Below are 72,089 nucleotides of genomic sequence, written 5' to 3'. Positions count from 1 at the left end.
TGTGATCAAGGGCCTCCTCCCAATCCCCATTGAGCCCATGTTATATCAGCCTTGTTATATGATGATTTGTTATGCTGTGGGTTTTGACTTTATGTAATGCCATCATATAGCTAGTTATGACTGTAGTGATGATTTGTTAGTATCTGTCCAACTGAAATACACTCAGATTAAGTAACAGAAAACCAACGTAAACTTTTCTGAAGTATCATTTGGCCAATTGTAGCTCATAAGGGTTCAAGGCCTGGAGTTTCAAAGGTTTATTTCTCAAGTATAGCTGCTCAGGGACCAGTGAGTGGTCCTGTAAATATCTGGCCCTAATTGCCTAGTCCTGAGCACCTACACTCTTGATTGAGCAGTATATAATTGAATGATAGTTGAATGGATTATAAATATTCACAAATTCAGCAATTGTATATGATCACTGATTCACACACAAAGTGATGGTAATTATTAGAAACCTTATCTGATGTGTGTGACATTCTTAAATGATTTTGTAATTCATAAGAACTTTTAAAGGCTGACTAAATGCTGAATTAGATTACTGAGTAAAGTTTCCAAATCTGCAGATGGAAAAAAATAGTACAATACCTGACTGGAGGGGTTAAATCTCCTCTTCTCTTCCATGCACTTACTTTTCCCTGTGTACTAATATTTCACAGCATCCCTTCCACCAACATAAAACCATCACATTCCTCTAAACTAACACAGAGACTGACAACAAACTCGGACCAGGAGAGTTCACCTTCCCCTTCTCCTACAAGCTGCCCGCAACACTGAGTACATCCTTGGAGGTGAGGTTTGGGCGCATACGTTACAAGGTGAAGGTGACAGCTGTGCGGCCTTTTCATAGGAAGCAGCGTGCAGAAGTCTGTTATTCTGTCTATCAACCCATTGAATGCATAATGTTCGAAACAGTAAAGGTACAAAGCTGACTTAAAGATGATTCTGCTCTAATACAGTATCTCTATTCCATGTTAATGTAGGAAAATGGGATAGAATGATGGTGATGATGATGATGTTAACAGGAATGATGTTGGCAGTAATGATGACAACATTGACTATGATGACGATGATGATATACCAAGACCTTGAATCTGAACACCAAAGCCATGAAGAGTCTGACCACTAATTTTTCCACCTACAGGCTCCACTGCACAACATGATTAATAAGCTGGTGGTGGGGGTGGAGGGTCCTGTGCGACTGGTGGTGGGGGCGCCCAAGTCGGGCTATGCACCGGGGGAGACCATTAAGGCTGATGCGGAGGTTATCAATAAAAGCAGTTCCAATATAAAGTACACTGAACTCAAGATTATACAGGTATAGTCCATTTAATCTGACAAAGATCTCTAACCCCTTTCAGCTTGGTTGATGGCTAGGTGTTGTCAGATTGGAGATTTGATTGGACTAGTAGCTAAGGAGACTCATTCCCTCCTCATATTAAAGGCCCATCAAATTTTACGCAATTCTGATTTAGAGTATGAGTTGTGAGAATGACCCAGTTCCATCATCTGAAAACTGACTGACTGTAGTAATTCTTATTACTCCTTTGATTTCTTGGGTTTTAGAAAGGGACATCGTCATGCCTAGATGGCTCCACTGCTTGGTTATGCAAAAATTACTCAGGTCCTTCCCTACTGAAAGGAGAATGGTGGAGTGCAGAAGACAGGCAGCAGTAGGTTCAGATCCAGATGCACCTGTGGCTGCAACTGCTTTTACTAGTGTCTTGTTGTAGAGAATATTTATACACCATAGTCTTTATTATAAGACAGGGTTATGTTCCAAAATTACAGTTTTATCCCTTTAATTTGGTACTATATGGTAGTACAGGGTAGTAGTAGTTGCAGTCCAAGGACTGGAGACTGATGATGTCCTCATGTAATGCACCATCCTTCTTTTGGGGACAGAGAGGGTGTTGAGGGACATTTCTATAACCAGGAAGAGTAGGCAGTCAGTTGTACTGGTGCCACCAAATGAAGAGTCCCTCCCTCTCCAACTCCATAGATCTCAGTATCTGTCTATCTATCTATCAGTCTATTGCCAGATGCCTTAATCCCGTGCGGGGTGGCCACAAACAAATTGCCTCCACGTCACCCTGTCCCCTGCCATTTCACTGCCCTGCGTCCAACTCACCCCCCCCCCCTCATATACTTCTCCACTTCATCCCTCCATCTCATCCTCGGCCTTCCCCTCTCTCTCCCCCCCTCCACCTCACTCACATACACTCTCCTCATCAGTCTCTCACCCTCCATCCTCTCCACATGGCCAAACCACCCCAGTGTGTTCCTCCTAACGTTTCCTGTCACATCCACATCCACACCACAATGCTCCTTTATACCCTCATGTGTCAGCCTGTCTGTCCATGTGACTCCACAGGCTCCTCTTAAATAACTCATTTCCACTGCTCTCACTCTTGACTTCTGTCCTTCCAACAACGTCCAGGCTTCACTTCCGTACGTCAGAGTTGGTATCACAATATTGTCATGTAGTAACTTTATCACTTCCATGTTCACTACCCTGTTTCTTATCACTGCTTTCAAGGAACCAGCAACCTTTCTTCCTTGTTGTAGCTAAACAAGAAAATGTAAGCAGCCAGTGTGAATGAGGAGCATAGAAATTTGAGGCATGTACATGAACCAGCTTTATGCTTACCTTATTCATGTTTGTTACTAAGTCTACAGTAAATTTAAAAAGTTTCATTGATGTCAATAAAGCTGACATCCAGTTTTTACCAAGTTAAAGTATGCATGCTTAGTGTTTGGAACATTTTGATAAAAACTCATCCTTGACATCCAACAAGGACCTACTATACAGACTGGTTCATCACTGCTCAAGTTTATGCTCATTTAGTTACCAGATACATGAACCAAACAGTTATGAAAGCATAGTAAAATATGTTGTCACTCCTTCAATGTTGTGATGTATTATTAATTGTATTTTTGCCTCTGTAGTTCATTTATTTGATTTAGGAAGGACCTTAGACCTCTAGCAGTGAAGGGGCAATGGAAACTGTATCTTGCCCTTCCAGTCCAAAAATTTTATTTTAAAGAAAATTGTCTGGAGGCAGGAAAATTGAAATTAAAATTGTTACCAGATTAAAGGAGTTAAAAATGGTTTACACATTAACAGCTAGTCCATTATTGTTGTTCCATCATCATCCAGTTTAGTACTGTAATACTCCCTCAGGAGCACAGGTTGCTGGGGCTAGGCTGCTCATCCCAGCATTTAAACTGGGTGACCAGATGTTAATCCCTGAATGGCAGTATGTGAGCAGTAAACCTTAGTCACCCATCAAGTAGACCCCTTCTGGGCCATAGACAGTTGGAGTGCCTTAATTCACTAGACCACCAGGCATCTAAAGAAATTCTGTGTGGTCTGTAGGGTAAATGCAAGAAACCAGGACACATTATAAAAGCCCACTGTTGATCTTCCTGCATGCATCGTAAAGGCTCATAAAGGCCAAGTCCTTCAAGTGCAGCAGGGAAAGTATTTAGCCTTAACCATTTCAGTCCAGTGGCATCCTTTTAAGTTTATTTCTGCCATCACATGTCAGTTTAATCTGGTGTAGGAGAGGCTTTTTGAGATGGAGATTGATAGTAACCTCCTTGACCCACTTCATTAATAGGGTTGTGCCCTAAGTTGAATAAAATCATCTGGAGGCAGGAAGAATAAAATAAAGCATAATTGAACTGAAGGGGTTATTATCGCATGCAGGTAGCAGAGTACTACGCTGATGGGTACGTAAAGGAGGACTGCCGCACTGTGCAGCGAGTCTACCTGCCGGGTGTGAAGGCTGGCAAAGAAGAACGCTGGATGGGCGTGTCTGTCCCCATCCCACCCTTGCCCTCCAGCAGTGTCGCATGCAGCGTTATAAATATTGCCTACTTCTTGGTGGTATGTGTATTATTTGCGACTTACAAGTGGTATTTGTAAATATTACTGAATGGATAGATGGTTGCCTGTAATGTGTGTGTGTGTGTGTGTGTGTGTGTGTGTGTGTGCATGCCTGTGTGTGTATGCCTGTGTGTGTACATGCACATATTTACATAGGTATGTGCATCAGCACAAAGGAGAATTTTACTCTTTGGTAAAAACACCTCATATTATTTTTCCCGCCACAGCTACATGTGAAGTTTGGTTTTGCACGGACTGCCCAGGTTCCAGCTGAAGTTCTTATTATCAACTTCCCTTATGAGGAAAGCTTAGATATGAAGACAGAGGATGGAAGTTCAACAACAGAGAAGGGATTCTCATTTTCCCCAGCTCAACATTTAGTCAGTGGTTCCATATCCCCATTTCCTGTTGAATTCCTACCGGAGAAGTACAAGGACTTGGGTAAGCAAGCATAATGCAGTTTCTCCATAAATTTTATGTGATACTCCACACTGCGCCATTGTAAAGTAAAAAGTTAAGGGTAGACTAGGCTAGACTGAGCTAAGCCATGGTACGCTGGTTTAGGGTAGTTTATGCTAGAACAGGCTGGTTAGGTTTGGGGAGATTACTTGCTGTAAAAGGTTTTTTTGAGTCTGTTACTAATAACCCCCCCTCCCCTCCCCTCCCCAGTTCAGAGGTTCATCAGCTGAATAATATATTGAAGGTAGCAAGAATATTTAAAAATATCACAACAGTATTTGAGTAAATAATGAAAGGTTGAAAAACCTACTTTTACATTACAGTTTGCTCTAACTGGGCCTAATGTTGCCATCTCAACATCTTGAATGCCGAGCTGTAAAAAGAGATTAATACTAGTATGTAATGCCAGCCACAAAGAAGTGCCATGGAATAGACAGAGCCATGGTATTGTCTTTTATTGCTTCTGAGTTGTGTAACATAAGCTGCAGTAGGATGAAAATTGGGCAAAGTTTAGGTGAGAGAACTACAGTATAACCTCTTTCCTCAGGTCAGCCTTATTACGGCTCTATTAACATCCCTGCAATGAAGGACGCACCTCACAAGTCTGCCACCTCTGCCCCTGAAACCATCTCCCTGGACAACTCTGATTCGGAAGGCTTCACTCGTAAGGACTATATCAAAAAGAGGTACAACCCCCTCTATCTTGTATTCCCAACAGTGCCATCCTAGTAGCAATAATATGCCTGTATAGTAGGTTTCTCTCTCTCTCTCTTTCTCCTCCTCCTCCTTCTACCTCTTCCTTGTTTTTACATTCTCCTCCTCCTTTTCCTCCCTGTTCTTCCTTCTCGTCCTCCTCTTCTCTATTCCTTGTCCCCCTCTTCCCTTTTCCTCATCCATCTTCTACCTCTTTCTCCTTCTCCCTCCTCCTCCCTTTTCCTTCTCCCCCTCCCTCTTCCCTCTTTTTTTTTTTCGTCACCTTCCCTCTTTTTCCTCCCCCTCCTACTCTTCTTTCTCATCTCTTTTCTTCCTTCTGCCTCTCCTCCTCCTTCCTCACTTTCACCATCCACCTTCCTCCTCCTCCTTTTGTCCTATTCCTCTTCCCTCCCTTTCCTCCTCCTCCATCTTCTCCTCCTCCTCCCTCCTCTTCTCCACAACCCTGTTTTCCTCCTCCTCCTCCTTTCTTCTTCCTCCTCCTTTTTTCTCCCTCCCTCTTCCGTCCTCTGCCTGTGCCTTCCTTCTCCTCCCTCTTCCTCCTTTTCTTCTTCCTCTCTCCTTCTACTCCACTTCCTCTTCTTATTCACCCTCCCCCTTACCTTATCCTCTTCCTCCTCCTCTTTCCCATGTCTTCCTCTTTCTCCTCCTGCTCTTGTCTTCTTCCTCCATTCTCTACCTCCACCCCCTCTATTTCTATTCCTTCCTCCCTCTGTTCAGTTTCTTTTCCTCCTCCTCCCTCTGTCCTATTTCCCCACCTCATCCCCCCTAACTTTTCCTCCTCTTCCTTCTATTCTTTCCCCACATCCTTTAACACCTCCACCCCTCCTCTTCCTCCCTCTTTTCCTGTCACCTCTTCCTCCTCCTATTCCATTTCCTCCCCTTCCTTTGCCTTCTAATCTTTCTCCAGTCTCCCCCCCCTCCTTCTCTTCTTCCTCCTCTTTATCTTCCTGCTCCTCATCTCCCCTCTTCCTCCTCCTCCTCTTTTGCCTCCCTCTTCCACTTCCTGTTCCTCTTTTTCGTACCTCCTCTTCCATTTCCTCCACCTTCCCTTGTCTTTTTCCTCTCCATCCTCCTGATCTTTCTTCTCCATCCTTTGTCTTCTTACACTTCCTGCTCATCTTTCTCCCTTTTCCTCCTTCCTTTGTCTTCTTACACTTCCTGCTCATCTTTTTCCCTCTTCCTCCTTCCTTTGTCTTCTTCCTCTTCCTACCTGTCTTCCTTCACCTCCATCCTCTGCCTTCTCTTCTTCCTTCCTCTGTGTCCTTCCCCTCCTCTAGCTCTGCCTTCACTACTACTTCTTCCTCCTCCTCCATTTTCATCTCCTCCTTCCCCCACCCCTCTTCCTATTCCACCACCTTCATTTCCCTCCTCCTCCACTTTCTCTTCCACCATCTCCTGTGCTTCCTCCCTCTTCCGCTTCCCTTTCCACCTCCTGCTGCTTCCTCTTTAACTTCCACCTCCTTCCCCTTTTCTACCTCCTCCTCCTCCTCCCCCATCTACTGTATCTCCTCCCCCTCTTCCACTTCCTGCTGGCTGCTGCGGCTGCTGCTGCGGCTGCTGCTGCTGCTGGCCGCGGCTGCGGCTGCGGCGGCTGCTGCTGCTGCTGGCCGCGGCTGTGGCTGCTGCTGCTGCTGGCCGCGGCTGCGGCTGCTGCTGCGGCTGCTGCTGCTGCTGGCTGTGGCTGATGGTGATGGTGATGGTGATGGTGGTGGTGTTGGCTCCAGCTCCTATTGCCAGTGGCAGCTGCTTGGGGGGAAGAGGTGGGCAAGGAGATGGGTGGAGAGGAAAAGGACAGAGAGGAGGTGCAAAGGGGGAGTGGGAAGAGAGAAGATAAGGAGAGGAGAGGAGAGAGAGAGGGCACAAGAGGGGGGAGAGGAGAGAGAGAGGGCACAAGAGGGGGGAGAGGAGAGAGAGGGCCCAAGAGGGGGGAGAGGAGAGAGAGAGGGCACAAGAGGGGGGAGAGGAGAGAGAGGGCACAAGAGGGGGGAGAGGAGAGAGTGGGCCCAAGAGGGGGGAGAGGAGAGAGTGGGCCCAAGGGGGGGAGGGCACAAGAGGGGGAAGAGGAGAGAGTGGGCCCAAGGGGGGGAGGGGGCAAGAAGAGGAAGAGAAAGAGGTGAGGGATGAAGGGGAGGGGGGAGAGAGAAGGCAAGAGGGGGAGAGGGGAGGAGAGATGTGGGTGAGAAAGCAAGTTTGGGGAGGAGAGAGAGGAGAAAAGGGAGGAGGAGGAGGAAAGGGAAGCAGAGAGGTGGAGGACAGAAAGGGGAAGAGGTAGAGATAGGAGGGAGGGAGGACAGTGAAAGGGGAGGAGTTAGTAAGGGGGTGATAACACAGACAGGGGGATGGAAGGCAAGAGAGAGAGAAAGGGGGTAAGAGAGGAGGGAAGGAAAAGAGAGAATGAGAAGGAAAGAAAGAGGAGGAGGGAGGAGGATACAAAGAGGGAGAGGGGGGTAGGAGGAAAAGGAACAGAGGGGGAGTGGGAGGGAGAAAGGAGAGGTAGGAGGAAGAGGAGAGAGGCAGGCGGTAATTCCTGCAAATTTAAAATGTTAATTCCAGCAAATTTAAGCTGTAAATCCAAGTTCAATGAAAGGGCATAAACAATTACATAGGCTTTCAGACATGAGCTTTATGTATATTCTATATATATATCAATCACAAAATATATAAATTGTATCACGAACATAACAGCTGTAATACATTCTGTAAGCAGAAATGTACACCCACAGATGTTTGTGTATTGGACACCTGTCTCCAATTCAAGCAACCAGAAACTGCATATCACAATTACATTACTCCATCCTCTTATGTCCTGTATCTTCTACTTCTCACACCTAATTCTGAGGCAGCTGTTTCAACTTGAAAATACAGATTTATATTTGCAGTCAGGAGTCTTGCACTGAAATGTCTGTGGGTGTTGAAGGATGAAATATTTGGTTCAGCCACAACATAAGTTACAATGTTCCACATAATGCTGGGATCCAGAAATATAGAAAACTAATTTGAAATAACTTCCATAATACTAAAGTTCATCTGTGACAGTAAATCCAAGAAAGAAAAATCATGAAGCACTATCTTCTCCATTTGCTCTTTACAATGACCAATTTTTCATAAATGCATGTTTCACAAGCCTATAACAAATATTTTTAACCTTTTCATTTCAGTGATGTAATTTGCACTAAATTCTCAAGTGCCAGATGATTTTTTATCCATTTTAGGAAAGTGGTTATTGAAGTCTATACATAACTCCTTTGATGTCCCCCCTTTCCTGATTTAAAGTCTCAAGTTAGCAGGAAATACCAAACTGTTTGGGCTAAGAAGCACAATACATTACCATAATGTGGGAGGATTTTATACTTATGGATACTTCAGATAATAAAAAGCTGAAACAGACAGCTGGTACACAATATAAACTGTCAATAAGTTCATGGTCTCAAAAGTGTTATATGCATTTTTTAGATCATACAATGATTTAAATTTTTATTATGGGAATCAATGACCCAGTTTTAATTTCAACCAAAACCATGTGGTTGCAAATTTAACAATGATGTTGGTTGCTTGATATAACCTAAACACCAAGTCTGAGTGGAATGAAAGCATGAATCAGTCTTTGACCTGGAATGACTATCAACAGCTCAAAGTTACTGTAATATGTTACCAGGTTCTGCAAGTACATTCCAATATCCTAACAGAGCAAACACTGGCTTCCACATCTACTTTTAGTCTTTATGATAAAACTACAGCTAAATAAGAATACAGTATATGACACCTATAAAACCATCCAAAATAAACCCAAATTATGGTAACCTTGCATCTCAACTCCACTTAAATATTATATCCTATTACAACCTGACTGATTTATTTCAGCTTTGATCTCATCCAGACTATCATGTATGATAAATTGTTACTAAACACTGCATGAGTAACAACAGCATGATTCTGCACTGGGGAATGCAGGAACAAGCACTGGAGATGCTGACAATCCTAGAAATCACATTTTTTAGAGGGGTGACTACTGACTCCCACTTTACCCTTTCACACTGATGATGTATTTTATACTTTATTCTTGCCATTTCCAGATGGTCTTTTTCACCACAGAAGTGAAGGGCTTTATGAAGGCTATGTCTAAACCACACTCCAGATCATTCAGTCTCTCTCAAGATGATGAAAATTGTTGAGAGCAAGAATGAAATAAAATATACATCATCTGACTAAAGGAGGTACCATATAACAGACAATTATGCATGGTAGTGTGGATGATGCCTGTATGGCTATAATCTTTCATGACAATACTCTAACAACCTTAGATCTCCAATAGCTTTCTATCCAAGAAAATAAAATACACAACTTCATTTATAAATACTGAAGCAAAACTTATACACAATAGTACATTTAATGTACAGGGGCAGGTAAAGTTATATCACAACTACAAGACTGAATACTACATGTTGCAGTGTATTTGTATAGATCAATACACCAGGTAATCAACAGCAGCACTGACAGCATGAGGAGAAAAATGAATATGCCTTAGCACAACTATCAAAATATTACAATTAAAAGTGAAAATGGCTATATCACAATGTTCTTCCTGTAGGATGCTTCAGAATTTTTCCCATGGATTGCTTTACACTAACTTATCAGAGTACTAAAGAAAAAACTTAATAACTTTCAGTATTGTGGTGTAATGACAATAACATGTGAGCAAGTTAAAACTGTCAATGAACAGCAGCAACTGACCTCTCCACTGGGTGAGTAAACATAATGTTTCAGTGTTATAATATTAAAGCAACCCTTGTATCCTGTCAATAACTGTTGCTGATAATAAACATAGTTAAAACAAAATTATATACTCAATAATATATATATATATATATATATATATATATGGATGATGACACTTTCAGTAAATGAACATCCATCACTAAGGTTTAACACCCTTTCAGTATACAGTACTAATCACACTTTCAATCTCATTCTCCTGTACTGTTGACTGCCATAATTCTTGAAAAATTATCAATCAATGTATAACTAAAAAGCTACTGGATCATCCATTGATATACTAGGAACGTTGCACATGCAAGGTCTGTAACTCTGCATAAATAATCTTTAACATATAGCCAAGTATGCAGTATTCATACTTTTTACACTCTCACTAGAAGCATATGGAGTACCTACAAATCACCAACCCTGATAAAAGTAATGAACAGAAAGAGTGCCCAAGTACTGTACTCCTGATCAATGTTAAACACGAAACTGACTCCAAGCATTACACCCCTTCAATTACATGATAATATATTAATTGAAACCATTAATAGCTGAAGTCTGAGGATAAATTATCATCCAGTATAAAGCTATAAGGAATGTGAGATGGGAACAAACGATACTAAAGGTTACAGTAATAATGTTAGGTAACACTGAGGCAGTCCTCATTATTTATAAGTGATGTTTTCCAAAAAAGGACAAGGACCTGGGGGGAGGGGGGGAACAAGGACACTACATACCTGTTCACTCAATATCAGGATTGATGCATCCCTTTTTAATGTTAGCAAGGTCATATACACTGCCACAACATTATATAACCTATTTCTGTGGTTCAACTGTGCTGACCTGTTTTTGTGTGTGTATATATATATATATATATATATATATATTTTTAAAGGTGGATATTGAATTTAAAAATGATACATATGCAATCACAATATTACAGTAAGATTACCCCAACATTGCAGGTACAACTGGACTGCCTAAAGTGGTGTAATGTGTGAAGTCTTCAGCATATACCAAAAGAAAACATATTGAGGAACATGTGTGTGTGTGTATGGTTGTCCTCTTACCTTTTCCCTCACTGAGTCTTCTTAGTTGCGGCATCATACGAAGGTGGTGACTCAGTCTGTCCAAGGGGTAAAATAAGTTATCATCATCATCATCTAATCCTGTGTTGCCCCATTAGAAGCGTAGGAGCCCAGGGCTAGGCAAGGTGGTCCTGACATTTATGATAAGTGAGCAGACTCACTCATCCCAGAATGGCAACCTCCCCTTGGATATAAACCTGCACAGGCTCAATCCGATTGGGGCACCTTAACTGCCCAGTAAACCACAAGGTGCCATAATTTGGTTATATGGTTGCCACCCATCATAGTAAATGGTTTCCTAGTGTACAGGAAACCACTTGGCTTGTCACTTAGTGTACAGTCACCCATAGGCAGAAGGAAGAGGAAAGAATGAAGGAAAAAAAAGAAAAGGGAGTGGAGTCACCCATAGGCATAAGGAAGAGGAAACAATGAAGGAAATCAATCTGGTTTATTAAGTATTCCTCTTGTTACCAATCGATGCAGGCTGTGTCCAACCGCAAGCAAGTACTTGGGACACAGTCCTGGGCACCACAGACCACACACTGAGACCCCCCCCCCCCATCACCGCACTATTTCTGTGCACTCGATAGTTCATGAGCAATTTATCCTCACACCCTTATTTATGCTTCGATAATCGTAATTTTTTTTCACCATAATCCTGAATAAATGTTCGAGCTTATGGTATAAAAAAGATCAGCTGAATGTAAATTATGCCCTATTTTTTTTTCTCACAGAAATATAATTTTTATGGTAAATATTACTGAGAAAGTTATACGGAATTATCTGGCTACATTTTGGTGTATAACGCATTACTGGAGGTCAATTAGGGCCGATTTTATGGATCACGAAATGAATGATCTTATGCTCAAGCAAGGCTCATAGCACATTGATGGGCAGTGGGGTGACGCTGGGTGCGAGGTGGGTTGAGTGCAGCAGAGGAATACACAGGGATGCAAGTAGTGCTTTGCTCTCGGCCAGAGATGGACGCAAAATCATTCCATAACCTAAAAAGCAGGGGCCATTTCGTTCAACGCAACTGGCGTCGAATGGTAACAAGTGGTTGAAATATGCGCAGACACTGCCTGCGTCAACTGGTAACGAGTGCATGAAATTTGCACCGCACCCATAAACACCAAAGAGTTCATGGGCATATATTTTCAAACAAGCTGAAAATGTGGAGCAACTACTTCATTACATAAATATGAGTTAATATATTCATCATCAATTCAGTCAACTGATATTTCCCACTAAAGAAAAATGTGGTGAGCAAGATCCAGGAAATAGGAAACAGAACATTAAAAAATGAAGACAACCAATAGAGTGCTCAAAGAAATGGGCACCACATCTATCAGCTTATGATGCAAACCTTCAAAAATATTCATTCCCTGTTCACAAACAAAAAACATTCACTAATTTCATGATGCACTTCACAAACACTTGCAAGGAATACAGCCATTCCACCAATCAAGTCATATAAGGATGCAGTGTTTGTTTTGTGCATCTTCCTTCACACCAAGTATTTCATGCAACCATTTCCAAGTTTTGCCTTTTTCCTTCACTTTCACACCTCACTTTCTCAATGTTCATTTACTCTATCTAGTCATCATCTTTCTTCCTGATACTTCATCCCATCCTCAAACTCAATCAAACACATCTTTTTCAGCATGACTATACAATCACGACTCACTATACGAAGGGGTTAGGTCAAGTGAAAACCCATCGTATAAATTATTGAATAACAAGGTCGATGCAGCACAGGTTCAGTGATATGGAGGGGACCTATGACCCTGTAACCTAAAAAACTTAACCCTTTAAGCTTGCCTTCGGTGCCCTTCAATAGCACCACACTCTCCACCAGAGGTAGCATCCTTGACAATTTCCAGGTTACAAGTTTCAGTACTTCACACATAACGAGTTGTCAACTTCACTTAAGATCGCACATTGCACCATTTGTTAAACACTTGCACTGGTATTTGGTGACAACAATGGCCTTTCATGCACAAAATGTAACAAAAGGCACATGATCAAATGAAAACACTGGGTGACAATCCTGGTTCAAACAACTGACTGGAAGGCTGTGTACACACGGTAGACAAAGCTTCCAAATCATAAGTTTCAGTATTTTACACACACACAAAATGTTATCATCTCACTTAATACTGCACACTGCATTATCTGTTAAGCATTGGCACTGTTATTTGTAGTCAGCAATGGTGTTTCAGTGGCCTTAAGCACAAAATGGGATGAAGGGAGGACAGTCACAGCAAATGTAAACACTGGGCGACCATCTTGGCTCTATCGGGTGACTGGAAAGCATCGTTCTGGTGATTTGCAATCATTTTGCCATCGTCATGCCAAAAATGGGCCTAGCATTTTGTTCGTCACTACAGGGATTTACTGCATAGCAAACAGGTGTATAATGAGACCTAACTGTACAACCCCTTGCTTACCAAACCTTGCTAGCCCGGTTTTCACATTTAATGAACAGTGAGGGTCCTCAACAGTCGTCCATATTGGATACTACTGGGTAAATGGGGAAAACCATGTGCACCAACCAGACAACGCTGGGTCCACTGGACACTTTTTTGCATTAAACATGTGCTACTTGTTACATGGGGCATATTTATGACGCAGACCTGCCGAACTGCTTCCTGTGTGCTGGGTGACTCAGAATGTAGTTACTAATTCTGGCAGCAGTTTTTCCCACCCGCTTGGGCTAGTCATGAAGTGCTATGATGAGGATGTGAAGTTACAGGCCACGATAGTGAAAAATGGGCGTTTTTATATTTACTACTAGAATATGCTATTTTACTTTATTTTCCATATTGTGCTTGAAATCCCACTGCCAGGGGAACCATTGGACTTGCTGGATTATCAGCTTTCTCAGACTGGGCTTCCCTCCCCAGTTGATCCAGTATACAGGGTCTACTGTATTTACAGCCATTCCCTCTCTTCATGACCAGAGAGCCATCAAACCACACACTTCTGCCACCTGATGATTAGACTTCCTAACTCTACATCTTTCATGATTCTCTGTTTTTTGTCCTCCACACCTCAACCAATCAACATATCTTCCTTAACAGACTATAAAATTTATAGCAGACACATTATCAGATTATTCTCTTGCAACCCGTTTCATATCAAAGCTTGCATTCATCTGCCACTGTATCTTTCCTGAGGCACTATCCACATTCTTTACAAAATACTTACCTCCCTTCTTCTAACACTTCACCATGGTACTTAGAAATCTTCCACTAACTCCATTCACCAGCCCATAATATAGAGTTTCTGGTAACTTTTATCATAACGGCCATCACCTAACATTAAAAACTTCTGACCTTACCACACACAAACATAAAGCTCTATATAAATCCTAAAAGCACAGCATCACATCATACATACATCAAACCAGGGTAAACTAATGAAAAAGACTAATACACACCTAACCCCAACTCATCTGCAGTCACAACTATTTCCTTGACCATCTTCCCTATGTACTGTATAATCCCATGGTTCCAGTACTTCTACCATGCATTACATTTCCCATTCAAACAGAAATTATAGAAAGACTTACATAAGCTGGTGGTGGGACATAAGCGTAGTGGGGATTGCTTGGATCATAGTAGCCACTCTGGGCAGCTTCCTGGGCCTTTGCATCTAGGGGAGCAGAGAGCACATGTAGTCACATCACCTACCATACACATGCAATCAAACAACATATGCAGCAAGTTCTCATATGTTCCCTTTTTGGTGCTCGTTTATGCAATTAATTCCACAGTAAACTCCGAAAATATTACCCAATAAAAGTTACAGTGCTAACTCTAAAATTGACTTGCCAGTGTACTACAAAAGAACTACTTGTACATCCATATACTACCCATTTATTTCCTATGCCTTATCTTGCAAGCATTAGGACATGATTCACCCCAGTGCTGCTTAGCTCTGATTCAACAAAATTTCATTATTCAAACTAGCCCTTCCACAGATATATTTATTTTTAGTTTTATTCTTGCTACCACCGGATGATCTTATCAACCTTAGGATTTTTTAATCAGTGAAGGCACTGATAAGGGCTGTCTATATCTAATTAATTTAGTTTAAAAAGTCTCCCTTGAAGATGGTAAACCTGTGTGGAAAGAGCAAGAATAAATGCCAATTATGTCATTGGACTATACTCTGTTCACTGTAACTGCATGTAAAACTGTCACCTTACCAATCTGAATCTTGAGCTATAACAAGAAATTAACATTGGCGTATGGTACCACTTATGAAAGCATGCTAGGGGAAGGATCCAGGGCCATAGTACTGTCTTATTCTTCCACTGCTCTACAAGATATACCGTAGGCTACAGCTCCCAGGATTACAGCAGAGCTACATAGCGTGCTATTCTTGAGGAATGAGTGATACATACACTAAAATCAGGATGAAGTTCAGGGCAATTTTGGTGTAAGTTATGATAATATATTTATCTTTTTCTTTCCTTTATATACCCTTGAAACATGTCTGAAAAACATGAAATGTAGGGCATACACAAAGCCATGTTGGGATTAGAAAAATTTAGTGTGTCAACAGCTTAACATATAGAGTGGTCAATGCTTTTCCATAATTATCCTGTAACTTGTAAAACTATTTTACTTGTAATACTGCAACTCAGTATGCTATGCTGTTTGACAGCAATTTGGTAAACTAAGCAGAACTCTCTCTTTGGGCACCCTCTATAACAATGGACATTACAAATACTTTAATCTTAAAAACAAATACTGCAGTAAGTATTCACACCTATTTTACCAATAAATTACTGTAGATCCTGTGATGTGTGGTAATGACTGTAAAATCCTGTACATCTCAGGACATGAAACTGAACTGGTGAGATGACACAACTTACCTGCAGCAGACAGTCCACCAGTAGCACCCGCCTGGGGGTTTTGGTAGCCATTCTGTACATCCAGGCCAGGGTAGGGTGGAGGAGCACTGTACATGAACACTCCATCAGCTGCAGAAATATAATCAGCATTATTCATTCATCCATTACCCAATCCCTTCCTACCTCACCAGGAGCACAGGTGCCTGGGACTAGGCTACCTGGTGCCAATATTTGGGGAAAGGGTGACCAGTCTCTTTTCCCTGACTGGAATTATGTGAGCAATAAACCCCAACCATTTCTCTAAAGTAAACCCTTATGGGGCTTACTTAGTTGGAGAACCTCCACCCACTTAACCACTAAGCATTCAATACACCAGGGGTACTCTATGTGTGAAGGTCCAGACACACAGTTCCCTACGTAGGAAGGGTCTGGATGAGTCTTAATTCAAAATGTGGTGATAAGAAGCAGATAAAAGAGCACATTACAATTTATTTCAAGCTACACAGATTTTTTCTGCCTAAAAATGTTGATGAAAATAAACTACAGAAATCATTTACCTAAGAAAAAAAAAAAATAAATAAATTAAAAAAAAAATAATAATAATAATAATATACATTTATTCTAGGAGCAACTATCCATTCAATTAGCAGCTAGTGTGCTGGGGTCCACTCAAAAGCTCACCGCAGTCTGGATTTGGACCACGGTCCGCCAATTGAGTACCAGTGCAATACACAATACTAGAGCACCATTCAGTGGGGCACATCTCTCCAACAAGGGCAACGTAATTTCCAAATCACTCTTCATAAAAGGTTAGGTTTTCTCATCACTGATTAGAGTTTCACAAAAAATGTTTTCTGGATCCAGAATCACTAATACAATCCAGACTGGTCCCAAAATATAATTGACTGTTCCCTAGACATGGGCTATCTACCCACCAAATTTGGTCTAAATCTCTCTTAGTTTTTGAATAATCCTGTTAACCGACAAACTAACAAACAGTGGTGAGAACACACTCTCCTTGTCTAAGAAAATAAATGTGAGCTTTCAGCATTATATAAAACAGAAAATGAACCCCTTGCTAGGTACCAGAGACCAAGCATACCAGCTAAGTTTCCAGTAATGTATTATATTCACCATTTACAACTAACCAGAAGCACAGTACCAAACGTGTAAAATTTTCCATATCATACTACAGTACTATCAACAAGGCTTGGGGAGACCCTATTGCCCACATTTTTCTTGTAGTGTATTTCAAAAACAGTAAATGAAAGGGATTGCAGTTTGGTCTATATCTCGCAAAAAATTAAGGCAGCAAAGAGGGTTTCATGGTGGCTCATAAACTACCTCTAAGGCCAGATTAAATAACCCTGGCAGCATCTGGATTGGCTCTGTCGGATACGATTATGTGAAGCTACAGAACGTGGTGAATGTTTTTTGCATATCCGATAGAGCCAGGATTCCGGGCGCTTGAATGATGAGTGAATGGAGGCGTGGCCCATTGGATTGGGCAATTTTGGGCTGTCTGGACACTGCTACTCCTCACCCTGCCCTTGGGTGTGAAAGGTCCGGATGATGATGATGATGAATATTACTGGGTTCACTTTAACACAAGCTAAAACAGCTCTCTTCAATATGAATGCAGAAGAGCTGTAACAAGCAATTAACACTAAAATACATGCTTGTAATGAAAAACTGTTGTGGAATAGATGTAGTGCCACGACACTATCTTTCTCTACCTGAGTAATGGGAAAGAAGCTGCATAATGGCAAAAACTGCTACCACGGTGACCTTATAATTCAAAGGGTGAATACCTAAATGGAACTAAAGGAGAGAAAGGAGCAGCAACTAAATAGAGAATTACTAGGAGGGTAATCAAAGATGATATTCACGAGGAGGGGGGGGGGGGGAGAAGGGGATCCAGCCACAGTAAAGGACAGGAAGTACAAAATGGCAAAAACCTGTGCAAAGTTGAAGTGGATGAATTATGGTATACAGTCAGTCAATGAATGAATAACAAATTTCCTACAGGAGAGATGAGTATTTAAGGAATCGACACACCAAGAAGCAATCTCTAAAGAAGGTGCTGAAAGGAAGGACCCAGCCATAGTAAAGAAGGGTAAATAGGCTGCAGAATGGCAAAAGATCTATGTCAAGGTACAGCTGGTTGAGTATGATATGAACCTGAAGAGTGAACAGTTAGTGAACTACAGGAGTGACATGCGAGATGTGAGACACACCAGGAGGGTGATTGGGGGAGGTGTGGATGGGGGGATCTACCCTAAGTAAAGGCAGGGAGGGGGGAAATGAGCCATTAATAAGGCCACGTAAATGTGGACGAAGCTAAAACAACCTACAAGAGTGACAGATGGGCAGCGAACAAATTGCAACAAACCTGGAGGACGATCGGGGAAAGTGTTGACAGGGGGGACCCAACCATAGTAGCCACCAGCCGGAGGAGCGTAGGCTGGAGGAGGAGCCTGTGTCCATGTAGAGGCTGGGGGGGTGTAAGGTGGGGGAGCATCACGGAAGCCTTGGTCCATGTTGCGGGAGGCTGTACACAAAGATACATCATCATCATTATAATTGTTGTTGTTGCCCAAACCTTCTTTCCTGCTTAGGGATGGGGTAAAGTAAGATTCTTAAAAGCTGGTAGAGGGAGAATCTGATCAAGTCCATCCAATTGAATGGGCCACTCTCATTCATTCACTTCTTGAGCTTTCAAAATCCTCATTCCATCTTCAATGTGAATTACTTCTCCTACTAAGTAGATGTACAGGGCAAATAAAGAATAAACTGTTTAACCCGTGGATTATGAGCCACAGCTCAGGCTGTGCTGGCCGTGCATCACCGCTAACTATTCTACCCCCATGCAAACTTACACATGGCACTACGCAAAGATGGAGAGAGATTTTTTTTTTTTTCCTTTTCACCAGATGATGCCCTGGATGTTTATCTTCAAGTTTATAGCAAACAAAAACAATTCCCCCCCCCCCATTTTTTCACTACTCCCCTAAGTAAATTACACGTGGCCCTATGCAAAGGCGGAAACACGGAAAGTGAGAGATTATTTTTTCTTTCAGTTGATGATGCCCTGGATGTTCATCTTTAAGTTTATTTAAAAAAAAAAAAAAAAAAAAAAAAAAAAAAAAAAATTGTGCACCACAGGCTGGGGGTAAAAAAAAAAAAAAAAAAAAAAAAAAAAAAAAAAAATGTGTGCAATCCATGGGTTAAATCAGTTTACAAGGGGATAATTACTTAACTCCTCTCACTGAATTTTCAGTAAGCTTTACCTTTCCTCTTCCTTAGCAGTCCTTATTTTGACTATTACACTTTAATATTCTTGTTATTTAAATCTCAGTACTGTAATACCAAAACACATTCATCATCATCATTTGGACCTCCTTTCCCATACTAGGGCAGGGTGAGGGGTAGCAACGTCCAGACAGCCCAAGTTTGCCCACTCCAATAGGCCATGCTTCCATTCACTCGGCATTCAAGTCCCTGGAATCCTGACTCTATCTGATACATACAGTAAATACCACAGATGAGACTCTTAGTGGCAGCAAGAGAAACAGGATGGTATGGAAGAGAAGTTAGGAAGCAAGAAGAATATGTTTGAAGGTAACTGCAAGAGTACTAACCAAGTGAAGCAACCTTGAGCATGGCCTGACCAAACTCGATGGCACCCCCATGCTTGAAGGTCAGCTTGAACTTTGCCTGGCCACTCCATCCTCCGTTGGGCTGTGCCACCACTGTCCCCTTGATATAGTTAGCACCAAACACTGGCTGCTCCAGTTCCACCTGCACCATGGCCAAGGACACACAGATTATTGTTTGAGCTAAATTAACACTGACACCATTTAGTGTATCCTACTTATAAAGGTTTCTTCCCCCATGAAGCCAGCATTAATTACATAAAAACTGCCAATTAGAAATCCATTTACCCATTTTACAGTACTGTACCAATTATAAAGGGAAAATCTTATACTACACATCGCTGACCTTAAAGAGAAGGCCTAATACTTTATATCGTACACTTGTATCCTGGTCCAGAGAGCAGATACATCATTTCAATATGATGCCATCTTTTATAACATATTCAAGTTAGTGCAAACTGTATTAATGCAGTGATATTATACCATATATTCCTTAATGAACTGTCTGTGGATATTCATGATGCAGCAGTACATACACTGTCAAAGTCCCTCAGCTGTTCCTAACAATAGCATCGGCTCTGTCTTGAGTCAGAAGTACCCTCCTGTACTTGTAGGCCATACCATTATTGGCTAACTGGTAACAGGTCTATACCAGCAGCTATTACTTCCACTGCCGAGGCATAAAGTTTACAATTCCAAGGCACATTTGCACAAATCAACAAAGATAACTTCCATGGAACACTTCAGCTTACCTCCTCCTTTGAGGGTGTAAGGAAGGCATGAAAGTGCAAATTGTTAATGGCAATTACTGCACTGTATTTCAGACAACAAACATCAATGGTTACCAAAAAGAATTCTGTAGTCATATTTGTAATTGCTAAGGAAATTATAATTCTAGATAGAAATGTGAAAGTTATGAAGAACTACTGTATTTACCATGTCAACTGTTTAGCTTATTCCTGTATCACTAATATTGCAATTCAACATGACCTGCAAAGACTAGTTTTCAGGAATGCTACAATAAATAAATGTGTACTAATCATCACAAATACAGTAAAAACATTCATGAGCACACATCAAATATAAAATCTAAGTATCTTGTAGTTCCTGTTAACATATGACTCCACCTAAATTTTCCCTGTTTTAATTTTACATCTGTTCAAAACACAAGCTCAACACACATTCAAAATTAAGCTGTATGAAAACACATACATCAGTACAAATTAAAACTGCTGTGGTCGCATCATATGATTGTGAATCCAGTGGACTGAAAACTGAAGCTGCTCTTTTCCTCCAGTCCATCATCCTCCCATCACAGGACAAGGAGAGAACTGAGGGACATTTTATAACCAGGAAACAAAGAAGTTTATCAATACTTGTTATCATACAAAAAATAAGGACATACCTGTTTCAGTGAAAAGAAGGGAGCTGCAAAGGATTGGAGCTTGTCTTTGCCATCCTTATTGTTGAAGATGAAGCGGTGTGAGGTGAGGTACAGGCGGCCAGTCTTACTGCCCCTCATCTCTGGGGGCAGTGCTCCTCCAAACTCTACTGTCACATGATCACAGAAGAGGATGATACTGTGGAGATAAAAGTTAACAAAATACACAAGATACTTTAATTTGTAGAGTGCAACTCTTACCTTATTTTATGCTAGACAAACCTCCTTACATATATTCTAAACAAACTTCCTCATTTTATGCTAAACAAACTTGCATGTCAAAGTTTTGTACTGGGGTGGCTCTGTGGGAAGGTAAAGTCTATGGTTAAGGTAATAGCAATTATTTTACTATTACATTTATTATAAAAATTGGTTAGAATCAAGAAGAGCTCTCATTAACTACTGATACTAAAGGCACTAGGGTTAGGACTGCTTACACTGGCAGTGGCCTCCTCTGAGGGATAACAGGACAATTTGGCCCAACTGTATTAGAAGATATGACCTTAAATCCTGTCAGGTTATGTTAGATTAAGTTACATTAACCTAAGATAGTTTAGGGTAGAAATGGTCAGGACTGCAGAACAGAGATGACTGGTGACAGATTATCCTTGGGGCAAAACTGACCACAAAGCCCTTCAGGAAGGACCAATATTTTGTCACGGTTTGCATGTAAAACTGGTTGCTGGTGGTGGTGGTTACAGTCATTAACTTCACAATAATGCATATCTGCAGCCTTACAAAACTATCACTATTATTGAAGGATATAGTTCCCCCCCCAAAAAAAAAAAAAAATAAAATAAATTAATAATTAAAAAAATGGCATCATGGAGGCAATTTGTTTGTGGCCACCCCTTATGGGATTAAGGCATCTGGCAATACACAGAAAAAAAAAATCAATTACAGTTCTTGCAGTCAATGCTGCCTATATCTATATCCTCGTAAGAAAGGTTCCCTCACTTGTATTATAATCACTATCATCATCTACACCTAATTTCTATGATCAAGAGTCAGGGGATTCAGAACTCGGAAACATTGAGACAGATATGAAAAAAGGCTTTGACAGTAATACAGCACAGTACTGTACAGCATTTATATTACTGCACTGTCTCCCCCAGCTCACGCACACTGTCTTTCAACTTGGTCCTAGCTGTTGCTTTTCCCCTGAACTGCCACACACTGACACTTGATAGCAGCTGGCAGGTGGAAGCAGCTAAGTGGAATGAAGCACCAAAATACTGTACATTAAAATATGGACTTTGGTCATTACTGACCCCCATATGAATTATATACATGAATATTTATTATGAACAGGTCTCAATCCCATATAATACAATTTATGAGTATATACATTTGCAACTAGATTATAAAATTGTGTGGTCTGATTTATGCATTTTGACTTCCAATACAGAATCCTTGCAACCATAACCATACAAATTACAAAGTATCAAAGTTACCATCCCAAATGCAATGTTGTGAAAGAACTGCAGTACCATAGCTGAAAATGTATCTTTCCCAAATTTTCTGTTGTTGAACAGTTCTAACTTCATTTCTAAAGAAAGACACTGCTGTATTATTGAAAGGGGGCATACAACAAATATGTGCTTGACTATAGCATTTCAAATGAAAGTACGGCCAAAATTATTCAACACATGCAATAATACTGGCAAAATACACTCAGTGCTGGCCAAGGTAAATCGGACCATGCGAACCACTGAAGTGGACCAGAACACGTCATTTTCACTGTGAATTACACCTATGTAAATTAGTCCTTCCTTCCTTCCATCCTCTTCTCTCTTTCCTTCATTCTTTCCTTGTCCTTCTGCCTATGGGTGACTTTACGCTCCCTCTTCTGTCTTTCTTTCCTTCATTCTTTTCTTTTCCTTCTGCCTTTGGGTGGCTCTATACTCAGTGACAAGCCAAATGGTTTCCTGTACACCAGGAAACCATTTACTATGGTGGGTGGTAACCATATTGCCAAATTTTGGTGCCTGGTGGTTTAGTGAGTAATAACAGCACTCCAATCGGATTGAACCGGTGAAGGTTTATATCCAAGGGATGGTTGGGGTTTATTGCTCACGTAATGCCACTCAGGGATGAGTGAGGCTAGTCACTCTCATCTTAAATGTCATGACCACCTTCCCTAGCCCCGGTCTCCTGTGCTCCTCATGGGGCAACGTAGAACTGAATGATGGATGGATGGATGGTAAATTAATGGGGGAGGGGGGGTTAGGGTACTTGTAATCAAAAGCAATAATTTGTGTATACAGTACTGTATACAAGTATGATTTTGGTTTTAACAAAATGAAAGAATGTTAAGGTAAAATCAGGGAGAGTATAAACATGCTGGCAAACTTTGCTTCTGAAAAACCTAGTTTGGCAAAACTTCTTCCTGTGAGCTTTTATACTACTCACTGATAACTGACTTTTTGTCAGAATATCAATCATTGCCTGTACTTGATGGGGAAAAGGATTGTAGTGAACGACTATTGCTGGTCAAGGTTCACCCTGGTGTGCATCTACACTTGACCAGATTGCACCTGGACTTACAAAATATAGCACAGTTCTGTATTTCCTGTGTTCAAGTTTTGGTCTATATGTTTGCATGTGTGAGTTTTTAACTTTCCAATTATTCAAGTGACAAGCCAAATGGTTTCCTGTAAGCGAAGAAACCATTTACAATGCTGGGTGGTAGCCATATAACCAAACCATACGTGCTCCCTACATGTCAACAAGTGGGTTGGTGGAGGGTTAGTGCCCCTCCCCGTAAAACAAATAATTCAGGAGTCAAATGGTCACCCCTTACGGGATTATGGCATCTGGCAATAGATAGATAGATAGATAGAAATTATTCAAAAATAAAAGAAAGCTACAAACCAAAAGAATAAGTGAAGTAATTTCACAACATAACAGTGCCATGTGGAGAGGATGGAGGGTGAAAGACTGACGAAGAGAGTGTATGTGAGTGAGGTGGAGGGGGGAAGAGCGAGGGGGAGGCCGAGGATGAGATGGAGGGATGGGGTGGAGAGGTATATGAGAGAGGGGGGTGTGAGTTGGGAGCAGGGCAGTGAAATGGTGGGGGACAGGGCGACTTGGAGGCGATTTGTTTGTGGCCACCCCAAACGGGATTGAGGCGTCTGGCAATAGATAGATAGATAGAACAGTGCAAGCTGCTGCGCTGCACATTCCTTTCATGTTTTGTCACTGGTAACGTGTTTTATTTTACAGTACTGTATATACAAGATCAGTTTGTAGTCTCAGTAAACAAAATGTGTTAAATGTCATTTGCATGAATCCTGTTAAGGATTACATTAGGTTATGCTTGTTTAAGGTTAGTAGGGACAAATAATTAGTGACAGACTGACTTTAGAACTGCATCAACCTAAAAGTTTGGCAAGAGGGGTGGATGCTTTACACAATTTGCATATATAACCGATAGGTTGTATAGCTGACATATTCAAAATTATTATTTTCCACAATTTTTTAAAGCCATCACAGTGATCCATCTGGTTAAAAAATACAAGTGTATATTATATGCATGGGAGCTCTCTACGTTTAACCAAAATTTGGGAATGCAATGAAAATGAGAGGAAGGGCCAAATTCTCTCATTCAAAGAGGCCTGGTAGTTAATGTTGACTGATTACCGTACATACATAACTGTGGAGTGCTTTATTAACTATAAACTGGTCTATCTATCTATCTATATACCTAGGCAGCTTCCCCCAAGGAAAGGGAGGTAGCCGAGACAGGACGACACACTCCCAATTTACTCATCCACTCAAACACATTCATTTGCATCTTAGCCCCAAGGGGAGAAGGGACAGATCCTCACTGCACCACACCACACGAGGGTCAACTGCGCAGTGCAATCAGTGACATCCGCAGTAGGGCTCGACAGCAGAGCTGGTTTACCCCTGCCACATAATAATAGACCACTTACCTGCACTTGATCTGATCAGCTGATCAGACCAAATGCGGGAGAATATCCCCTCAGGGCTGTGTCATCTTTTATTCATTCACGATTTCTCTTCATTTATTTCTGTCACGCACAGCCACTCTTCCTTGCTCAACAGACATCCCTCTCGCATCCAATGCTCTTTTCACATTATTCATCCATCCTATTCGTGGTCTTCCTCTCAGCCTTACACCTCTCACATCAGATCTAGGTATCTTTTTCACCAATCGCTCATTATCCATTCTCACCATATGCCCAAACCATCGCAACACCCTCTGCTCAACTCGATCAGCCATCTCCCGAACAACTCCAGTTTTCCTTCGCACTTCATCATTTCTCACTCAATCCATACGCATCACTCCACACATACTCCTCAGACATCTCATCTCCATTACATTCAATCTTTTCCTCTCTGCTGCACCCATATTTCATGTTTCAGCCCCATATAATGCAGTCAGTACCACAACACTCTCATACAGCCTTCTCTTTACATCCATTCAAAGCAAACGACATCTAAACACTTTTTTCCTTCTTCCCAGCACCTTTCCTACTTCATTCATTCTAATCTTCACTTCTGCATCTATTTTTTCCATCCACAGCAACATGTGACCCTAAATACTTAAAACACTCTACCTTCTCAAGTAACTCACCATTCAAAACTATATTCATCCTCCTACTATCTACTGACCTCTTACACTTCATCACTTTACTCTTATTCTCATTTATTTTCAATTTCCTCCTTTCACACACCCTTCCAAACTCCTCTACCAACTGTCTCAATCTCTCCACCAAATCTGCCACCAGTGCAGTATCATCTGCAAATAGCAGCTGCTTCAGATTCCACTCTCTACCATCAACATTCACCAGACTCAGACCTCCACCTAAATTTCTTGTATTCACCTCCCTTACAACACCATCCATATAAATATTAAACAACCAAGGTGACATCACACATCCCTCCCGCAGCCCAACTCTCACGGGAAACAAATCACTCACAGTATATCCCACTCTTACACATGCTCTACTACTTAAATAAAAACTCTTCACCCCTTTTAGTAACCTACCATCAAGTCCATACAATCTTCAAACAGTCCACAAAGCCTCCCTATCAATTCTATCATACGCTTTCTCTAAATCCATGAATGCCCAAAACACATCCTTGCCTTTCGTTAAATACTTTTCACACATCTGTCTCACACCAAACACCTGGTCCACACATTCCCTCCCTCTCCTAAAGCCACACTGCTCATCACCAATCACTCCCTCTGTACCCTCTTTAACTCTCTTGATTAACACTACCATACACCTTACCTACAACACTCAACAGACTTATACCCCTAAAGCTAGTACATTCATACGTATCACCCTTGCCTTTAAACAACGGTAGTTTTGCAAATTCACTGATCCTTACACCAAGACTATAGGTTCTATCACTACCAATATAATCAATACGAAGTTTATTTCATGCCCACAGACATGATTATTCTAGGGTACATGTGAAGCTCGAGCTCAAATGTGACCTGAAATGAGATAGCTGAGCTGTCAAAATGACGGAAAAAATGTTGATATTAAACTATTTCCTTGGAGCAGGAGACATGACTGCTTCATAACTTTTTCCCATGGGTGCTTGAACTTAATCACTCTTTTCTGCACAATAGACACAATAAATCCAGCTGTAATACTCACTATTCTCCAGCATATATGAGGACACCCTTCCCAGCGTGAGCTGTGTTGACCGACATGACGACTGTTGTAGCTCGCCCCTCCTACTCAGGACTAATTTTGAGTTGCCTTACCTAAATGTTCAAGCCAAAAAATTACACACACATACATATATATTACCATTACAATTTTTATACACGTTTGAGATTACATGTTGCGCTAACTATAATTTTCCTGTATGTTTTTCCTGATAAACCATGATGCAATTTCAAACTGATAATTTCATATTCTAATGAAAGCACTTCATTTGGAAGAAAAACGAATTACTTAAGGGCCTTACATAATACATATAATTCTATAATTATGGTTCTTCAATTATATTAATGCTATTAAGACATCCCGTAAAACGGTGGGGTCATAGACAGATTGAACTGTTATGCATTCGGAATCATGAATCAATTCCATTGATTAATCCGCTTTAAATACATAGATTCCTTAGAGTAATATCCAGTCTACTTTAACACAACACTAAACCAAGCTAGTAACTGAACATTACTCAGCAATCGGCTAAATACGCCTCTTGTGATTCCAGAAACATCGGACAAAGTTGTCAGCTGACTCTGACGTCATCAGTACTGGAGATAACCAGGAATGACTCAAAAGTTCTAATGCACACTCCTAAATGTTGTTTTATAAACAGCCTCTACAAATTTCTACTGTATAATAGAAGACTGAAGCGACAAGTTTGACATCTGGCTATATTTCATGTTCGCTTATTCAGTCTAATTATGCAACTTAAACATAACATATTGAATATCAACACGTAAATCATACGCGGAGTCAAACTGTACCCGAGGACTCCAGATTTTCACCATTCAGCCGTTCCTGTCAGTTTCATACCACGGGCAGCCAAATTCAGCGGCCTCTATCATTGTACTTTTTCGTAGTGTGAACAATTAACTCTAAGCCCTGGACCACCCCGTTTGGGATACATGGCGTCTGGCAATGGATGGATGGATGGAACAAGTTGCGACCGTAGTTTCATAAGCGTCACTTTCTTCATTCAAACTGATATCTGCCGCATCCACATGGATCCAGGCCGAATGGGTGGTGTTGAGGGGAGGACAGAGTGGTGTGCACTGGAAGGCGTGTGCGGTGTCCAAGGACAGGATGCCTTTTGGGATGAATTGGGGGTGCATGCGACTATGAAACATGTCCGTTGTTTTGTATCTTTAGAATTATGTAGCCTTGATTGTTCAGCTCAAATATGCACCCCTTATGCTGGGCTTTTTAGTTGCTGATAAGGGATAAGGGATACTTCCCACAGGAGGGCGCTACCCCTCTCAGAAAAGCCTACCCGAGCGCAGTCGAACTCGACCTCCCTATCTGGAGTCACACGCTTTACCACAAAGCCAACCCGGTCCTAGTTCCTGATAAGCATCTCAGCGTGAAATTTTGTCATAAGACTATGTTACAGACTAAGCTGTAGTGTACTGCAGTAATATTCTGTTGTTCGATTTTAACCAAACTTGGGGAGACGGTCGAGGGTCAACTAAGGAGTTGACATTGTTTTTTCCCCCTAAGGGCAGAAAGGAATACTTCCCCAGTATCACTGTTTGTCGTAAGAGGCGCCTAAAAGAGGTCTTTTTGTCTCCAGTCTTTCCTTACTGTCCCCTTCTGTGAGTGGGGAGTATGGTATGAGTGGGAATGTGTGAATGGGTGAGTGAGGCGTTAGTGTGCATGAGGAAGGAGTCGGTGTGTGAATGAGTCAGTGGGGAATGGGGAGTGAGGGAAATGAATGAAGGAATGGGGAGAGAGTGAAAGTGAGGAGTCAGTGAATGAGTAAATGGGAAGTGCCAGTGAGTGGGGAAAGAGTAGGGGTGACTGAATGAGTGGGAAATGAGTAAGGAGTGAGGGAATGGGGAGCAAGTGTTAGTGTATGAGTGAAAATGACCGAAGTTGGGAGTGCTGAAGCAACTGACTGCATGCGTGATTGAAAATGTGGGGAGCGAGTATGTGGGTGGGTATGTGAGTGTAGAGTGGGTGTGTGACGTAAGTGGGAAGTGAAGAAAGAGTTGAGTGAGTGGGGAATGAGGAAGTGAAATGAGGTGGAACAGAGGAAAGATTTAACTGAGCAGGGATAGAATGTGTGGTGATGGAGTACATTGGTGTGAAGGAAGAGGAAGTGGATGAATGATGGGGAAGGAGGCGAGTGGGAATGTAGTGATGCAGAGATTTTGTGTGGACAGAGTGAGTAAGGTGGGATAGTGAGTGGAAAAAGTGAGGGGAGGGAAGGTGTGGGTATAAAGTTGCATGGAGAGTTTTTAAAAGGGTAGGGGGGAGAGAAAATGTGTCTAGACTGTGAGAAACAATCTGTGGGGAGTGAAGGAATGGGAGGTAAAAAGGGGCTTGACTATCATGAAGGTGTTCATGAAATTATAGAGAAAAAATTAGGAAAGGGAAGGATGGGGAGGGGAGGAGGGTAGTAATAATGTGAGCTATGGATTGGCAAGAAGTAGTCAGAAGTTAAGGGGAGAAGAAGTGGGAGGGCTAATGAGGGAAAAGGAAAGAGGAAGTGAGGAAACAAAATGAGGGAGACTAACAGAAGCATTTACTAAGGGGATGAGGGGAAAACATGGAGGAAACGAGGGGAGGAGTCGGGAGGGGTGGAAAGGGGGATGGGGTTGAGAGGTGAGAGGAGGAAAGGGGTATGAAGGTAAGAAAAGAGGGAAGGTGCAAGGAGGAAAAACAGGGAATGACTGGCAAAATGAGAAAAAGAGCAGTGATAGGAGTGACAGGTGTGTGATAGGAGTACAAATGAAATGAGAAGTGGGAAAGGGGATATAGTGAGAAGAGTGGTGAATGAAAAGGGGGTGACAGATGAGGCAGTGGTGGACAGTGGCTATGGGAAGAGGGGAGGAGTAGGAGAGAGAGAAGCAAGAGGAAGGAGGAGGAGGAGGGGGGGGAGAGATATTGAGAAATGTGGGGGATAGGGGAAGAGAATGGAGGGAGAAGAGGGGGGAGAGAAGAGAGCCACGGCAGGAAAGAAGATGGGGAGTTCAACAAAAATACTTTAACTTATTCTACCCTGTCTTTGGACGCCATTCATCTCGAATTGTTTTTGCTTAACTTGTCATCTGGATGTGATTCACTTTTATCAAGTTTCTTGTCTTGGTTGATATCGACATCCTGATACTGATTTGAATTCTTTTGATACTTCATTACTTGTAGCCAATTATGACTTATCTTTCATTCTGTAGTGTATCTTCACAACAATACACCTCTATTCACTAAAGCCTCATGCATTCTACCCCTACGCACTTGCTCCTCCTATTGCATGGACGATTGTCAAGTTTTACAGTCATGGGTAAAATTTTGTATTTCAAATATAGAAAACAAAAAAGTTCCTTCATTGAAAAAAAAAAAAAAAAAAAAAGTCTGAAAATGTTCAAAGGCCAGTGCTAAGTTAATCCATGGGAAATGTAAAAACACACACAAAAATACAGTATACACTGCCAGATACCAATCTACCTGGAACACCAGTCCACTAGGTATTGCCAGAATGCCTGAAATTAGTCTGTCACTAGCTGCCTCAGATATATCTATCAGAACTGGGAATCTGACAAGATGCCAAAAACAAAAATATTCTTACACCTTTTTAATATACCCTGTAACATGAAAACTTACCGACAATTTCTCGTTTTGTATAGCCTAGTTGTAAATACAAAGAACAGGTTGTAAACACTACACAGTACTACCATTTCTATTTAACTCCCAAATGAGTGCTGCAGAGGGACACCTTCACATGGTGGCATCACTAAGGGCAGTCAGCACCACTAACTGATTATGCAAATATCCTTAAACTCCCCTCTACTCCCTAAAAAGAGGATGGTGGACTGCACGATGAGGGCAACTTAAGCCTGCAGTCCACTGGGTTCACATCCATATGTGACTAGAGCCACCAAAATGACTCGCTACCATTATTTACAAGAAACTGAAATTCAGCTCAACCCATACATCTACAAATGCCAACCCATTCAGTCCAAAGACATTTTTCCTTTGTTTCTGCAACCTTCAGTCACTTTTATTCTTCAAATTGGAGGTGTCAGGTATAGCCATCATTAACCTGTTTAGTATTACAGGCCTCTCTTAAGCTGATACAACTGCCTTAAAAAAAAAAAAAAAAAAAAAAAAAAAAAAAAATTTTTTACGCCAGGTATCCCCGAAAGGCTAAGGCGTTGCCCCTGGGTAGAGGACTTTTGGACTGGAGCGTGTAGCATTTTATGACCGGATGCCCTTCCTGATGTCTACCAATGACCTTTGGGTGGATTCGATCCTCCGACCCTTCGGCCAGAGCGGAGCGCTCTAACCCACTGAGCCACGGCTGCTAAGAGTAACCAAAATAAAATGAAAAATGCTGCACGTGATCAGACTGAAGAGGGGTTACTCACAACTCTTATCAAACACTGTACCAACAGCAATGAATGAGATTAAGTGATTACTGGTACTGAACACACCAAAGCATTTTATCATTTGTATTTTCATTATGGTAATGTAGGCAAAATACTTACATTTATGTACAGAGGAAAACATAGATATTCAGTAACTTATACACTGTACTACCTTCATATTTTCGGTAGAGTAATGTTGTTGTTGTTGTATGTAAAAATATATCAGTGAAACTACATACAGTAGCGACCTGATATATAATCGCTTAGTATACGACTGATCACTATAACGATCTATGAAAGCTTATACAATGTACCTAGTTTTGGGTTAATGATTGCAAAAATCACTTATACAATATTTGCAATGGCCACGAACGACGATCCCATGCAGACGCATGCCACCCGCACAAGTGGTCACACGTTTATCCAAGATGGTAGCCCCATGTTTACATGCACATCAAAACACCATTGCTATGGCAAAATAACAGAGCAAGTGCACAATGAATGGTGCAGCATGTGATATTGTGTGGACAGATAATTTCTTTTGTGTGAAACAGTGAAACCTGTGACTTGGAAAACACTGTATCGTTCTCCTGCTGCCTCACTGCATCACTCTCCTGCCATCTCACAGTACTGCACCCCACCTGCCACACCACTATGCTCTCCCTTGCCTAACCACTTCATTCTCCCCATTGCTCATCATCTTTTCCAGACAACCTAGAGTGATCACCCAAACCTTCCAGCCATTCCCCAACCATTGGGGGAGGAGGAGGAGGGGGGGGGGACCAGCTTATGACATACTATACTTCAGGTGGGTAGCATTTTTTTTTTTTTTTTTTTTTTTTTTTTATAAAGGTTAAGTAGCCCTTGAACCCCAACATATCCCCACTGAACCCATGTGAAATCGACATCAATTTATGCTTTTTCAGTACTGTATGTGATCAGTTTTTATTTGACACAACCCAATAAAAAGTCATGTCACGACTGTACAGAAGAAAATACTAAATATTCACTGCTTACAAATAAAAAATAAATAATATGTGTATGTCCCAAGTCAACAAGAATGCGTGCCCTAGGGTCAGATTCCCAAGGTAGCTACGATCAATTCCGTTGTACCTTGAATTTGTTGTAGCAGTAAGAATGAGATGTGAAAATTTTGCATTCCCTTTTCATCTTCCTGCAAAACAAGATAACTTGCAAAAAGTTTTCTCTCATAAATGACACAAGTATTGTTGTTAAAGGAAGAACTTGCCAATACCTGTACTAAGTGCGAATATTTATGCCTGCGAGGTAGAGCCAAGACTTCATGGGCTTGAATGGCAAGTGAATGGGAGTATGGCTCATTCAGCTGGAAACTGGTCAGTCTCCCTCATTCTCTTTGGACCCTACTCCTCCCCATCCTTGGGTGGGGCATGAATGATGATGCTGATGCTGATGCAGCTGATGATGATGACTAAAGAAACAGGATGATTCAGCACTCTCCTTGTCATTCCCACTAAAAATAAAAAGTTCAAGTTATGATACGGATTTGTCTGAGGATACATTAGTGAATCTGGGGCCTGGTGACATCACAGCAAATCTCAGAAGCCTGCTGCACAGCACAAGAGGTGGTGTTACAGGGCCAGACGTCTCAGTTGTCAAACCACTCAAACTTTCTGTGAAGAGAAAGTGAAACACATTAATAGGGAGAGAGAGAAACTGCAGCAAAAAAAAAAAAAATTACTCTGATGTAACAATGATAGCCAATCACATATCACACCTTTTAAAGTAGTGTCTGAAACTAGGCTACCACAGCCTAGACTATCTAAGAGAAGATAGCCAGCTGAGTTCCCCCAGTGGAATTACATAAAAAAAAGAAAAGGAAATGAAAACATATGGTTAACTTTCATGGAATGAATGGGTGATCATGACAGGGTTATTCCTCCATGTGATGCATACTGATCCACTAGACCACCAATACTGATATACAGTATCTAAATGCCATTAAAAAATAAATAAAAAGGTCAGTGTAGGTTGGGGCACTCACATCCATTCACATGATATAGTGCTGCTCTCAGGTGACTGCCCTTTCCTTTATTCCTTCCTCTTCTGTCTTTCTTTCCTCTCCCTTCTGCGTATGAGTGACTCTACACTGAGTGACAAGCCAAATGGTCTCCTGTACACCAGGAAACCATGTACCATGCTGGGTGGTTCCCTGTAAGCCAAACTGTGACGCCTGGTGGTTTAGTGGGTAATTAAGGCACTCCAACTGGATTAAGCCTGTGTAGGTTTATATCCAAGGGGTAGCTGGGGTTTACTGCTCATGTAATGCCACTCAGGGATGTGTGAGGCTGGTCACTCTCATCTTCACTGTCAGGATCAACTTGCCTAGCCCCAGGCTCCTACACTCCTTATGGAGCAACACAGGATTAGATAATGTATGTAAAAAAAAGTCTCATGGCAATTTGGTTGTTTTGCTTTATTGTTGCTGTCTGCTAATAGCAGTGATGACTGAAATGCTTATGACAGCAATGGACATTTAGTGGGGGTGCCACGTGCAAATGCATGAATACAGCCTGCCTCGCAGCCAAAATTTGCTACATTCTTCACGTCCTTACTCATCAACATGACCAGCTACAGATGGGGATGGTTTCATTCGCAAGAAGAAGAGTTGCTGAGTAATATGGTTTTAAATCTGTTTTCCTAACTCCTATACTTTCCAAGATATTAAAGTTTGAAAACAAGAAACTTTGGGAAAATTGCCTGTACTGAGAGGGCAATGGAAGTATAAACAGCCCGGTGCGAAGGGGTTAATGGTCATTGCTCTTCTGAACTACTTGTTTGCATTTCTCCTCCATCATGGTGGGTGCTTAGCACCCACAAGGCGGCAAACACTCACCCCTTTTCCATTCAACTCTAATGCAAGAGTTAACTGGTACTCCTACTCCTTCAGTTATGCAACAGGCCAACTCTGGAACATCTCTTCCTCTGTCTGATTTCCTTATGCCTATGACCTCCTGTATTTTAAGTAAAATATGTCCAGGCATCTCAAAATGAACAGATCTTGAATCTGGCTCACTTTTATCTATCCTTTGGAAGTTTATTCGCCACAGAAATCATCCACTGTCCAGGGATTAAAAACTAAAGATGATCAAAGGGTTCAAATCACAAGTAACCTCTTCACTAAGATGACATTTTCTCCACTTTATTCTTGCCCCTTACTAATCATACAGCTCAGGATAGACCTCATGTTCTGGAGGGGTTAATGAAAGTTACAGCTCCCACCTCCAGTTACAAAAATCTCTCCTCCTCTGAATAAAATTGTCTGTTGATAGAATGATTTTAAAAGGATGGATGGATGGATTCACCATCAGATTCATGGGGTTAAAAGGGTAGAACAGACAGTTACTGTACATTATATCAGTGCCACAATCAACTTCCTTGATTTCCTTCTTGACTATAGTTGGCATATTTTCACCTGATAGAACTATGCCACCCCCCATTATTTTCCCACTAAGTTCTTGTAGCCTTAGATGAGGTAGAAATGAATCTCCTTGGTTACTAGGCAAATTGCTCTAATTTGAATAGATCTAGCCATCAACTGGGCTGAAAGGGGTATGAGATCTTCATCAGGTAAGAGCAAATGTGCTAAAGCAATGTACTGTACCTATTACGATTGTAGCTCAGTCTACGCTTGAGTCTCTCCTCCTGCTGCCGAGGTCCCGTTGGACCACGCACCTTCCTTCGAGGCACATGGCGCAGAGCATAATTCCAGTCACCTGCAGGGCATACATATCACCTGATATATAGGAAGTCATATGTATAAGAGTGTTACAGAGGGACACTTGCATGTGGCGCTCATATAACCAGGCAGCTCTGCTAACCAGTTATACAAACATTCCTCAACTCCCTCCCTATACCCCTAATGGAAGATGGTGGACTGCAAGAGAAGGGTAACTACAAATTGCAGTCTACAAGGTTCCTGTTCAGATACACTTGAGATGACACCACTGCAATGACACAGTGATTATGTCTGTGTGTGATATGCTGGCTTACAGTAAGCCCTAACTGTGTGTGAAACGATCTTCACTGACTGCTTCATTATGATCTTTTTTCATTTTATATATAACTTATGGTTACCACTGTCAGATGATTCTGATCAGTGTATGAGAGTTTATCATGGTGATGGGGCAGTGTGGAAAAAACAAGATGAGTGAGTACAGGTATACTCTCAACGGTTAGGGAGACCCCTAGTGCATTTACCTTATCATTTGTCTGCATACATTACAATAATTTTCTCATCTATGTTACTTATCAAAATTCTGTCAATATCAAGTGGCTCTGATTAGTCCATCCATCCATCATCCAATCCTACATTGCCTCATGAGGAGCGTAGGAGCCCGGGGCTAGGCAGTTGGTCTCGACATTTAAGATGAGAGTGACCAGCCTCACTCATCCCTGAGTGGCATTACATGAGCAATCAACCCCAACCATCCCTTGGATATAAACCTTCACCGGCTCAATCCGACTGGAGCGCAATAATTACCCACTAAACCACCAGGTGCCAAAATTTGGCTATATGGTTACCACCCAGCGTAGTAAATGGTTTCCTGGTGTACAGGAAACCATTTGGCTTGTCACTCAGTGTACAGTCACCCACAGGCAAAAAGAAAAGGAAAGAATGAAGGAAAGAAAGACAGAAGAGGGAGTGTAAAGTCACAGGTAGGCAGAAGGACAAGGAAAGAATGAAGGAAAGAACAGAAAAGGATGGAAGGGTATGAAAGATAAAAGGTGAACTAAATAAAATAAGATATATCATTAAGGAAGAGGTACCAGCAAACAGTAAATTAGTGAGAAAGAAGGATGAGGAAGAAGGGTGTTAGAGAGACTGAGTGACGTATGTGCAAATAAAGTAGCCTGGAGGTGGTTTTGTTATAGCCACACCCTTACAGAGAGTTCCCATGAGGGAGCAGTGTGTTGGAGATGATGGTGATGATGAAGTGAGAAAGCCTCCTAAAAGCAACGAATGCTAAAACAGGGGTTGGTTGGCCCAGCAGTAAGCTTACCTGTGATCCTGAAGTCCAATAATATCTCCACCATTTGATTCAGTGTTAGACTCTTTGACCCACCAGAACCCCAGTCAAGGTACCTGTCAAAGGATATATAAAGACTTCACCATCTGCTAGTTCCAATCAGTGATATAATATTGGCATAATGCCCTAAAACACTGATGTGAAGAAACAGGAAGAGAGGAGGCACATACTAAATCAAACCATAAATTACCTGTCAAGGGGTAATTTCTGCATCCGGATGCCCTCCCTCTTTGCCTTGGCCAGAGAGAGAGGCTCATTATTGGACTTGTCAACAATGCCTCCCACGATGTAAACAGCATCACGGTCAAACTCCATCATCTCTTCCTTGCAGTGTGGGCTCAGATATATCAGCTTGTCCCGAGGGTAAGCATCAAGATAACTCTCGGAGCTTACTGTCAATGGGTACTCTACCTGTTAAATAGTCATAGTTATCATCCTCACCATGAACCAACCACCACCAACACCAAGCAGCCCCATATGTCAGACTATTTGCTTGAAGCTTACACACACTATGGCTACTTCTAAAGATCTTGACCACTCAGTAATTGAACAACCATGGAGACATCACACAACCTTGTCACACGCCCACATAATTCATGAACCAATCATTTAGAGGACCAATTACCCTAACACATGCCATGCCACCATCATAAAAACTTCTGACAGCACCTAGCAGTTTACCATCTACACCATATATGAGCAAAACCTTCCACAATCCTTGTCTGTCTACTTTGTCGTATGCTTTTTCCAGATCCATAAATGCCATAAACACCTCATAGTCCTTCTCACACTATCTGTCTTACTGTAAATATTTGATCCACACATCCTCCGCCACTCCTAAAGCCTTCCTGTTTGTCACTCAACAGGACTTCTGATCTCTCTATTACTTTCTCCAAAATAATTCTTCCATTTACCTTCCCTACCACACTAAATAGACTTATACCACAATAATTCTTGCACTCACTTTGCTCACCTTTATTTTAGTACAGGAGTAAAATCACAGCCTTTTTCCACTCTAATGGCATAGTTTCACTTATCCATGCCTTCTTACATATCTCCAACAAGCACTTCATTCTGCTCTCACCACTACACTTAATCATCTCTGCATACACCTCATCAACCCCAGCAGCTTTCCCATTTTTCAACCGATTCACAGCGTTCTTCACCTCTGCGAGTCTCACGTTTCCTGGAACTGCATTCCTTCTCTGTAAACCCCCCAAACCAATCATATTAACAGTCACTTTGTTCTCTCCACTCCCATGCATCAGACCTTCAAAATATTCTTTTCATCTGGTCCTACTTCATCTCCATGGGTTAACAATCTACCACTTACATCCTTCACATTTTCACATTTCTTTCCACTGTAATTTCTACATTTCCGCACCTCTTTCGAGAATAACTTCCTATTTTCAGAATAATTTGCATTCATTTTTCTTCCTACATTATCATTTACCTCCTCCTTTTTCCTCTTCCCTAATCTCTTTACGTGCTTCTTGAGCTCAATATATTCATTTCTTATATCAGCTGAACCCCTGTCCTGTATCCACCCTAGCCACTTCTTTCTCTTTTTCTCCACTGCTCTCTTAACCTCTTCACCATGCCGATTTCTCTATGAGCACGTAATCAATCAACATAATCTCAAAAAAAAAAATAAATAAATAAGAATGAAAATATAAATAATGTCACTGACTGAAAAAGTTGACAGTTCTACTTTCATACATCTCTTTCCTTGTGTAGCAGTGCTCAGGGATGGCAGTGTTTCTGTAGGACAAAATGGGAGATCTGGGCTGGCATGGTGAGAATGGTGTATCAACTAGGAATGGCATGGGTTCGGGTTCGAGTCCAATCAGTTGTGGCCTGGGATGTTTCTGTCCTTGTCACAGATTCTCAATCTGTACACTTGCTTCTGAATCCTCCCTAATCCCATCTCCAGGTGGGAAAATACATCAAGAAGAGGACTATGATCACGAGGATAACAATACTGTAGCTAATAACACAAACACCTATACCTCACCTTCTCTGTAAGCTGGGTGTTGGGATCTGATGATGATGATGATGATGAAAATGATGATGATTTCTTGCTAAGTTTCAAGACCAAACTAAAACAACTTACCTCCAAAATCTGAGGGATGAACCTTTGGAGACGCAGTATGGTGTCAGCTTGTGCTGAGGCATTACACAGGTGCAGGTGGAATGGCTCCTTGTGCTGGCGGTTGCTCGCAATCAGCATCTGTAGGAAGAGTCTGTCGCCATCATCATCATTCATACCTATATTCACACCTACAAATGGTGTGAGGTAGGATCTAGACATACAGAGTAAACACCAGTCTGCCCAACTGAATGGGCCACACTCCCATTCACGGCCCCATGATTCCTCGCTCCACCTCACAGGCATAAACGATTTATAATTCATAAGGGAGTCCCAGATAAACAAAGCCCCAATATATGGCAACCGACTGCAGTGCCACTATTGTGTATGGCGAGGCAAGCAATTACCTCAGCTTCGTCCCAGACCGTTCCCGCTCCCCAGCTGTGTAGTGCGTGCCCTCTGTACTCCGCAAATCTTTCGCATCTTGCATCATGCCACCCAAGCATCCTTCACCTTCATCATCATCTGTGGAGCCCCTCAAGAACAAGCAACACCGAACCCTGACACTGGAGCGCAAGCTCAAAATTATCAAGAGGCACGAGGAAAGCCAGGGCGTGAGTGAAATCGGGCCTCACCTGTATATACTGTACAGTACTGTTTTCTATTTTTTCCTTAGTAATTTAATACATAAACAACTGCTTAAAGTTCATTTAGCTATTATTAACATTTCTACTACAGATTTAAGAGCTTACAATTAGCCTAGTACAGTTCAGAGTAGTAAGTTAACAGATTTTGGGGGGCTCCTGGAACGCATCTCCTTATTTTCTTAAGTTTCTTATTTGCAAAAATGCTTCAATATACGAAAAATCGATATACGAAAGATTTTAAGGGTACCTAACCCTTTCGTTTATCGGGGACTCCCTGTACATAACACTGCAAAACACACACAAATCAATCAAACCTTACAGTATAGAACACAAAAGTACTGCACATTTACTTTAACCAGGAAGATCTTTGACCAATAGCAGCTCATTTTCCACTGCTCATTCGCAGAATAAGACATCACTACAGCTTTTATATTCCTTCCATAATACTTCTTGGTGATTAGCACATATTCCACTTTTCATCTACTTTTACAGCTCAGAAATGAGGATGCGAGAGCTGGTAATTTTTTGCAAGGTTAAAGTGTAAAAACAGAAAAATATCAAAGGTATGGTACAAAAATACCTTAACTCCTTAAATCCATCAACATGTTTTTTCCCATTTTATTACAAATTTATTCAACTCAACCACAATTTCTCACACTGAAGGGGTTACCATGATGAAGACTATCTATAACTACTTAGCTAAAAAATCTAACCTGAGTATAACCATCTAAATATACAGTAGCATAAAAAAAACAAAAACAAAAAACAAACAAACAAACAAAAAAAAAACAATGGATTCAAGGGGTTAACCTGATTCTTGTTAATCTTCCATTTGTGAGAATTCACACGTTACAGAGTAGGATAGCAAAAGATAATCATGGAATTCATCATCATCATCATCCAAACCTTTCCCAGTTATGACAAAGTGACGCAGAAGGAATTTAGCAATGAGTCATAGATGCAATACATGGAAGGCCCCGTCAGCTGCTGCCTTTTTTTTTTTAAATGCTTAGTTTTTCTATTAAATGAACAGTAATCAAAGCAAAATTTCCTACTAATGCTTCCCCTTTACAGTACCTGGGGGGTGGGGGGAATGAGCATCAAAAGGCATATAATGAAGCTTTATTGTATTAAAAGTATTAACTAATAGTAGTTGCTTCTCACCTTAACTTGGTCAGCACAGTTTTGTTGTTCCCTGCTCTGCATGTATTCATCGTAACTCATATCCAGAACCAGGGGCTGACCAAACATAATTTCCTGCATAACACGTCCATGGTAGAATCTAAGCATTGTTGAGTCGAGGATCTTTATGAAGATGGTGTTATTGCCCAGCCCATAATTAATGTGGTCATTTTCTGCCTCCCTCTGTTTCTTTTCTTGCACCAGCTTCTCTGCCAAAATCTTCTTTTCCTCCTTCCTTTTCTTAGTATTCAGTCGCTTCATTTCATTTTTGAACAGGAATGTGAGGTACTGGCGGCGGGCATTGAAAGATTTCTTGGTAAGGAGTTCCTGCCACTGTGATGGAGAGATTGAAGAAGGGACCAAGTGGCCATCCTGTCGGCTCAGCTCAACCTCTAGCTCAACAAGGGCCTCAAAGTCAACCTCCTCTGTGTTCAACTCACTACTACTAACTGTCTCCTTGCTAAGCTCTTTGGTGATATTGACTGTTTTTTCACTTATACCAAAAGACCGCAATCTTGTGTCCTCTGTATTACTAGCCACTGTTGATGAGACAGTCTCCACATTTTCACCTGTATCAAAAGAACTCAAACTAGTGTTCTCTACATTTTTGGTCACTGTTGACACTGTAGACTCCCTTACACTTGACCTAAGACGCTGGCTAACTCTACCAATAATACCTTGTTTCTTTTCTTTTCTAACCAAGGTGTCTCTCTGCAAAGCCACTGTGCTGTACTGTTTGGACCAGGCATTCTGTATGTGTGAATCCACTCTTTTCTCAATCTTCCGGTTGACTAGGATACTTGAAACAATAGCAGGAACTGTTTCTGAAGCTGCTAAGAAAAGTCTGAAAAAATAACGGGCATCATTATTATCATCATCTTACTTCACACAATTCACACACATAAAGCAATATGATGTACAGTATGATTCCTTTATCTCTTGCCTGTCCCCTGACATAGCCTAAACTAATTCAGTTCTCAGTTTGGTTTACTTTAAAATTTTTCAAACACACTGCATTGTGCACAATCCAGGCTTTCTAAATCATCCTAACTCTATTTCCCAAGTGACTGATGAATAAGAGATCTAGATCACAGCTGTTTTAAAATTATATAATCAAGTTACCATTACAAAATGTTTGGCTTTCTTGTTACAGCTCATCCATCTTAACCTGGCCAAGATTTTTGTCCTTTTGTCATTTATTTCATGCTGCTCAAATGAGGAGAAAAAAGTTACTGCTTTATGTCCTTTCCATGACTAGCATTACATTCTAATGACTAGCATTACATTCTAATGTTTATCTATTGTTTTAACTCGGCATTCATGAAGGCATGACAATTTTAGACCATCCATCCATCATCCAATCCTATGTTGCCCCATGAAAAGCGTAGAAGCCTGGGGCTAGGCAAGTTAGTCCTGGCATTTAATATAAGAGTGACCAGCCTCACTTACCCTTGAGTGGCATTACGTGAGCAATAAACCCCAACAACCCCTTGGATATAAACCTTCACTGGCTCAGTCCAATTGGAGCAGAATAATTACCCACTAAAACACCAGGCGCCAAAATTTGGTTATATGGTTACCAACCAACGTGGTACATGGTTTCCTGGTGTACAGGAAAACCATTTGGCTTGTCACGAAGTGTAGTCACCCACAGACAGAAGGAAGAGGAAAGAATGAAGGAAAGAAAGACACAAAAGGGAGTGTAAAGTCACCCGCAGGCAGAAGAAAGGAAAGAATGAAGGAAAGACAGAAGAGGATGGATGGAGGAAAGGGCAGACACCCGAGAGCAGCACTACATCATATTTTAGACAAAATTAGAGCAAAAACAGCACAGCAGCAATGTCACTGTGACATAATAACACCCTGGATGTTGGGTATTTCCATATTCTATCAGCCTTATTACTTCCTATGAATCACAAAAGTGCTGGACAGGAATATATTCATGCAGTGGCACTGATACAATCAGGCAGTGGTTATATCAACATCTATCAGTTCCTACCTTACTCAAAAAAGGGAAGATGGTGGACTGCAGGAGACAAATTCAACCTGCAGTCCATTGGGTTTACATTCAGATGAGCATGGAGCTTTAACAATGACAACAACAAGCACTGGGAACCATAACCTAAACGTAACCTTCTGAGTTGAGTAATGGTACTCCCATGGCTAAATATAATAACAGTTTTTGTGGAAAATGCTAGAGTGCACAGACAGTGAGTGTGGTAAATATCGCCATCCATCCTTCCATCAACCAACCCAGTACTGCCTTATCAGGAGTATGGATGCCCAGGACTGGGCTATCCAGTCCAGACACTTAAGGAAAGAGTGCCCAGTACCTTGCCCTTGAGTTGCACTATGTGAGTAATAAATCCTAACCACCTCTATAAAGCAAACTGTGACAGGCTACATCTAGATTGAGTTCCTTATTTGATAGACCACCAGGTGCCTTATTATTATTATTAACTATTATTATTATTATCAGTAAAAAAAAAAAAGGGGGGGAGGTGCAACAGATCCATGGCTGATCTTCCTGTTCGCAAAAGTAACAATGACCTCTTATGGTTAAAAATACAATTCTTCAACACAAATTATCCAACAGCAATGAAGGCAAAAAAGCATAAACGGCTGTTGATTAGTCTTCATCTGACAGATATGGGTTATTTTCACAACTTCTGTACTTAGCTGTGGTTAGATGGAATTCAATGATCCTTTCTAATGAGGTGGGAATGAATCTCTTTGGTTACAATCAAATCAATCTTCCAATCTGGCCATTCTTGGTTAGGGATCTTTGTGTGGTTAAAACAAATGCACTATAGTAACCTTGGGTGAAGTGTATGGAAGCCAGCTGAAGCATGACTAGTTGCGGGCCACACGGCAGCACAAAACAGCGGGCGGCCAATCATCACAGCACCCACCGTCATTCTTCCTGCAGCGATCATTACCTGTAATATGACACTAGTGGTAGTAATAGCTTTAACTCCACGCATCTGATAAATGAACCCAGTGAACTGAAGGCTAAAGGTGCCCTCCTTCTGAGGATACATAAGATTATTAAGGTGTAACAAGGTGATGTTATTAACCCACTGACTGCCAGGTCCACATAAACATGGACAACCCTAAACCCACGCTCACTGCCAGGTTCGTATAAATACAGACTCAACTCCAAGAAATAGCAACAGCATGAATAGAGTAGCTATACCTACAATGGCAGTGGTGAGTGGTAGGTCTACCCTCCCCCTAAGTACCCCAGCCTATATTCTCCTTCATTACTGACCCTATAAGACACAGAAACTGACAGGATGACTGTAAATATATGCAGTGTTGTAATTGTGTAAATATTGTAGTTTGTGTTGTGTATCACTTCATGTAACTACAGTATTACTATAGCTAAGTGTGCCAAACAAAATTTCACTGTATGTTTGCTAACGTGTGTATAACAAATTAATACAACCATTTTAATGATTTCAATGAGCAGTGTTTCACTGTATGTAGCTGTACCCCTATTTGGCATAATATATATACGCACTTCCTCCTTGTGTATGTAAGGTATTATGTACCGCTATGATACAAGTGCACACTGAGAGCGTTCCATAGCCGACTCACATCCACACCACAGGAAAATGCAGTACCATCCAAATAACGTGGTGGCACCACCTGGATGTTACCACTTGGGATGAATTGACCCCAATTTCACCAGAAAAGACCCCATTTTCACCAGAAAATGATCAAGGTGAAACCTCTCATTGGTATTAACATTCTTCTTATCCCCTAACAAGTCCCCTCCCCCCACACACACACTTACATTGGGGGTGCTTCAGGAGTACAAAGTATGTGGCAGTGCATGCATTAAGGTGTAGCAAGGTGGGATTATTAAGGTGTAACATGTAAATTATATAATTAAAGAAAAGGTGCTATGAAGACTGAAAAGACACTTAGAATGTGGCTTTACATTACATCATGTTTATTTAAAAAAAAAAAAAAAAAAAAAAAAAAAAAATTACTCCATTCAGTAACACAAGTCCTTCCCAAGCTGAAATAAAATAGTCATAAGGCTGACCAACTAAAGAAGATATCACTGTGCTCATCTCTCCCATGATCAATTAATTCTGGCAATATAAAAAGATTAATTAGTAACTAAATTATCATGAATAATCAAAGAAGTAAATATGTAAATAAATAAATAATTTTTAGATACAGAATGTATGAAATTACTAGAATCCATTCCATACATGAAGCCTCTCTCGAGCTGAATATGTTGTCACTGTTGAGAATGAGTTAAAACTGCATGCAGCTGTAGTTCTTTCATCTTAACTTAGCCCAGACTTTAATTGTTCGGCAGATTATTTCACATAATACAATAGCAGGAAAATATATACATATATACATACATTGACTCCCTCCTCTCTTCCTATTTCTCCCATCTTTCCTGTCACTTCTTATTGCTTTTCTTTCCCTTACAGGTGGCTTTACATCGAGTGACAAGCCAAATGGTTTCATGTAAGCCAAGTAACCATTTGCAATGCTGGGTGGTAACCATATAACCAGAACATATGTGCTCCCTACGTGTCAGCAAGTGGATTGGTGGAGGGTTAGTGCCCCTCTCCGTAAAACAAATAACTCAAAGTCAAATGACCACCCCTTACGAGATTATGGCGTCTGGCAATAGATAGACAGACTCCATCGGATACGTTTGTGAAGCTACAGAACGTGTTGAATGTTTTTGGCATATCCGATAGAGCCAGGATTCCGGGGGCTTGAATGATGAATGAATGGAAGTGCAGCTCATTGGACCAGACAAATTTGGGCTGTCTGGACATTGCTACTCCTCACCTTGCCCTAGGGTGAGAAAGGAGGTCCGGATGATGATGATACACACACACACCACGCATGCACACACACACACACACACACACACACACACACACACACACACACACACACACTGTACACAGTCTACATATATACTGTATACTGGAGAGAGAGAGAGTAAAACAAAAATATTTTGGGCAATCCATGCAGCCAACATGAGACACTTTTTTCCCTACCCGAAGCACAGCTGCCCAAGGGTAGGCTACCCAACAAGGAAATTTAAGGTAAGAGGAGCTGGTCATGGTGAATTTGCAGTTCCGAACAGACAAGGTTATTATTATTATTTTTTTCTAATTAACATAGTCTACCTAAACTAACATACCCAATCTAACAAGTCTAATCTAACCTCACCTAAATAACTTAAACAAAAGGCACGACTGTTCAATACTGCAAAACCAGAAGTGCAGCCAACCGTGGTAAATTTGGAGTTCTGGAAAGACAAGGTTATTATATCAAAATATGACAACAGTGACAATATTTCCAAATCTCCTATTGAAATAGTGTTGGTAGGATCCTTTGTTATTTTTTACATGTTATCCTATACACTGGACTTATTCAAACGTTTGTTCTTAAAAGTGTTCGTCAACACGGAGTTCCGATACTGTACTTCATACTGTGTTTACCTTAGATTTTACAGAATATGAATTAATTTAATCGCCAAGCATTATTTTGCTAACCTCTATCATGTTTTAATGGATGTCTCCTGTGTGGTGTATACAGATTTCCATTGTGATCATACCTACCTTTGCCATCACATGGATGTGTGATGCTTAGGCTACCGGTACTGAATACACCATGATTAACAAATGCTCTTAATGCACGATACTGTCTTTGTGCAGGTTTTACCTAATGTACATTTTAATTTCCACGCTGTATGGTGTTACAGTCACTGGGGGGTCTGGGGGGCAAAGCTCCTCAGTTAGCTTTCAACACCTCCAGTTGGTGATGGTGAACAGACAAGGAAAGTAACTCCGGGTACCTATTTCTAGTTCTAGGTACAAATAGGCTAGGGCAAAGGACACCATGCCTAAAGGTCTCGTGGTTGACCCAGGAACCTCCAGTTAGGATTCCACAGCTATTTATATGGTATATGGCTTTTAGATTGTGAACATTTGCATTTGTTTGGTGTGCTGATGTCCTGTCTAGTGAACAGAATCAGCAGTAAACATGCTGTTGGGGGCATTCAAGTGGCTTTCTGTATTATTGCAAAGTAGGTACATTTTGTCAGTTTTCAAAATTTTTTGTTTGAAAGTCAACTGGTAACAAGCTGCAGTAAATCTAATGCTAAAAGACTGTGGGACTAAAGAAAACAGCCTGGACTGCAGCATTACTTCCTTTAAGACTGGTTTTTCTAACTAATTTAGTCTATCTAAACTAACAAATCTAACCTAAATAACTTGACCAGAAGGCATGTCTGTCCAAAACTGCAAAAATACAGCCAGAGCCCCCACATTAGACTAAAGTCATGCTTTAAGTTGCTTGATTACACTTGGTCACGGCTCACACTCTCCCCTACCTGTCCATACTCCCTCATACAAATATAATCATCTGTAATTAGGCACCATTCCAAACTGCAATTACAGTAAATTATTGGAGTATCAGCAAGCGTGAACGAGCACCCGAGTTTAATAATGATATACAATGAACTAATGCGGTGAAGGAAGACGCACAAGTGACACAGGACGATATGACGAAGATGACTCAAATCCATTCATTAAAAGAGAATTAAACGTAAAAATAGGCGACAACACTCGCCTAAGCCCACCGGCCTGGTTGTGGTTGCATCTCCATAACCTTCAGTCAGTCGTTCACTCACGAGTTAATTCAGGCTCACGGTACGGCGATTTTAAGTTGCGGATGAAAATAATAACGTTGAGTTTTCTTGATATTATTACTGTCGTATATATATATATATATATATATATATATATATATATATATATATATATATATATACTACTTATCAATATACTCTTTTTTGGGATATAACAAGATCTTTTATACTAAAACTGAATATTCCTGTTTACGTACCGTACTTTGCTACATGTTTTCGCACGAACTCTCCCTTGTTTACGAAATATTTATTCAGGCTCAACACAGTATTGTTAAAGGTTTGTCAGATAAAAATTATCGTAGCTATATGCCCAGATCACGCGCAACATTCGAACTTACCCTACATATTAACTACACCCTCTGATATGAACGTTACGTTAAAGAATAGCAAACTATGCTTTAATAGCGACATTAATCCGTTCAATACATATTACACAGGGTAAGAAAGGCTACATTGTTTCTAACGCCTCGTTTTTCCCTGATAAGCGAATTAAAAAGTCGCCTGGATGGGAGAAATGGAATTCTCCCCGAGCTAAGCCCTGTATTGGACTATATAGCCCCGCTAGGGTTACAGGAGCGAGCTACCACTCCCGGCGCGGCAGCCCGGGCGAGGCTCGAACTCGAAAGTCGCCTGGATACATTTCCTGAGAGTTAAATTCCCATAACCATGTCAGTGCGAGTGCTTGAGTGAAAGGAATATAATTGAAATATTTATTGTTGTAAAAGGTACAAAGTACTCATACAACTCTAACCAACTTACGAACGATCGTTCTCGTTAATAGAGACCTCTAAGTCTACTAATACCAAGTCGGGTTACTTCCATCTAAAAAGGGTGCAAGCTGGCGCAGAGGGCGGAGCATCGGAGTGACGTCAGCTGGCACGAGCCACGAAATTAAACGAAAACCGAGTTCAGTTGACGCCAGACCGTGATGGAGGGTGGTAATATGCTGCACTTTCCAGATCATGCCACATTTTTCAGTCCGAAGTGAGGCAAGGGACTGAAATGTGAGGGAAGGTATGGGGGTGTGAGGGACGAGTCCGCACTTCTTCCCCTTCTTCGTTTTCCCTTATTATAAATGTTTGTGTCTGCCCTTTTATACATTTTCTGTTACTTAAGCCAACTGAAGTCACACACAAACCACGCCTCCCTGCGCCCTGAGGGAAAGTGAACCGACTTGGTATTACAAACCTGTGGCTCCCGCTTTGGACATCATTTGCATCATCAGGACAAATTAGTCCACTGCTGACCTCTCCCAATATTTCACAGTTTGATTTATCAGGTGTTAGCCTGAATCTACGAGTCTCATCTCGTCATATCTGCCTGCCTCTCTCGCTCCATCACCGGCAGCGCCTTATCCTTTTTGTTACACGGTTTGCCAAAATCCTTTCATCCAACTCCTTTTCTTCGCTTGATCTCGTTGTCATGGGTTAGTGTGCCTGAACTTGGCCTGTCCTACAGTTCATTCACTTTACGGTTTTCAATCTTTGCCAGCCTATTTCCCATATCTTTGTGGTTGAATTATACTCGTGTGTGTGTGTGTGTGTGTGTGTGTGTGTGTGTATCAGCAGTTCGTTACTACAGCCAGTTAGTTATCTGAGGGAAATAGGCCACTCTTAGAACTTGAATACCGGTACTAAGTTGTGGCTGCATGCAATTCGAAGAGCGTATGTGGTAGGGATGTCTCCTTGGTTACTAGTCAGGTTTACCCTCCAGTGACTACACTTGACATCAACTGAGGTGAAAATGGTTAGCGCACTATAACAGATGGAACGCTTGTTTTAATTATTCCATTCATACTCTTCAGATTAGTTTAGGATTTTGTATCCATCCATCCGTCATCCAATCCTACGTTGCCCCATGAGAAGCGTAGGAGCCCGGGGCTAGGCAAGTTGGTCCTGAAATTTAAGATTAGAGTGAGATGTTATATCCTGTCTAGGATCTATGCACACTTGTCGGCATGTCCTTGGAGAGCATGAGTGCATATCACGACTTCTTGGGATGTGCAACTTACCTCTCAGGATGATGATGATTATTATTATTATTGTCCATTGCCCTCGTCATATCTCTGTGGACTGACTATGAGAGCACAGCAAGATGTCTGGGAGGTGCGAGTGTCGTTTTTACACTAAAACAGCCCTGATCTTCGTCCTTTTGCAGCTCACTTCATTACAAGTGACAGTAAGACAATGCTACAGCTTTACGATCTTTTCACAGCACTTCATTTTGACTAGCATCATACTCTAATGTTGCAACTATGCACTGAAGATGGAGAGAGAACAGTTTTAGGCAAAGAGTAAAAGAGAGAGAGCAACTTTTTTTTTTTTTTTGTTTTTTACATACACAATCCCCAAGTTTTTCCGCTCCACAGGCAAATTACAATATATCCGTTGCTTGGGGCTGCTACTGCTGTTGTTTCTCAATGTTCTTGGCATATATAGAATAGTAGTTGTAACCTCAGGCTCTTATGAATGTGAACCCCGTGGACTGCAGGCTGGAGTTGCCCTCCCCTGGATTCCACCATCCTCTTTTCGAGGGATAAAGAGGGAGTTAAGAGGCGTTTGTATAACCGGGCAGTGGAGCAGCTTCGTTATATCTGTGGCATCACATGAAAGCATCCCTCTCCAGCACTGGCATATGTACTGACCAAAGGTATAAGTAGCAACAGCCAAACTTTATACTGTATGTCGTGAAAACAAAGAAAAGTGCCACTGTTTTATTTCATAACAGACAACATTGCCAATCAGTGTTGACAGAATTTTAGCGGCATACAATAATTCACAATTTCACTAACAGACCGCAACCATCAAAGAGCTCTAAGTCTGGTTTTAAATTATCAGAAAATCAAATGTTTACATATACGTCCATTTCTTGCCTTAAATAAAAATTAAAGATCTACCGATATTTCCATGTGAGGTTGTTCATGTCTATTATAATAAGTACAATTTGCTGTATTTTTTAGATCACATTTTCATGTCATAATTCAAACAAAAAATAATACCTGCATTAACCACACACAAAACTCTCCATTGTGTTACAGGGGGACGTAGCCTACCCCCAATTTTGCCACAACATAGCCTACTGTGTTTTTACTGGCCTTATTTACAGATATTCATGGGACACACTCACTAAAAAATAACACCTCAGCTAACCATATACAAAATTCTCTAATGTGTGTTACAGGAGGATTCACCCCAACTTTTCTACTGCCATTTAGCTTGACTGACGCAACACTACGAGGTAAAAATCAAGCGTTGTACACGAAAACTGACATGCACAACTATAGTACAGTACACAACACTACAGTTTTACACGGCAGTCTGAAAAGTAGCCTACTCTGACAAGACAACAAATGTACTACTTTAAAAGATAGCTCACTTTCTTACTCCCATAATATCATCGGTTAAGAAAGCTTCCTAGCACCTCTTCCTTACCGGTTTATTCCTGGATCTGGTGCCTTTTATTCCCTATGTCGACATTAATAGGGCATAAACTTCATGATATAAAGGCATAGTAATCCAAAATATACTGTTGAGGAAGAGGTAAGTAGAATAGCCTCCTAAGCATGACTAGAGCACCACACACATCAACGGCAGCCAGCAGATATGGTCGGCAGAATTCAAATACAAAAGGTTGTAATAGGACTGAGTTGAAAAGGAGAAACTAAACACGGTCATAGAAGTGCAGAATTCAAGTGGCGAAAGTGGAGTTATAAAGCACCATAAAAACGGTCACAGAAAGGTAAATTTCAAATGTTGGCAGTGAAACTCGCCATAGGAAGGCAGATTTTAAAGTCAGAGTAAAAACTATCAGAGGAACAGAATTCAAAAGATCATACAAGTAGAGTAAAAATGAATACAGGATGACGAAATTCAAAATGTCAGAGAGAAAAAACGGTCAGAGGAAGGTAGAATTCAAAAGATTGCAAAACAAACTGTCGTGCGAAGGCAGAAATCTGGTGTTATCATAGGAAGGCCATATTCAAACAGCTGGGAAGACAATAGGGGGCTTAGCAAACGCAGCCGCTGCAGTTTGGTACTTGTTGATCAAGGAGACAACTGCAGGAGGGATGGCTGAAATGGAAGAAGGGACTGGTTAGATCAGGATGTGCTGACCACAGGTTTGGGAGTGAACATCATCATTATCATCTCATCACTGTCTTTGTCGTCCCCTTAAGAAATACCACAAGTACCAAATGCTGGACAAAGACAGCTCACACGATTATGGGTTGGTAAAAACTGTCTATCCCTTCTAAACGATTGAGTTCTGGGATATCCGCACTAGTCAAAATTTTGTAATAATCACCATCATCACCACCACCACCAGGAGCAAAGAAGCCTTGGGATAGACTACTCAGTATTGACACTGAAGTTAAGTGACCATCCTCATGAACCTGAGTGGCACTATGTGAACAATAAATCTCAACCGTTCCTCGGGTATAAACCCTGAAAGGTTCCATCCACTTGCTGCAACTTGACTATCAGGCCAGACTGAAAGGCGTTTAGCTGGTTATACGGTTGCCACTCAGTGAAGTTGATTACCTGAGTTGTGAGAAACCATTTACCTTGTCAATACAGAGGACTCACCTGAAGGCAGCACTACATCAAGTGAATGGATGGTTGGCACCCCTCTTAGAAGACTTCATACAACCTCTTCCTCAGTGATATTTTTATTCGCACGTTACATTTTTAAAATCATTTATGCTACTGACGCAAACTGTATCCATGACAAAAATCTATTTATGAAAAATATGAGAATATCAATGACAAAGGGCATGCCTACTATGCCACTTAGGGTCGTATTCCAAGGGACACTGGAGATATCATGACAGCTCTTCCTTGGCGATTCCTTCCACACAGAACACTTCAATATCCTCTTTGATATTCTATACAACTATACAAGTAAACAGTATCAAGGAGACTCATAAAGGTGCATAAGTAAATCGCTATGGATGAGGTGCTACGAAGACTATCATCTCATCTAGAATACGGACTAAAGACTACAGGTGCAACTCACTGGACGTGGCAGTGGCAGCCTGGGCAGGCGCGGCAGCGGCCTGAGCGGGCATGGGGGCGGGATGGAGGGCGGCCCAGGCGGCGATCTGCTGGGCGGTTGGCATCATTCCTGCACCAGCTGAATAAAGGAAAAAATAAAAAATAAACAAATAAAATAAAATATAAAGAAAAATGCATTAAAACTATTAGAAATCTCCTACAAAAACTACCCTTCCAAATGCGGTTATTAACCTTAGGTCAAGGTAACTGAAACGACACTAATACAAAAGAACGTCAAGGTTACATAAAATGACATGGCTACAAAACTGATGTCGTTACAGAAATGACAGTTGGGAAAAAACTTGTCAAGGTTACAGAAATGACAAGCTTACAAAAATCACGTCAAGGTTACTGAAATTTCGCCATACAAAAATGTCAGTGTTACAAAACCGCACCAAGGTTACATAAATGACAATGTTACAAAAACTTACGTCAAGGCAACAGAACAGAAAAGGTTACAGAAATGACGTTATGGATATAAGAACGACAGGATATTTATATATATATATATATATATATATATATATATATATATATATATATATATATATATATATATATTACAGCTCTTGGTCGTTGGAAGGCCCTGCTACAGTTTTGGATGATGGCAGGGAGGGTGTGACTATGGGACATGCTGGTTAACACTTCTTTTTCTTTTACACGAATGAGTTTTTCACTGATCTTTAACTTCCTTACTTTTTGACATAAACGCGAGAAACTAACCTTCAGGAGGCGGGATGGCGAGGGCAGCGACGGCCAGAAGGGCTACGGCAAGAAGGGGGCGCACGCACACCATCGTTATGGTTTCCGAGTCTGAGGAAAAATATATTGCTAGAAAGACTGTGGCTCCATGAAGAATGTATTATTGTACAAACTGTCACATCCTGTCTTTCAAGAAGGTAGTTCATTATATATATATATATATATATATATATATATATATATATATATATATATATATATATATATATATATATATCAACTTGCACTAACTGCCAATTACGCTTTGGGAAAAAAAAAAAAAAAAGGAGGGGGTAAAAAGCTATAAAATTTTGCATCACTGTAACAGTATCTACATAAATAACCTACTGTATATCAAATAATAACCTACTGTATATTAAATAACATGACAATATACCCTACCTTACAGCACCGAAGGTGAACTCCAACTGACGCCCCTCCCCCTGCCCCCTGGCATTATGTACCCTCCGAGAGACGCGGTGGGCACATGACTCGTGACGTCACCATCTCCTGTTATTGCAGGGGGAATGGCGGGTGCTCTTAGCCGGCCACAAGGTTCACTGGCACGCAATGGGGGATTACTGGAGAGGGAGGAGAAGGAAGAGAAGGACAGGTTGAAAGAAGAGACAGGGAGGAAGGAGAGGAGAAGTAAAAGGAAGAAGATAATCAGTAGGCGAAGATGAAAGGAGAGGAGAAAGAAGTGAGGAAGAGAAGGAAGATGAAAAGGCATGATAAAGATGAAGGAGGGGAACAGAAGGAAATGCAGGAGGATGAGAAGGAGGAGGAACAGAAGAACACAGATGATGGAAATGGAGGGAGGAGGAGGAGGAGGAGGAGGAAAAGATGGGAAAAGGAGGAAGTAATGGAAGACAACAGGAAGACACGGAAGACAAGAGGAGAGAAGAAAGAAAATGGAATAAGAAGGAAACAGGAAAACAGAAGGTAAAAAAACGAAGTGCAGAGGAAAGATGATGATGAAGATATGGAAGAAATGAAGTAGAGAAAAATGAAGAGAAAGTAGAGAAGATGAGGAAGAAAAGGAAGAAGAGGAAGACAAAGAACGAAGAAGGGGAGGAGAAAGTAAGAAGGAAAGAAGGAAGAAGGTGGGGAAGAAGAAGACGGAGAAGGAAGTGAAGGAACAGAAGAAGGAAGAGGAGAAGGAAGAGAGGAAGACCAAAACAAGGAAGGGGATGAGTTGTATGATGGGAGAAGAGGAAGAGGGAGAAGAAAGGGAGGAAGAGAAAGGGATGAGAAGCAAGAACAAAGAGGAGGAGGGGATGGAAAAAGAGGAACGGAAAAAGGAAGGTGAAAAGTAAGAAGAGATATAGATGGAAGAAGAGGAAAAGAATGAAAACGAAGGATGAAGAGGAGGCAGAGAAGGAAGAAGAATAGGAGGAAGAGAAAGAAGAGGAGGAGGAGGAGGAGAAGGAGGAGGAAGTGAAGGAAGAAGAGAAAGGGAAAAAATGGATACCCGTATGAAAGGGAGAAGGAAGAAGAAAGACATAATGGAAGGAAGGAGGGAAGGAAGGAAGGAAAGACAGACTGAAGGAAGGAGTCGAAATAAAAATGAGAAAGAAAAGATGCAAAAAAAAAAAAAAAAGTAAAGGAGAAAGAAAACATAAATGAAAAAGGAGATAATGGTGGAGAAAAAATGAGTGAGAAAAAAGAAGAGCAAAATGGAAGATGGAAAAGATGAAGAAAGAAAGAGGGAGACGAAGTGAAGGAGGAGGGGGAGCAACGAGGATGGAGAGAGAGAGAGAGAGAGAGAGAGAGAGAGAGAGAGAGAGAGAGAAGATTGAAAAGGAGGGGGGGAAATGGAATAAAGGAGAAACACGAGATAATGTGTGTGTGTGTGTGTGTGTGTGTGTGTGTGTGTGTGTGTGTGTGTGTGTGTGTGTGTGTGTGTGTGTGTGTGTGTGTGTGTGTGTGTGTGTGCGGGGAGAGAGAGAGAGAGAGAGAGAGAGAGAGAGAGAGAGAGAGAGATGAAGTGAAGATTGAAAAGGAGCGGGAAAAATGAAAAAACGAACACGAGGTAATGTGTAATTCACCAGGTCGGTCAGGATCACTTGATAGTCGTGATCGTCAGCTTTTACCCTCCCGGAAGGGAGCTGAGAGCTCATATAGTCCGATATAAGGGCAAGGCTGTGACCTTCACACACGCACACACCCGTCCCCTTGCTCAAGGGGGACAATAACCACCCACTTCGTCAGTGAAACTTTTCGCAACCTGCGCGAGACGCGAACTCCCGTCCACCAGTTGGCAAGCGGGAACGTTACCACTACACCAGTGTGTGTGTGTGTGTGTGTGTGTGTGTGTGTGTGTGTGTGTGTGTGTGTGTGTGTGTGTGTGTGTGTGTGTGTGTATGTATGTATGTGTGTGTGTGTGTGTGTGTGTGTGTGTGTGTGTGTGTGTGTGTGTGTGTGTGTGTGTGTGTATCTGCATGAAGAGAGAGAGAGAGAGAGAGAGAGAGAGAGAGAGAGAGAGAGAGAGAGACAGACAGACAGACAGACAGACAGACAGACAGAGGGGGGGGATATCTCCTCAATACTGATTACAGTTACCATAGGGAAGATGATGCAAAACTATCACCGTTCTGAAAGGGTTAAATGGTAAGTAGCTACCCATCTATCAACCAATACCATACGCTATTAACTTGTATCTATCTTTCAACATCCATCTATCTATACACACCCTCACCTCTGAAACACACACACACACACACACACACACACACACACACACACACATACACACACAAACCACAAGACCCTTCGCCAACAATGCACCACCACCAGCACGACCTAAACATTCAAACTCAGCACCACGAGACTCCTCCATTATCCGTTACTTCTGTCAACGGTCACAGAGCGCGTGGCACCTAAACAACGTCCAGGGATTTTAAACTCGGCTGCCTTGTCTTAGCTGTGCTTCTCTTTTGTGTGGGGTTTTATCTAAGTCTGCGCTCAATCATGGTCACAAGCTTTCTCTACCTCGTGATGGTGAGGGAGGAGGAGGAGGAGAAGGAATGAGAAAAAAGCGGGAGGAGGAGGAATGAGAAAAAAGGGGGAGGAGGAGGTGGAGGAAAGAAAATGGGTGGATCATCCTTGTGAACTCAAACTTAGCCGATAGTGCAAAAATGATATACAGAATGGAACTCAACCATCGGGTAGTGACCTAATAGGTTAAAACTAAAGAGCAATACGCAATATTATTCTGCCTATCTATCATTCAACTCTCTCTCTCTCTCTTTCTCTCATATCCATTCATAAACGATGTCATATTCTGTTGATATCACCGCCGGAAGATTTTATTCAGCCTATGTAAAACCTCTCAGTGAAGAAATACACTATCCATTAACCCTTTCACCACTAAGCCGCCCTTCTATTATCTTATTCTTGCTACCAGCAGACGATTATATGTAGACTAAGAGAAACCAGGCAAAGAAGAAATACTAAAAAACGAGCATCAAGCCAGAAAATACCCTCTATCATCATCCTTCAGTCACAATACGTACCCAGCTACAAAATGTTTACATGGCACTAATGCTGAAAGTAGCAGGGAGAATAACCGAATTGAATACATGATGGGAAGAATTCGGTGATGACAGAGTATGAACGGATCTTGAATTTGGCTCTCTTTTCTATCTTTTCTTTTTTTCTTTTTAAGGAATGGTTTGCGGGCTCCTGGCCTTTGGTTCCTTCTTCCTTGCATAAAAAAAAAAGCTACTGATAAACTCGGTACTGATAATTCGCCATCGGCAGAATCCAAGTACACAGAAGACCCTATCTAAAGGACAGTGAGATTCCCAACCCCACTACCTCCCTCCCTTTTAGTTCCCTCTTACGACATGCACGAAACACGAGATTAGTATTCTACTTCCCCTCCACCCCGAGAGTACTCCTACCCCAAGGGATTCTCAAAAAAGTGCGAAAGAATTATCTTCATCACCATCAACACCACCACCCTCCTCCTCCTCCTCCTCCTCTTCATCATCAGCACCATCACTACCACCACCACCCTCCTCCTCCTCATCATCATCATCATTATCATCATCACCATCACTACCACCACCACCATCCTCCTCCTCAACATCATCATCATCATTATCATCATCACCATCACTACCACCACCACCACCATCCTCCTCCTCCTCCTCCTCATCATCATCATCATTAATTTCATCATCCCGCCCTCTTTTCCCATCCAGATACGATGTTACAAATTGATAAGAACAATTCATTCATGAATCAAAATTCTTCGTTCTTAGATACTACTGTCTTCGCTTTGGTCACATAAAAAGGATCCAAGACAGGCCAAAACTGTTCACTCATATTAGTAATAATAATACACTAATTATAAATAATAAAATACAAATAAAGAATAATTATAGCAATATAAATAATATTATTATTATTATAAACAATAACAATATTATAAAATATAACAACAATAATAATAATACATATACTATTATGAGTAATTATTGCAGAAAGTCACATGCATAAGATTCACGTTCGTTCTTTGTGTGTGTGTGTGTGTGTGTGTGTGTGTGTGTGTTGTCATGGTCACAAGGTTGGTGAGGCACGTGGTGATGGGAGGTGAGGGGAGATGGAGGTGGACGAGGGAGGAATGAGGGGAGAACAATGTGGTGAGGAGGACGGGAAATGGAGGAATGGGAGAAAGGAGGAGGAGGAGGAGGAGAGAGGAAGAAGGTGATGAAGGAACAGACAGAATGAACAAAAATAAACGAGAATAACTAACTGCGATAAGTCGGCCGGGAAAAAATAAAAAATAAATAGATAAATGAAAAATAAATGAACTAACTTGGCCTGAAATTGCCATCGCCTCATCTTGACTACTGATTTGACAACAGAACAGCACTAAAAAATGATGCTAGTCATAAGAAAGTGATTTTTTTTTGCGTATGTGTCCGACTCCGGGCATAGGCTTCACAGCCTCCTTTCATGGCCCAGTAATCCTCCAACATGCCATACACCTCTACATGTCACCACTTCGGCGCTAACACCCATCGTCCATATTGAATACATGCTAGGGCTGTCACATACATGACTGGTGTATTGGTATTAGCGGGGATATTTTTACGACATGTCGGCGGGTCTTCTGGTAGATCAGGAAAGTCTGATTTTTCTTATGAAATTCAAATCCTTAAACTGTTCCCTGCCCCAGCGAGGATTTGAACCTGGGTCCGGTAGGACTGCAGGCCACCTCTCTACTGACTGATTTAACTGGGTGGAGCTATCTGTTTATACGGACATGCCTCAACTGCCTCACTAACCCTTGTAAGGACTACCGAAAAAAGGCAACTTCCGGTCCCCAGTCCAGATGAACCTGGGGTTACAACTACTACTATTACCATTACTACTACTACAACTACCACCTCCACTACTAAGGGTCTTCATAAAGGTAGTCTGGCTATAACAACATCTTTCGTTTTATTTGCCTCTGAGAAAAATGGTCGTATATTTGTGACAGGGTCGACCTTTCACAGATCCGCGTTGAATTTCGCTGGTCAGTCTCCAAGCTGGTCTTCCTCTGTATTTCCTTCTGCCTACGACCTCTAGTCTTTTAAACGCAATCTGTCCAGGCATCTCGAAAGGTACAGATCTTGAATTAGGCTCTCTTATTTTGGATTTTTTTTTTTCTTAGAGCACAACTGCGGGTTTCTTGCCTTTAGTTCTTTATTCCTAGCAGTAAAAGAGCATTCTCTGTGATAATCTAAACCTATCTAGTATAACCGATTCATAAACATTTTTTCTTCTCTTTGTATTTAACTTTTTGGACGACAATTTAACACAAATAAGGAAGTTGTGAAGAGAAAAAATGTATGAAGGAAGAGGAGAGTGACGGGAGGGAGGGAAGCGACAGGAGGAAGGTGTGGAGAGGAAAGAAAGAACGGGGCGCGGGGAGAAGTGGGGGAGTAGGCGAGGAGTGGAGGAAGGATGGGGGAATGTCAGGGGAGGGAGAGAAAAAGAGGAGGAGCAAGAGGTGGAGGGCATCAGAGAGGTATATAAGGCCATGAAAACCCAGTTCAAATCACTCTGACTTCTGCAGTCGCTCAGAACAAAGGTGAGTGATCTGACACTGCCATAATTCTCGCCAAGATTTTTCGAAATACAACCGACGGGTGCCAGCCTGCATTAATTTTACATAACCAACAGCGACGACTGCAACGAAAGTTCCGAAATTTTTTAAATAAGATACTTTTTAACCGACTTTTTTCACAACTGGCGTGTACTTTATACCAAAATTAATCTATTGCAAAGAAAGAGTTACACCACTGATTACTCTCAGCTAAACATAACCTACTGTTGATCTAAATGAACGACCATTCGATAGTTTTTACTCCTTAAAATGCTGTGATTTCTATGCAAACACTCAACTGCAGAGATTTCGTTAGTTAAGCGAACCGTCTACCTGTACATTTTCTTCTGTCATTACATCTAGCATTCGTTTATAATTTTTAAAATGGTCTGCAAGTAGCCAGTGTCCGCCACTAACCACCCCTCTTCACACAACAACACTTTATTTCATTCACCTTTTATGTATCGGACAATAATATTGTCCACAGTCAAAGCCTGTTTTTAATAATAATAATAATAATAATAATAATAATAATAATACCGTATTTCTCCACTGAATTACATCACCCGTGTACCTCCCTTTGACAAAATATATCCTACGCTTGTTTTAGACTGTCAAACCTACTAACATTAGAAAGTAAAACTCAAGTAATATGAATTACGCGAATAAATTAAACGGACGAGTCAAATACCAGAGAAAAAATTATGTCCATCGTTATTTCTTCCCTTCCGTCGGCGGGAATATCATCAGAGAATTAAATAGGTTCAATCAAATGTGGTAATAAGGTATATGAATACATCAAGATAAATGTAAAAAAAAAAAAAAAAAAAAAAGTGTTGTCAAAATATATTAATACAGTACATGAGAAAAATACGATAAATGAGTTCAGAAAATAAATCTTGAGTTCACGTACGTTACGCCTGCTCTCTCTCTCCGTCAGATCCAAGATGAAGGCCGTTATGCTGGTTTGCCTGGTGGTGATGGCGGGAGTGGCTTCCAGTGTTCCCGCACCTGCTGCCGCACCCCTAGGAGTCCCACCAGGTAACACACACACACACACACACACACACACACACACACACACACACACACACACACACACACACACACACTGAATACTTCTGTCTGTAGAGTTCAAGTGAAGACACTTTAGGAATGAATGTTTCTGGGCTGTTAATGTGAAAATGGTGTAGCAATTAAATTTTTCGCTATGTTATGTGGAAAGAGTACTCGAATTAATGTTTCTCTAGGCCAAGTTAAAAGTGGAAAGAGTACTCCAATGAATGTGTCTCTGGACCAAGTTAAAATGAAAGGAGTACAGGAAATAATCATTGTCTTCATTTCAGCGGTGCAGCAGGCGTTCATCCCCCCAGCCGTGCAGGGCTTCATCCCATCCCCTGCCCAGATCCAGGCTCTCAGCGCCCTCCACTCCACCCCCCCTCCACCAGGTATTATTATTATTATTATTATTATTATTATTATTATTATTATTATTAATGTCATTATTACAGTATTATTATTATTATTATTATTATTATTTAGTATATTAACATTACAATCACTGACTACCATACCCACACCTGGTATAACTGCTATCATTACAGTCTCTTTTTCTACTGGTGCTAGAGACACCTTCACGTGGTGGTACTGATATAACTGGGTAGCTTCACTGCCTGGCTAAACAAACGTTTGTCATTACCTCCCATCCCCCAAAGTAGGATGGTGGGCTGCATATGGAAAACTGGTCTGCAGTCTACTGGTTTCCGCTGCGTATGAACCTACTACTATTCTTACTATCTCTGCTTTTAGTATCACTTGACTCCCTCTCCAGTACTCGCCACTTACACTATCAATACTATGGAGACTATATAGTAGTGATTTCAGGAACTTGAAGCCCGTAGAATTTTATCCCATTGGTGCGCCGACGCCATTTTTATTTACACTACAGTCGGTTTGTATATCATTTGAAGGAAATAAAGAACCAAAACTTGAGTACTAAGCCGTGGTTGCATGACATTCGATGAGCCTTAGTTACGAAGCAGGAATGAATCTTCTTTGTTACTAGTAAAATTCAGCCACGAATCTGACTACACCTAGCCACCACCAGAAAGGGTTACGATCTTCTTAAATGAAAACTAACCGACTGTAGGAACATCCAGGTTACTTTATTCAGCATATCGATCAGTGCAGGGCTTTGAGGCTTAAATAACTGTAACTTATACGGTAGACCTACCTAAATAACAACATAAGTTCCTGTAATCACTGAAGAAAAAAACTAACATTTCCCGTCAAAGTGACACCAGTGTACAATATGGTAATTTCTCTCTATCTATCTAAAGAGCAGTCTTCAATCTGACGCTTTCTCAATAACTTAAAAATCTCTCAACAGCCAAACCTGCCGCCTAATGTACGTGCAACCTCGCCCCGCCGGCTGCATCTCGGCGACTGACCAGGCACCGGATCTTGAAGCCATAGAACGTAATGCATAAGGCTTACTATGGATGTGCTTCTGCTACTGAATAAAAACAACTAAAAAGCTCAATTTTATTTACCCTACGAGTTGTTATATTTTTATCACAGGTCTGTGCTATTTAGGCTGATATTAACACACCGCAGAGGTTGTTACATTGAACTTAATTCGCCTCAAGGTACTGATGACAATTTTGTAATATGTTGTACACGATTTTGATTTTTATTTAGTCTCACTGAAATTTTTAATTCTACTGGAAGAAATGTGGGAGACCAAAAACACTTTTTTTTTTTTTTTTAAATCAGTTAAGTTCCCACCACCTTGCTTTTATTCGGCTTAGGGAAGTTTTTGGAAGTGCAAAACCTAAACACTCCTCCCCCTCCTGTTCGAAAAGTCTGCCCTAAGCTAGACATAATTGTCTGTACAATAGAAAATATATACGTCTTCAGTCAGAAGAAAAAATGGGAGAAATGGAGTTCCCCCGAGCTAAGCCCTGTATTGGACTATATAGCCCCGCTAGGGTTACAGGAGCGAGCTACCACTCCCGGCACGGCAGACCGGGCGAGACTCGAACTCGCAATCCCCCGATTACGAGTCCAGCGCGCTACCACTGTGCTACCGCGCCCCCTTTCAGTCAGAAGAGGTTTAATTTTTTTTTTTTTTTTTTTTTTTTTTTTAAAGCTTGTCCTAAATTTGCCATATTTACATCTTCAATTCTGAAATGTTACAACCGATTGATTCTGGAATACTGGGATAGTCACGAAGAAGGGCTATGGAATGGATGTTGAACCACAGCAATTTTTTTTTCTCTCTGCCACTGAACTATGTGGAATAATCCACAAAGGGATGAAAATACTGGACGAATTTAAGGTGAAAGAACCGTAGCCATGACAAGTTGCAGCTCAGAGGTATATACTGAGTGGTCCAGTTATAACACTCCTCTTTCACTCTGCTAAGTCCAAACCGTCTCCTATCCTCTCAACATGTCCAAATCATCTCCTTGCCTCTCAGCATACCCAAACCATCTCCTCTCCTCTCCTCCCAAAACGTCTCATTCTACCACTATATATTACCTCTCGCACCTAGGCGAGAGTGAACCGAGGTTTGTAATAATAATTGTCCATGAATGCTGACGTGCATCAGGGGTCAGTTTTATGCCTCTTATTGTTCACCACTGTACCTGAAGCTCTCTCACATGACTTTAGGACTTGACTCCCATGACAGGCATTGTATGCCAATGACTTGCAGTTGACTGAACAGAAAGAGAGGGTAGCAATGGAGTGATTTACGAGGTGGAGGAATGGAATGGGTATGAAAATCTGAGAGGACACACAAAGGTGATGATACCTGAGGTTGGTAGTGGCACTGCCAAAGCAGGAGCATGGCCATGTGCAGTTTGCCACAAGGGTGTGGGAGTGACTCCATCTTATGCAATGTCTGTAGTGCTAGTGGTGATTAGTTTTACCATTGGTGCCCTGTACTGTAAGTTACTGTGTTAGTACTGGTGTTAGTTTACTTCAGTGTCATGAAAAAAAAAAAAACAGGATTAAGGACTTGTCACTTATTAGCTACTACGCTACTAAATTATAGTAGTGAATAGTTTCAACATTGGTGTGAATATGTTACCCTGCTAGTACTGTAGTAGTATTAACTTATGTTAGTGCTACCTACAGAAACCTGACAACATTCTAAATACCTGATATGAGAATGTACGGTAATCTGCTCCACGAAGCCACTCCGCCAGCCCATAGAAACACACTGCAGGATGAGACCAAACACTGATTTACTGTGTATTTTATTGTTACAGTACACACCAATCTCACAAAACCTCCCTCTGTGTGTGTGTGTGTGTGTAATATATTGCACACAAGAAATACAAATGGATTCTAAACATTACAATAAAAACCATACTACAGCACACCATTAAAATTTAGCATTAATTAAAAAAAGAATATACTGTTCAGACACTGCTCCATGTCTGTACCATACAGTATTTCAACATACTGTCTACCTGAACAAAAATCCCAACAGATAGTATATCACAGCCTTATAAAACTATGCTGTATCTAAATCTAATGCTTCTTTGCATCTGGAATGGTTTAAAAAAAAAAAAAAAAAAAAAAAAAAAAAAAAAATACCTCCTTCTGTCATGGACATCATATATATTTCATTCTTGCTCTTGCCTAATGATTATTCTAGTGCAGTCAGATTAGAAGATTAATCTGACTAGTAAAGGGGGCCTCATTGCTACCTCATAACTTTAGCTCATCAAAATTTCATGCAACCACACCTCGGTATTCAATCTGTGAGTGACCCATTTCAGTCAGAAGAAGAAAAACCAATTATAACCTTCATTATTAGGGTGATATAAAAGTTTTGTGTGTGTGCGTGTGTGTGTGTGTCTGTGTGTGTGTGTGTGTGTCAGAGCAAGATTAAGTTCTATTAAGGGGCAAACTTTCAGAACCAGTGCCACCTACAGTACTGGGATTAGAAGACTAGAACACACTAAAAACTACAGCCAAAATTATTCTACTGACTTAACGCTTTCCATCTGATGACATAAGCTTTATATTTTCACTACTACCAAATTCCATTCAGCTCAATGGTGACATCCTGTAGTGAAGGGTTTTAGAATAATACAATGCAACCTCCAAATTCTGAAGTGCTTTTATACAGTATATTCAAAATTTTGAAAAATTCAAGCTTTAGATGGAGCATTTGTCTGGCTATCCTCGTCTTATTCTTGCAGTTTAGACAATCCTATGACTAGAGTTTAACAGTATGGTCTAACTAGTCTACCATATGATTTCTATAATCCAATGTTTTGAAAACACTGCCATTACCATTTATCCTTTATAACTTAAGGCAATAATAATTGTCAGTAAAAGTAATACCCACTATTAACCACGAAGTACTGTATTTTTCTTGACTCTTTTTTTACGTTCTGTATGCCTACTTATGTTCTTAAAAACTTTGCAACTGTATCCATATTTAACACTCACCAATACATTGTGAAGGAAAATAATTTTGCATTCTATTACTTATATAAAGTGAAAATACACAAATATACATGTCTTCACCACTGCCTTGCATTTGCTGGCAAGCAATCGGCTGACTTATGTTTACAACCTCCCAATGTGCTCAGCGTGATGCATCACTCCATCCCCCACATGAAAGCATATCTAACACAATGCTAAGATTACTATTTATTAATGATGTATTTATGATAATGAACACTTATATAAGTCTGCATTAATGAAATATTATATCAAAATCTTAGTGATGCAATACATGTTTGTATGAAATGAGTGGAAAATGATGTCAGAGGTTAATACACTATTTACAGTGATTACATCATAATTTACTTGGATATCAACTGCACTGTTTTTAAAAAATGACACACATCATGTAAAAGATGCATTTTAGGAGACTGTTGCCTACAGAAAATTCTGCTTTTGTTAAATGAGTAAATATCATCACGTAATGATGCATGACAGGTGGTGCTGCAAGTTAATGGATATTTATTGTTTAACTTGGCATAAAACTTCAGAATCCTCTCATATTGCTTTGTAAAGTTGTATACTCTCTTGTTTCCAACACTATGACTGTCTTTGAGAACACATGCAAAGGTACAGTAGTTAATAACTAGTTTCAGTCTGTAACTTACCAGCACTTCTGACTATTATCATGTTTTTCTGCCATACATGGTAGAGTTTCCATCACCACAATCATCTCACACCACATGCACATACTTCAGCACGTACCATACTTGCGAATGGATTGTTATGCTGCACCTTTTTTCACAGCAATGCATTAATCAGTATAACTAGGACATTTTATTTGAAGCCATAATTACAGTGGTATAATGCTTATACTGAATCAAAGGATAAAGAAGAAAGGAGGAAAGAATGCACTAATTCATTAAGCATGTTTGCTAGTAAAGCCAATCAGCACCAGGTAAGTGAAGTCATCGGTTCTAGATGCTTGTTTCTGTGGTAATTTAATTTGAGAACTAATTTGAGGGAATGAAAATGGCACTGATTTCATGAATTATGGCATTTGAATTTTTGATGTGTCCAAACTTTATAGTTTTGAATTTTTGAGGTTGCATTATATCCTTTTACTACAATGTCAAATTTCTTATTTTACTTCTGATACCACCAGACACCTACAAATCAGGTCAGAGGAATCTCTCATATTGAAGGAGGTTATATGTCTGAATAAGCCTCTGCTATGTTAAGGTTTCAAAGCTAGTAACTGTATTGCACTTAAATACTTAAATATTCTTTGGATCAGATGGCTTAAAAAGGCATTGAAAGCAGCCATACTGTTATCTGGCTCTAGTTGAAACCATTCAAGCCTTCCAGGAGACAATCATTAGTCCAACATTATCAGACAAATGAAAAAGTATTTTTCAAGTACCGTACAAAATATTTATCAAGAATAAAACTACCATATACTGTGCACAACGGTGGTCCATAGTACAATGGTAAAAACAAAATTAGTCAAATCGTTCCACCACACACCTAATTTCTGTCCATTATGGTTCACTTACGTGCGTGTGAAATCTGAGGTTGATTGGTGGACATTAGAGGTCGTCACATACTAAACATACTGCTTTCCTTAACTGTTTTATCTTCTAAAAATTTACCCTCCTAACCACGGCAAGCAAAACATCTGCAACACCGTACATGCATCTTTGGTTTCTCTCTGAACACTCAGTTCCCCTACCCTATTTTGATAACTGAGTGACTACAGAGACAAAGGAAAAGATGGTCCAAATCCTACAGTGTACCCAGTTACCCATCCCTCCTAAACGTCTAAAGACTGCAGATGATGTGAGAGAACTGAAGCTGGAATATGCTGTGATAAAAAGAACTAGTTCCTTTTAGATGTCTTTTCAAAGGTGGAATACCTACACCTCAATCCTTCCTGGTAAAATCCCCCAGAAGATTGTGGTTTCAACGATTTTTTGGATAAAGCCTCTCAGATGAAAGTAGTAAATGACACGGCAGAACATGGTATCACCCAAAAATACACTAAAACAATAACAAAGGATAAAGAACACAAATAGTTCATTCTCTAACAGGAGGTAAATTACAGCAAGAAGCTCCCCACTCTTATGCCAATGTTTACAAGTGCTATGTAGAACCTATGATTTATAAGTAAAATATGGGGCAACCCCTCAATACTGTTTTTTGAAAGAAAAATTGTGTGTGCTTTTCAATTATGCACAGAGGAATAAAAGTACTCTTGTGGATAACTGAAATTTCATTATGTTTCTGGACCACCCAACTGTACAGTAATGAAAAATGTCAACATAATTCATGCTACAGTTTCATAAGGCACACACTAGTTTATGCAAAATACAGATCAATATCCAACTACCCTGATTTGACTAGTTGCAAGGCACTTCACTCAATAACAAATGACTTCATCAATTTAACTCGTGGGCTGCATCATACCCTGGTTGTAAAAATCTTGCCGGGACTGCTGCATAGCCGACTTAGTTCATTCATTCATTCATCATCTAATCCAGTGTTGCCCCATGAGGTGCGTAGAAGCCCAGGGCTAGGCACATTGGTCCTGACATTTAAGATGAAAGTGACTGGCCTCACTCATCCTTGAGTGGCATCACGTGAACAATAAACCCCAACCATCCCTTGGATATAAACCTGCACTGGCTCAACCCGACTGGAGTGCCATACTTACCCACTAAACCACCAGGCGCCATAATTTGGAAATATGGTTACCACCCAGCGTAGTAAATGGTTTTCTGGTGTACAGGAAACCTATTGGTTTGTCACTCAGTATACAGTCACCCACAGACAGAAGAGGAATGAATGAAGGAAAGAAAGACAGAAGAGGAAGGAAGGAATGAAAGACAGAAGAGGAAGGAAGGAATGAAAGACAGAAGAGGAAGGAAGGAATGAAAGACAGAAGAGGAAGGAAGGAATGAAAGACAGAAGAGGAAGGAAGGAATGAAAGACAGAAGAGGAAGGAAGGAATGAAAGACAGAAGAGGAAGGAAGGAATGAAAGACAGAAGAGGAAGGAAGGAAAGAAGGAAGGAAGAAAAGAAAGGGCAGGCACCCGAGAGCAACACTACATCAAGTGAGTGGATGGTAGGCGCCTCCACCAACTGTTGCAAAATGCCTTTTAATATAAATCAGCGGCCTGGAGTGACGCTGCATACCTACCCAGGAAATATTGCTCAACTCACCATAGTTATGGAGTTAATGCAGTCAGAAATTCCCTGCTTGGAGGGAAATCAAAACTTGCAAATTACAGGGTAGGTGTGTCTGAGGCCCACACAAATTTGCCTAAAAAGCAAATTAAAATGTTCGTGACATTCTCTTTCAGATTTTTTTTTTTCCCTTCCCTCCTCTTCCTTTATCCACCACATACTTTGCACTCGATTTTGGCATCAAGAACTGTTTTTTATAAGCGGGTTTGAGTCTTCCTTGAGTGCGAACACCACAGTAAATAGGTAACGAATAAATGAAACTTTGCTCATGCAGCTGCTGTTCCTCTGCCTCTGGGATCACGCTTTGGGATGGGGATGTGAGATTACAGATGGCCTAATACAATATCCCATAAAATTCATGTGATGCTGCTGTTACCAAAGTCTTTCTAGTTTAGGGTTAAAAATCGCACTCATACGAGGTATGATACAGCCCATCACATCAACCTCGTGAGGTATGCTGCAGCCTATGGGTTAAAATAATGCTAAATATAACACTTGTCACATGTTTCTCCGTCTGCTGTTATGGCATGCTCAGCAAACTTCAGGCTCTCAACCTGCTGTAAGTTCAAAACTTTTGCCAAAAGTTTTGAGGTAGCTGCTCACAAGACTGAACTAGCAGAAGGCTGCAATACACTGGTAACATTGTAAATACAGTATACAATAACTTGCACAAATGGATTCACTGGGATCATAAGCAGCAACAGGCACAGCTCAAATCATTAGGCAGTGTATTAGTTGGTTACCTTATTACTGTACTTAACCTTATATTCAAAGCATCATATACAACAACAGGAAGACAATACTGCATACACTTTAATTTACAGCAACACAAGAAACTACGCACATCCATTCCTACAATAAAATATGTAAAACTGTAAGCCAAACCAATTAAAATCCATAACTAAAAATGCATTTCTGTTAAATGGGTCATTAATTATCTTTGCTCGATTAGAATATCACAAATATATTACTGACAGCAAAGAATGCATTACTACTATTTTCACTGACAGCATATCAAACTGTGACATTCAAATATAAGTTTAGTGCACATGAAGTAGCACAAACTGTCCAAGTATTCACCAGTTTTATGCCTATATTCTAGTCCGTTTAGGAGGCTAACTAGCACCTTTTCCTGAATGGTATATTCTGAACAATACACATTATAAATCTCCTGCATGGTAATAATATTATTTTAACACTCATACTGATTGCAAAAATCCCCTCTATGGTAATTGGGCCAAGTTTAACACTGCTACATAGAGCTAAAGTCCCCTGTACGCTAACTATGTCATTTTAACATCAAAGCATAGTGCCTTAAGTCTTTTGTAAGTTAATGTCATTCTAACATTGATGCATATGCAAAAGCCCCCTGTAGGCCTATGTTAATTTTGTCATTTTAACACAGATATAAAAGTGCACAAATAATAAAGGACAGAACACTGTCATGCCCTATGTTGAAATAAATCACTAAGGCAGAGGTGCTAAAAAGGCTCCCTAGTGTTCAAGAATGTCACTCTCAATTATCACTCTTTCTAGCAGCAAATCCCGTTACTGGACATGCACTGATGGTATAATCACTAAATATTCGATTTCAATCATCATCATCATTCAATCCCAGTTTGTCCCATATAGGCTAAACAGGAGCATAAAGGTCCACAGATACGCTACTCAGTTCTGACATGTAAGGCAAAAGGTGACTAGCCTCACCTATTCCTGAGTGGTATTACGTGAGCAAGAAAACCCAACTACCCCTCGGATGAAAACCTTAACAGGTTCCATCCAGTTGAAGTGCTTACCACCCAGTGTAGTAAAATGGTTTCCTGGGACACAGGAATGGTTCATATTAAAAAATATAACATATGGTGTACAAGCTACAAAAATTTATATAAAACACACACAGTCCAGTACTGTACAAACTCAAAAATATAACAACAGTTCTCATATAAAAACACAAACCTATCAGTAACCCCTTCAATCCTGTAATGCATTTGTTGCATTGCACTATCCTCCAGAAATTTATATTTGGTTTATGGAAGATTTTTCATACTGGATATGACTGCTATAGCATTCTATTAATGCCACCACAAGAATCCATTTCAAAGTTAAAGTCATCTGAAGGCAGAAACAACAAACTGAACATTTCACCCCAATGACCTAATGTGTAACCTTTGTATATTTAGTAAAGTGACATCATCTTTATTATATTCTCATTATCACCAAACAATTTCAATCAGCTTACACTTATTTCTCACACTTTGGCACTTAAAACCTTTTCTAAACAGAATAAAATCATCTGGAGTCAGGAACAATATACAGTATAGTAGCTACATGATCAGACTAAAGGGGTTACAAGGACAAAACAGCCTCTACAGACTTTTCTTCTTAGTTTAAAATCATTACCCCCAGATGATTCTATTCAACTAGGGAAAGATGTCTTCAAGGGGTTATTTCTAGTACTCCTGAGGTCCAATACTACCAACTGGGATAAAATGTCATCTGAACAGAGCACACCATAACAAGGTAATTAGGAACATAAAGAAACCTTGAGAAAATATACCGGAGACTTGCAATCTCCTGTACTTTATCAAGCACCTAACAACAACCATTTTCTCCAACTTTTTTTTTGCAGGCTAAATTTTCAACCTAATTTATAGGCTACTTCTGTTTTTCATATTCCTGGTCCCTTTCTTTCCATAAACTGTAAATGAAAGAGTAACATTTTCCTTGCATCTCATTTTCCCCCATTATCACTTTATTGAGATCATTTCCTTAATCCTAATTGGTCCCTTATTATTGAAGTACTTCCTCTGATTTGTCTCTAAACTCTTGATATCCCTTTCTAACTGGCATTTATATTTTCCTTAGACTACAGTGCCAATGTTTATCTTCTTCTCACATCAGTTCCTTCTGTACACTATCTAGTTTTAGCCAATTTTTTTTTGGTGCACTCTCTTCCTTCAACTATTTCAATTTTATCCAAACACTGCCTTTCCACAGCTAATTTGCCTTTTCCTCTTCTCTCCTCACATGAATGACTAAAATAAGATATAAGGGACTGCTTGAAATTAATTCCATTTAATTACTTCCTTCATTTTTCTCCACATATTTCCTATCTGTAATATAGGTTCCCATTTTTTGCCACACACACACACACACACACACACACACACACAAAAAGGTGATGACAATACTGCTACTGAATTTTCTCTTACTTCATGCTCTTTCTTTTGCACTTTATATGCCGCCTATCCATAATTAATTTATTTTTCCACTTTCCTCTACACATGAAATACTCAACAATAACACTACTGTTACAGAACTTCCTTTTACTTACTTCTCCATCTGCTGCATTTTCCTGTGGACAATCTCCTCAACCCAACTCCCATACTTCCCCTTCCTGCTTCATTTAAGAGCTGGAGGGACTGGCTGGCAGCTCGTGTGGGGGTATCTTCACAATGCTCTGCACTCGGTGACGCAAGGTACACTCATCCTCCACCCCCTCAAACCTTATCTTTCTTTCGTCCTCCCCTGTGTTGAGAAGATAAAGAGTAATTCCTCAATATGTCTGTCTACTATCAGATACCTCAATCCCATTAGGGGTGGCCAAAAATGAATCTCCTCTGTGTTATCCTGTCCTCTCCTCAACTCAAATCCCTCTCTCATACACTTCATCCTATCTCTCCACCTCATCCTCCTCTGTGTTATCCTGTCCTCTCCTCAACTCAAATCCCTCTCTCATACACTTCATCCTATCTCTCCACCTCATCCTCAGTCCCTCTCTTCCACCTCACTCATACACAGCCTCCTTGTCAGTCTCTCACTTTCCTTCCTCTCCACATATCACTGATACCTGTTAAGTTTCTCTCTCTCTCTCTCCCTCTTGTTAAGATGTTCAGAATAATTTACAGTACTGTACATTAAAAAAAAAAAAAAAAAAAAAAAAAAAAATCCTACTATACAGATCCCTAACTTCTTTGTTTACAGTATAGTTTTTTAAAAGTTACTTGCATGTTATCACAACACAAGCTACCAATCTAGACAAAAATTCTTTTGCCATATGGTATCTAAAACCTATGATCAATTGTGTAAATACCTGATCCACACATATTCTACAATTCAGAAGACCAAATTGTCATCACTCGCCAAACATTCTGATATTTAATTAACCTTCCCTACTGCAATTCTTACATATATGGCAATTTTCCTATGACATTCAGCCTACTTATTCCATGATCATTGTACTTACATTGGCCATCTCTGCTTTTGTATATATATGAGTACAAACATAATTTTTCTACTCTACAGACACAAACCTGTTCTTCCAAGCTTGATGGTGTTTTCCCAACATCCACTATACTATCCCCACTACACTTTATTATCTCTGCCGATACAATATTAACTCTTCTGCCTTCCAATTTTTCAACTCAGACACAACCAGCTTTACTACTGTCATATCTCCCACATTTATACCTCCATAACTGCACTACTTTCCAAACTAATGTACTCACATGACCATAAGATAAGCTGCAGTTTTATGACCTTAAGAAGATGTCTATTACCTCTTCTGTAGTGATTTAATTGGATATTAAACATTCTCCTTTGCTACCTGCATTTTCTTCATACTGTCCCAGATTTCACATACAGCCTGCACAAAACATTAACTTACCCAACAAAACTGCATAAATACAATAACGTACAAGAACATATTATCATACCAGATAAATTAAGTAAAAATGGGGGGAGGGGAGTATTGGGGAACTTTAGTCAATATAAATATGGCCTTTTGATCCAATAAGCCCACAGACATACTTTCATTTTGTTCTTACCATTTGACAATTTTATGCAGCCTAGTAC

The 72,089-nt window shown here is 40.7% G+C and overlaps 5 protein-coding genes and 2 long non-coding RNA genes across 7 annotated transcripts in view; 3 read left to right on the top strand and 4 right to left on the bottom strand.

Annotated features, from left to right (window-relative positions):
* The window catches only part of LOC145405027 (uncharacterized), a 23,797-nt gene extending 19,866 nt beyond the window's left edge, over positions 1-3,931 (top strand). Inside the window, exons 11-13 of the mRNA XM_080276527.1 lie at positions 709-866; positions 1,145-1,318; positions 3,713-3,931. Of these exons, the coding sequence (XP_080132653.1) occupies positions 709-866; positions 1,145-1,318; positions 3,713-3,931 (551 nt within the window). The remainder of the gene's footprint in view (positions 1-708; positions 867-1,144; positions 1,319-3,712) is intronic.
* A 174-nt stretch (positions 3,932-4,105) lies between these two features.
* On the top strand, positions 4,106-5,099 carry LOC145405056 (uncharacterized). The gene is made up of 2 exons (XM_080276556.1): positions 4,106-4,333; positions 4,899-5,099. Exons 1-2 carry the CDS (start codon positions 4,207-4,209, stop codon positions 5,078-5,080), a joined length of 309 nt encoding a protein of 102 aa, XP_080132682.1. The 5' UTR covers positions 4,106-4,206; the 3' UTR covers positions 5,081-5,099.
* A 5,665-nt stretch (positions 5,100-10,764) lies between these two features.
* Wbp2 (WW domain binding protein 2) lies at positions 10,765-27,072 on the bottom strand. The gene is made up of 8 exons (XM_080276342.1): positions 27,004-27,072; positions 26,512-26,621; positions 20,837-21,011; positions 19,417-19,576; positions 18,168-18,326; positions 15,797-15,904; positions 14,486-14,568; positions 10,765-10,949 (listed from the first exon to the last, which is right to left on the bottom strand). The coding sequence occupies exons 2-8, from the start codon at positions 26,565-26,567 to the stop codon at positions 10,902-10,904; spliced, it is 789 nt and encodes a 262-aa protein (XP_080132468.1). The 5' UTR covers positions 26,568-26,621; positions 27,004-27,072; the 3' UTR covers positions 10,765-10,901.
* A 3,632-nt stretch (positions 27,073-30,704) lies between these two features.
* On the bottom strand, positions 30,705-46,584 carry rswl (tRNA methyltransferase roswell). Its single transcript, XM_080276627.1, has 8 exons — positions 46,557-46,584; positions 42,743-42,864; positions 39,908-40,769; positions 38,121-38,237; positions 36,198-36,418; positions 35,981-36,063; positions 34,582-34,693; positions 30,705-32,590 (listed from the first exon to the last, which is right to left on the bottom strand). Exons 2-8 carry the CDS (start codon positions 42,859-42,861, stop codon positions 32,566-32,568), a joined length of 1,539 nt encoding a protein of 512 aa, XP_080132753.1. The 5' UTR covers positions 42,862-42,864; positions 46,557-46,584; the 3' UTR covers positions 30,705-32,565.
* Positions 46,585-49,325: 2,741 nt separating this feature from the next.
* On the bottom strand, positions 49,326-52,882 carry LOC145404861 (uncharacterized). Its single transcript, XR_013898251.1, has 4 exons — positions 52,820-52,882; positions 52,400-52,489; positions 51,639-51,755; positions 49,326-50,695 (listed from the first exon to the last, which is right to left on the bottom strand). It is a non-coding gene; the product is annotated as an uncharacterized LOC145404861 (long non-coding RNA).
* Positions 52,883-58,480: 5,598 nt separating this feature from the next.
* On the top strand, positions 58,481-61,056 carry LOC145404862 (uncharacterized). Its single transcript, XR_013898252.1, has 4 exons — positions 58,481-58,505; positions 59,461-59,561; positions 59,867-59,968; positions 60,910-61,056. It is a non-coding gene; the product is annotated as an uncharacterized LOC145404862 (long non-coding RNA).
* A 9,418-nt stretch (positions 61,057-70,474) lies between these two features.
* The window catches only part of Seipin (lipid droplet biogenesis associated protein seipin), an 11,872-nt gene continuing 10,257 nt past the window's right edge, over positions 70,475-72,089 (bottom strand). The window contains exon 9 of the mRNA XM_080276410.1: positions 70,475-70,763. Coding sequence (XP_080132536.1) covers positions 70,642-70,763 — 122 coding nt within the window. The 3' untranslated portion in view covers positions 70,475-70,641. The remainder of the gene's footprint in view (positions 70,764-72,089) is intronic.

The sequence above is a fragment of the Coenobita brevimanus genome, chromosome 65 (genome assembly GCF_032717465.1).
Source record: "Coenobita brevimanus isolate Jiangsu-jjx chromosome 65, ASM3271746v2, whole genome shotgun sequence".
NCBI classification, from domain to species: Eukaryota; Metazoa; Arthropoda; class Malacostraca; order Decapoda; family Coenobitidae; genus Coenobita; species Coenobita brevimanus.
The sequence above is the reverse complement of the archived record's forward strand: the minus strand, read 5'-3'. Positions and strand labels throughout refer to the sequence as shown.

Bases quoted from the DNA above. Each gene is read 5' to 3' on its own strand.
- rswl (XM_080276627.1), bottom strand. From the start codon at position 42,861: ATGATCGCTGCAGGAAGAATGACGGTGGGTGCTGTGATGATTGGCCGC. The intron at 38,238-39,907 runs GTGAGAAGCAAC...CTCTTCCTACAG, and splicing joins ACTGTGCTGACCAAGTTAAG to ATGCTGATTGCGAGCAACCG. The intron at 36,419-38,120 runs GTAAGTTGTTTT...ACTATTTAACAG, and splicing joins TCATCCCTCAGATTTTGGAG to GTAGAGTACCCATTGACAGT.
- LOC145405056 (XM_080276556.1), top strand. From the start codon at position 4,207: ATGAAGACAGAGGATGGAAGTTCAACAACAGAGAAGGGATTCTCATTT. The intron at 4,334-4,898 runs GTAAGCAAGCAT...CTCTTTCCTCAG, and splicing joins GGAGAAGTACAAGGACTTGG to GTCAGCCTTATTACGGCTCT.
- Wbp2 (XM_080276342.1), bottom strand. From the start codon at position 26,567: ATGTCGGTCAACACAGCTCACGCTGGGAAGGGTGTCCTCATATATGCT. The intron at 15,905-18,167 runs GTTTGTTGCAAT...ATATTTCTGCAG, and splicing joins TTTCCCCGATCGTCCTCCAG to CTGATGGAGTGTTCATGTAC. The intron at 14,569-15,796 runs GTAAGTTGTGTC...CTGCTCCCCTAG, and splicing joins TGGTGGACTGTCTGCTGCAG to ATGCAAAGGCCCAGGAAGCT.